The sequence below is a fragment of the Saimiri boliviensis genome, chromosome 4 (genome assembly GCF_048565385.1).
Source record: "Saimiri boliviensis isolate mSaiBol1 chromosome 4, mSaiBol1.pri, whole genome shotgun sequence".
NCBI classification, from domain to species: domain Eukaryota; kingdom Metazoa; phylum Chordata; class Mammalia; order Primates; family Cebidae; genus Saimiri; species Saimiri boliviensis.
The window spans coordinates 55914359-55986447 of record NC_133452.1 but is presented as its reverse complement, the minus strand read 5'-3'; positions in this window follow the sequence as shown (position 1 = coordinate 55986447).

Sequence of the window (72089 nt, the reverse complement as noted above, 5' to 3'; positions counted from 1 at the left end):
AATCACTGCCTCTTCTCTGATGGTCTGCTTCTCACTTCATTGTTCACTCTTTGCAAGCTCTTTCACTGGTTCCATTTCTCCCTGAGCTTTGAATGTCAGGATCCTCAGGATTTGAGTGGTGGAGTTCTTTTCTTCTTTCTTCAATGACTTCACTCAGTCTCATGGCTTTAAATAACATCACTAACTTCCAAATGTTTACTACAGCCTAGACATCACTCTTGAATTCCAGGACTGTCCATTACTTATTGACATCCCTCCTTGAATATCCAATAGTCATCTCAAACTTAACACTTCCAAATTTGAATTCCTACTTTCCACAAAAAACAAACCCCCTTCTGGTCCAAATATGCTCTATGTGCACTTCTCTCCATATCACTTGGTGGTTTTCCATCCTCTAGATCAGGCGTCCCCAAACTTTTTACACAGGGGGTCAGTTCGCTGTCCCTTAGACCATTGGAGGGCCGCCACATACTGTGCTTCTCTCACTGACCACCAATGAAAGAGGTGCCCCTTCCTGAAGTGCGGCGGGTGGCCGGATAAATGGCCTAAGGGGGCCGCATGCGGCCCGCAGGCCATAGTTTGGGGACGCCTGCTCTAGATGCTCAGGTATTTTCTATTCCTACCACTAGGACAACTGGAGGTGCCACCCAGATGCAGGACAAATGGCTTCTCCCTTCCTTGAATTTTTATTGTTCCGTCACATTTTCCATTGGCAGATCTGATCTGGAAACCAGCTGGCAAAAGAATCAGGAAACAGTAGTTTGCAAACTTCCAGCCCCTTGGTAAAGAAGAGAGTTTAGAATGAAAGTGTGGAGCCAAACACCTGCAGACATTATCCACTGTGGCCTTCTAATTGGCCTCCCAATTTCCACTTTTACCCCAGTCTATCTCTGCACTGCACTCAAAGACGTTTTTAAATGCAAATCAGATTATGTCACTCCTCTGCTAAAATAGAATAAAATAAAATAAACTTCACTTGCTCTTCATTTTACATTTTACTGAGTAAAAGACAATGTACTTACAGTTCGCTGTAAACAATATGTGATCTGACCCCTGTGATCTTTTTGACTTTCTCTCTCCATTGTTAGCTCTACACTAGCAGCTACAAGAGACTTCATGCTGTTTCTGGAATACGGGCACAATCTCTTTTGCCCTTGATGCTGGTTGTTTGGAAACACTCTCTCTAGGTAGTCATTTGCATAACTCTTCACCTCTAAGTCTTTGCTCAATTGTTACTTTGCTAGTTAGGCTTATTTTAAATTATAACCCTCTGCACCCCCAACATTTTTAATATTCGTTTCTATTACTTTGTTGTTGCTTTGAGAAATTAGCTTGTATTTTTTTATTAGTCATTACATAATACACACACACACACACAGATACATCAATATGCCAACAAAAAGACTAGAGGCAAATACTAAACAGGTTACCCTCTAAGACAATGTTTAAAAATCAGACTTTCATAAAAAGGCAATTCCAGAAAACTACAATTTTAGTAATATTACTTTATATATTTTAGTTTCACAAATTATTTTCACGTATACTATAGGTCATTTAACTTCTTTATTGCCTATTGACCCTTAACTATGATTACTTTTTCCATAATACTATTTTTATAAAGCTACTGTGTAATTATTCTTTAGTTTTGTGAGTATTACTGAATGAATTTAATATTTCTCTTTTAACACTGTTTAAATAATGTCTTTATTTTTAATTATTTTTAAAGTATATATTACTATTAATTATATTCACCATATTATATAACAGATATCCAGAACATATTTGTCATATTAGGCTGAAACTTTAAACCCTTTTACCAACATCTACCCCCAGCCCAAATCATCTCCCAGTTCCTGGCAACCACCATTCTACTCTGCCTCTATGAGTTTGACTTTCTTAGAGTCCACATAAGTGAGATCAAGCAGTATTGGTCTTTCTGTACCTGGCTTAGTTTAATATACTGTCCTCCAGGTTTTCTTGTTGTTGCAAATGACTTTTTATGCTCTCAGTGGCATTTCTGTATGTTTGCATGTGTATGTATGTGTATTAAATTTTCTTTATTAATTCACCTTTTAATGGACATTTAGGTTGATTCCACATTTCAGCTATTGTGAATATTGCTGTAAAAAACATGGCAGTGCAGATATCTCTTCAATATACTGATTTTATTTTTTTGATACGTATCTGGAAGCAGATCATGTAACAGTACTATTTTTAATTTTTGAGAAACCTTCACACTGCTTCCATAATGGCTGTACAAATTTAAATTCCCACCAACAGTGTACAAGCGTTCCCTTTTCTCCAGTGTACAAGTGTTGAATCCTCTCCAACACTTGTTATCATTCGTATTCTTGGTGGTAGCCATTCTAACGGTTGTGAGGCGATAGATCATTGTGATTTTAATTTGCATTTCTCTAATGATTAATGATATTGAACATTTAAAAATATATCTATTGACCATTTGTGTGTATCTTTGAGAAATTCCTATTCAGATCAGGTATCCATTTTTTAAATTGGAGATCATTTATTTTCTTGCTGTTGAGTTGTTTGAGATTTTTATATAATTTATTAGATGTATGTTTTAAAAATATTTTCTCCCATTTCATAGGTTGGCTATTCACTCTGTTGATTGTTTCTCTTACTATGTAGAAACTTTTCAATTTGAAGCAATCCTATTTGTCTGTTTTTGTTTTTGTTATCTGTGCTTTGGAAGTCATATTCAAAATTTATTACCCAGCCCGATATCAAAGAGCTTTTTTTCTGTATTTTTTTTCTAGTAGTTTTACAATTGCATGTCTTATGTTTAAGTTTTTAATTCATTTTGAGTGATTTCTGTGTGAGTGGTAAGACAAGGGTTTAATTTCTTTCTCCTGAATGTGAATATCCAGTTTTCCTAACATAATTTATTGAAGAGATTGTCCTTTCCCCATTGTGTATTCTTGGCACTTTTGTCTCAGATCATTTAACTATAAATGTTTGGATTTATTTCTCTACACAACAAGGCTTTCTATTATGTTCCATTGGAATATATGCCTGTTTCTATGCCAGTACTATGCTGTTTTGATTATTATATTTAATCTATTTTGGGGATCTTTGCAGTTCATGGACCTGAATGTTCATTTTCCTCTCCAGGTCTGGGAAGTTCTCTTCCATTATTTCTTTAAATAAACTTTCTTTCCCTTTCTCTACACCTTTTGGAAATTCCATAATGTGTATGTTGGATCGCTTGATGTTGCTCTATAATTCCTGTAGGCTTTCTTCACTATTTTTAATTATTTTTCTTCTCTGGGTAATTTCAAATGACCTGTGCTTGAGCTCTCATTTTTTTCTTCTCTGTAATTAAATCTGCTGTGGAAGCTCTTGATAGAATGGTTTAGTTAAGTCATTGCATCCTTAGCTCTGGAACATCTATTTGGTTCATTTTTGTGGTTCTTTCTCTTTGTTGAACTTCTCAGTTTGTTCATGTATTATTTTCTAAATCTTATTTAGTTGTCTGCACTCTCTTATAGCTTACTGAACTTCTTTAGGATGATTATTTTATGTTCTTTTTCAGGTGGTTTACAAATCTCTATTTCTCTGAAGTCAGTTACTGGTGTTTTATTTTATTTCTTTGGTGGTTTTACAATCAGTTTCCCTGATTGTTCATGATCTTTGTGGTCGCATGTTGGTGTCTATGCATTTGAGGAAGTAGCCATCTATTCCAGTCTTTATGGACTGGTTTCATCAGGGAAAGCCCTTAACCAATCAGTTGGCTGAGATCTGTGTGCCCTCTGACAGGGTTTGTGAGAGATCTTGCTGCTCAAGTCCTCAGCCAGGCTGGCCTGGTGCCTAGGTCAGCAGCTGGGCAGACTTGGTGCCTGGGCCCACAAAGCCAGCCGGAACCTGGTTTTTGAAATATTGGGCCTGGATCCTGGGTACATGGAGGCTGGCCTGATGCCAGGCTCCAATAAGGTAGACTTGTTGACTGGGTCTGAGGTATCAGGCCAGAAGCCTGGGTCTATAGGGTGGGTTTAGAGCTCATATTCATGAGGGCCAACCTTGTTACAGGGTAAGCCTTGAGCTTTATTCCACAAAGACTTGCCTGGCACTGAGAAGGGCCTGGTACCTGGATTCTCAGGAACCAGCCTGGAGCCTGAATCCATGTGGACAGGCTCAGGTCTTGGGACCATGAGTGCCAGCCTCGATCCTGGATCTACTGTGGCAATCCTGGAAACTAGGTCTGTGGGGGCCAGCCTGGCACCAGGGTATACTATGGAAGGCCTGGACCCTGGATCCACTAAAGCAGGTTTGGACTCTGGGCCAACTGCTGCCGACCAGCCTGGAGCCTGAAACTTGTCTGTTTTGTTTTTGTTTTGTTACATTTTGTTTTGTTTAGCATAGCTCGTATCATCTTCTAACCCACAGAATAATTTTAATGCTTAGTTTCTCATGTGTCTGTTTTTTGTTTTGTTTCTCTGAGATTAAATCTCACTCTGTGACTCAGGCTGGACCACAGTGGTGAGATCTCAGCTCACTGCAACCTCTGCCTTTCAGGTTCAAGTGATTTTCCTGCCTCAGCCTCCCAAAGAGCAGGGATTAGAGTTGGGCATCACATGCCCAGCTAATTTTTGTATTTTTAATAGAGACAGGGTTTCACCATGTTGATCAGGTTGGTCTCAAACTCCTGACCTCAAGTGATCCACCATCGCATCCTCCCAAAGTTCTAGGATTACAGGCTTGAGCCACTGCACCCAGACTGTTTCATGGTTGTTTTTCAATGTTCTCTTCCAGTATAAAAAGTTAAACTCCACAAAGCAAAAATTCTTGTTTGTTCAGTGACATTTCAGGAGCCTATGCCAGTGTTTTAGCAGTAAAAAATCTATTTCCCACATGCTTAACATAATGCTCCTCAGGAAAGGTCTATTCGTAACCAAGCAATTGGTTTACATGAATGATCAACATAACAAGTCAGGTAACTCTTTCATTGCTTTTCCAACAGATAGCTTCACAGGAGGAAAAATAGAGAATTGGTATCATCGTGTAATGGTAGAAAGGCTGCAAAATGACAAAATCAAGCATTTTACTGAAGATCTCTCTCATCCACAAATAACAGAAATTCAATCAAATTGGCTTAAGCCAAAAGTTAATTTATTGCATGCATTAACGGAAAAATTCAGGAATAGTTCTGGAAATGGTGTGACTGGATTCAGATACTCTAGTGGTAACTACAGAAATCAGTCTCACTTCTCTTGAACTCCCAACCTCAGGTGATCCGTCTGTCTTGGCCTCCAAAGTGCCTGGATTACAGGCGTGAGCCCCCACACCCGGCTAGTCTCTCTTCTCTACATAACTTTTCTTCTGTGATGGCTTTAATCTCTGACCGTGTTGTTGTTACTCTAGTGGTAACTCCCCACCTGTTGCCAAATCTGGCCTCCAGTAAGAACAGGTTACCTTCTGCCCACAAGGACCATGATGGGGAAAAAAAATGCCTCTATCCCAGTGGTTCCAACAAAGTGCCTTGACTGACTCTCACTGACCTGGATGAGTCCATGGCCTCCCTGAACTATTCATTCAGTGTTCACACATCCTGGTTTGAGTCATGCCCGGTTCATCAATCAGGTCAGGGACTGGGGTGAATCTCACTCAAACCAAGATAAATGGCTTCAGTCAAAGGCTTTTACCAAAAGAAGAAGGAGCTGTGGGCTGCCATTACAACTATATTATGAAGTGGCTGGAATTCTGAGGAAAAGTTAACAATATATTCAGAGTTAAGTGATAGGGAATGAGGCTGGAAAATTAGGGTAAAGTTTGATTGCAAAGAGCCATTTAAAAAAAAAAAAAATGAGAAAAGCGCTGGGTAAGGTCTCAGGAGGCCTGAGTTCTATTTCCAAACCTTACCAGAACTGTCTGTGTTACCTTGCCAAGTAACTTAATATCTCTATAAATGTTTCCTCAACTCTGAAATAATAAATTACATTAAAAGAATTTTCATGATTCCCACCAGCTGCCAGCTGACATTTCCAAGTGGGGCAAGCTAGGTGCTGCAGCCGGCTAATGTCTACCTACTACAGACTCATTTATCATCACATGAGGGAAGGAAGAGGGAAACACCTGCTCCCTCCCCCCTTGTTGCTGGCTGGGGACACTGTTTATCACCCATTCCTAATGCTGTAAAGGATCCTGGGAGATGTCGAAATTAATTCTAAACAAAGACCTGGGTTCTTGCCTGTGCTTCCAAAACCTGGTTATGCTTCAGCATTACCTGTAAAGCTCATAAGAATATAGATTCCTTAGCCCACTTGTAAGGTATCGAATGGGACTCATGAATTTATATTTTTACAATTTTTATTGTCTTTTCCTTTTTCCACTTTCCAGTCTTAGATGTGGCAGTTTTCTTTTGATCAATATTTAATGGTAACCAAAAATTTTATGTATCTACATGCTGAGAGATCTTGGTTTGGAAATATATATCCAGAAAACATAGTACATGTTGTTTGACACTAAAATGTGGGAGGCAAAAGAAACACCACGATCATCAATATATTTGAATGTTTTATGCAGAGGAGAAGTATTCACTTGATGAGAATTATGGTTAATATATACAGCACATAACATCTTTATTCTGTCAGTTTCAGAGAACTAGTCATAACTCTGCAATTTTCATCTAACATCCAAGTCACAATAAGAATGAAAGCATTCTTCCCATATTTTCAGTCATTGATTTTCTTCAAAACATCTCTAGAATCTTAAACAATATGATAATGGTAAATAATTCTGTATCAATTATGTCTCATAGATATGTAGTACATCTGTTCTTTTTTGTGATGCATTTTTTTACATATTACTATATTTGATCAAGTTCTTAAGTTTATAAATCAATAATCAGCTTTAGTCTTAATTTTTCTCTAAATATTTATCTTAGATTAGCCAATATTTCAATTTTTAAAAGCTCATTCATTTAGTTGTGATCAAATTAGCCACACAGAAAGCCTGGGTTCTGAGGAAATGAAATCTCAACCACAGACATGTTTATCTGAAATTGTTTCATCATTCTGGCTTCCTTTTTGTCTGCGTGAGCATGTGCATTGAGATTTGTCAAGAAATAGTTAACTTCTGCATGATGCATGTTCTCGAGTAATGTAGGGAGTTCTGAGAAAGCTGAAGTAAGAAGTAAACATAATATTTCCTTCACACAAATGTAAGAAAACAAACAATAGGCACACATATAAAAAATACACTTAGGATCAACCTGAGAACCTCCCTAAAAAGATTTTAAGTAATTTTTTATTTGCTTAAAATGATTACTTCAGGTTAGATGGGAAGTTTCCAAACATCAAATGAATTTTAACTTTACTATAACAAAAACCTGGAGCTGGGCATTGTGACTCACACCTGTAATCTCAGCACTTTGGGAGGCCAAGATGGGAGGATAGAGACCAGTCTAGGCAATATAGTAAGACCCCATCTCTACAAAAAAAAAAAAAAAAAAAAAAAAAAAAAATTACCCAGGCATAGTGATACATATCTGTAGTCCCAGATACTTGTGGGGCTGATGTGGGAGGATCACTTGAGCCCAGGAGCCATGATTGCATCGCTGTACTCCAGTCTGGGTGACAGAGCAAGACCTGTCAAAAAAAAAAAAAAAAAAAGAGAGAGAGAGAGAAAGTGAGAGAAAAAAAAAGGAAAAGAAAAACTTTGAAGACGTACATTCCTTCTTTGCACTCCAGCATAATGCAGCTGTTTCATTCTTTAATGAGGAGTCTCCTTGCCACAGCTATTGTAAAACAGAACTAATATTTCAAGTCACAAGGTTGTTCATTCATTAATTTTAATCAAATATTTATTTAGCTTCTATTATGTGCTAGAAGGCTTGGTACTGGGAGATTTGTTAATACCTTCTATATAAACCAAGATCAACACTGTAACAGTTTTTAAAGTAGTTTTGGAGACTATGTAGTTGTCATATTCGGAGGGCTCAGAAGTACCTCAAGGCCCCTCCTGGTCAAATACATCTCATAGCAGAACCCACTTGGATGTGCAGCACTTTCCCACACTCATATAGCACCTCTGCTGTGCCCAACACTGCCCTTATTCCAGCTCTGGAAACAGAGAGGAAAATCGCATTTAGGCTCTTCGTCCAGGATCTTCCATACTAGTGAGGGAGATGGACATGTAAAAACTTGTAGGTGTGTGACGGAAACTACAATAGTTGCCAGTGCAGAGTGCCAGAGGCTCGGGGAGGACAACAAGCTCCATCTCTCATGGCAGTGGAGGAGCGGAGAAGGATATAAACAGGGACATGGAGAGAATCCCTGCACATGGCAGAGGGAAGTATTGGTGCAAACGCACAAACGAGCATGGCCTGTTTGGGGCAACTGGCTCTGAATGTTTTGAAGACAAGTAAATATGAGTTGGGGGAATGAAGAGAGAGGAATATAAAAGGAGAAGAATGTGGTCAGAATGGATGCTGGGCCAGATAAGGAGAGAATTTATTTGCATTGAAAAGGCTTTTGCATATTACCTAAAAGCTAAGGGTACAGTAAGGCTTAACTTTAGATATTTCCCTCCACTAGCAGTGTGGGATACATTAAAGTGAGGAAACTGAAGTTATGAAAGAGGGTTAGAAGGTTATTTCTATCCAGAGAGACTTCATGAAAGGGGACTACCAATAGGAATAAAGGGGAGATGGGTTTGAGGAAACCAATTTGAGGAGGAAAATTCAAGAAAAGGAGAAATCACAGATTCCTGGAAGGTTTCCTGCTGGACACAGCTACATGGATGGTGGCACCGTCACTAAATACAACAGGAAGAAGTAAAGGCATGAGGGATGCAGAGAAGGGGAAGATACCGAGTTCAGTTTTTTTCAGGCTAGGTTGGAGGTGCTTATGAAAGCTCTGGAGAGGTGTTTGTTCAGCGGGAGCATGAGTGTGGACTGAGAAAACAGCCAGCCGGGAGCTGGAGTTGCCAATTTGGGAATCTTCCACATACGGGTGTCCTTTGAAGATATCAGAGAAAATAAGATCAACTTCTCACTGTCAGTGAGAAAGGAGGTAGCCTAAGAACAAAACTCTGAGAAAAACCACCAAATAAGGGAGGATTGAGGAAAACCACCCACACAGGGAAATAAACTGGGAGAGTTTGAGGGAGAAGTAAGGCTTGAACAACGTTAATGAAAAACAGCAACAAGGGATTCATTAAACAGCAACAAGGGATTCATTAGTGACTTCAATAAGAGAAATTCGAAGGATCATAGGCGCACCAGCCAGATTAGGGTCTAGAGTAATGATTTAAGAGTGATTTAGGATACAGTGACTCACACCTGTAATCCCTGCATTTTGGTAGGCCAAGGCAGAAGAATCGCTTGAGCTCAGAAGTTCAAGACCAGCCTGGGAAACACAGAAAAACCCCATCTCTGCAAAAAATAAAATAAAATAAAATATTAACTAGGCATGGTGGAGCATCTGTTGTCCCAGCTACTTGGGAGGCTGAGGTGAGAGAATCACTTGAGCCCAGGAATTCAAAACTGTAGTGAGCTAAGGTCACACCACTGTACTCCAGCTCGAGTGACAGAGTGAGATCTTGCCTCAAAATATATAACTAAAGATTTAGGGATGAATTAGGGATGTTACGTATGAAAAACAGAGAATATGGGCAATAAAGCTAGACCATGAGCAGGAGGGGAGACAATAAATAGAATCCACCAAAAGAGGAGACTCAGCCAATGTGGTTTTATTGCATTGTTTTAAGATAGAAGATGTTTGTCTAGTGAGAAGAAAGGGGCATGGAAATAAAGACCGGAAAAACACAAATGGGAGGCAACAATAGATTGAGTTCTCTGTGAAGACAGGAGAGAGTGGGTCAAGAGGATAGAGGAAAAGAAATTAGCCTTAGAGAGAAAGACACCCCTCCTGAGAGAGGAAGAAAAGGTCTTGGGTGATGGCAAATGCAACTGCATTTTTTGCGTGAGGGAGAAAAGTTGAGAGCCTCCTTCCTGCATCTCCTGCAGAAAGATGCAGAGAATGTTTCACAGAGAACATTGAAATGTCTGAGTCATCTTAGGAACAGGAGCTCCTTGAAGGCCCTACTGTTGCAATTTCTTCCTTGGGTGTTATGAGGAAGGTGAAGCCTTGTGACCAGAAGTGAGTAATTAAAATTCACAACCCTATGGGGCAGAAGTTGCTAAGAGATCCTTCTAATGTGTTGGAAATAACACTTTCGTTGTGGGCCTGACTGCAAGGGGCTGAGGTTCCATTTACTGAGAAACATTTGGGGACTGAGGTGGAGAATAGCAAATCGGTGAGGTGGGGAGTAGGAGGGCAAGGCAGAGGAGACAGGTGGAAGTTTCTTCATGGTAAAATTGGGCCCTAGAGGGTGTCTGAGTTCCAGGTAGTTTCCAAAGAAGATGATTCCTGCGTTAACTAATTGTGGGAGGTAAAAGGCTATTGTAGGAACATGTTTATCTATGTTATCACCCTGCTTGCAGTCCAGCATTGAGAATATTGCAGGTGGGGAACCCTACCAAGCCGAAGGGGCAGGGCTACTCTGCAGAGCCCTGAAGGCGATGATGCCGCCACAATGGGCCAACAAGGCAGGATGCAGAACCAAAGAGGCTTCTTCCCAGGCCTCGAGATCTACTGGAATTTGTTCCACTTGGGTTCCTTCTTCCCTCTTTTCCCAGACATTTATTAGGATCAAGTCCTCAATTCTGTTCCAAACTTACTTAATAGTTTCAAATCCTAAGTTCACATTAGAATGACTTCAGAGATTTTTTTTTTTTTTTTAACTGAGTCCTGGTCCCCATTCCTAGAGATTTTGATTCCATTTATCTGGGGTGGACTTAGACATCAGTATCAAAATAAAATGATAAAATGAAGTAAAGTAAATCTCTCACTGGTGATTCTAGTGCACATCCATGACTAAGAACCGCTACTCTTCAGAGTTGCCCTGAGTGATTCTATTCCTTTCCACAGCTATGATGACTATATCCACTGTTAGCTTAGCCGGTGTAACAGGGAGAAGGAAATCGTGCATAATCACAAGTTTACAGAGAGGAAATACACAAAACATGGTACACAATGGCTTCAAAACAAATTTATTTAGTAAAAGTTATTTTCAGAATGTAGGAACATATTTACCATTCTAGAGACATCATTCAAGAGTATAAAAATTAATGTTTCAGAAAGGTAGCATTGCATTTATTATTTAATAGAAAATCATTCAAAAGTTTTCAAAGCTGTCTTTATTATACTGCTGTCTCATTGCTGAGCTCTCCTTGTTTTCACATATTAGAACAAAGACAGGTTCAGGGCTCTGCTCAGGTTTCATCACTTTTGATATTATTACTCTTTCCTGGCATTCTGATGTCTTTCTCATCTCATTTGGAGGAGAGTGAGGGCTGGGGAGAGAAAATCCAAATCACTTTTTGTTATTTTTGAATTGTTGCTATTATTACTACCATTATTATTAGTTTTCAAACAAGCACATTTGTCATAATCTTCTTAGCATTTAATATCTTCCTACTGAAATGAATATGAAACCAAAACTTTTTACTATAACCTATTTGATTCCATAGGATCTGGCCTCAAAGTTTTTAAGATTGTCTTTTGTCCCTTACCACCTTCCAGCCACAGAGGCCTTCTTGTTATTTCTTTCTTTTTTCTTTTTTTTTCTTTTTTTTTTTTTTTTTTGAGTTGGAGTCTTGTTCTGTTGCCCAGGCTAGAGTGCAGTGGCAAGATTTTGGCTCACTGCAACCTCTGCCACCAGGATTTAAGTGATTCTCCTACCTCAGCCTCCTGAGTAGCTGGGATTACAAGCACCTGACACCACACCGAGCTAATTTTTGTATTTTTTGTAGAGACAGAGTTTCACCATCTTGGCCAGGGTAGTCTTGAACTCCTCGTGATCCACCCACCTCGACCTCTCAAAGTGCTGGGATTATAGACTTAAGCCACTACAACTGGCTTTTTTTTTGAAACAGAGTCTTGCTCTGTTGCCCAAGCTGGAGTGCGGTGGCATGATCTCTGCTCACTACAACCTCCACCTCCCAGATTCAAGCGGTTCTCTTGTCTCAGCCTCCTGAGTAGCTGGGATTAAAGGCGTGAGCCAAGATGTCTGGCTATTTTTTATATTTTTAGTTGAGACAGTGTTTTGCCATGTTGGCGAGGCTGATCTTGAACTCCTGACCTCAGGTGATCCACCCACCTTGGCCTCCCAAAGTGCTATGAGTACAAGTGTGAGCCACTGCGCCCAGCCATTCTTGCTATTTCTTAAACACGCCAACCTTGTTCCTGATTCAGAACTTTTTACTTGTTGTTTCTACTGTACAGAACACTCTACCCCAGTCTTCCTAAGGTTAGTTACTTCTTGTAGTTTCAGTAAATCCATGTAACAAAACCCTGTTTGTGCTCCTTCAATTTATGCAAGTTAAAAGAAAAAGAAAAAGAAAAAATAATAGGAAGCAATATCACATACTAATACTAATTATTTGCAGGAATTGATGGATATTTTGCATTAATGTGCCATGTTCATTACAATTTTGTATGATGCATGAAACTAGGCACTGCCAAGGAGAAGCAGCATACTGATGCATGCTACATATTGCATATTCTTATTATATATTGTGTTATATTGTATTAGTCAGTATCATAGTAGTATCAGCAAACGAGTCATTTTATCTTTTTGCCTCTGTTTCCAGATTTTATAAGTATATTTAATAGGCTTATGTAATAAATTAATTTAGCAAGTATTTTCTCAGCATCAAAAAAAGATATAGCCTCAGAAAGTCCTTCCCTGTCTATCAACCTAAATATGGCCCATCTCCCATCATTATCATGTCATCCTGCTATACTTTCTTTTTAATATATATCCATCACTGAAATTACTGTGTTTATTAATTTTTCTGATTTTTATTTGTCTTCCCTCACTAAAATGTAAATACTCTGTGAAGAGATTCCTGCCTTTATGCTCACAGTTCTATTCCAGGAGCTAGAATCATGTTGGTGCAGGGTAATGCTCATTTTAAAAAAAAAACTAATAAAAGCCAGTGTTCACTGGCCGTGAGAAGACATAGTCAAAACACTTGTCAGAGGGTAGGGGGAAGCAAACATCAAGAAAAGTATCAGTTTTGAGGATACAGTGGCTAGAACCCCCACAGGGATGATTTGAAGAAAGTTAGCAGAAGACAGTGAACCAATTGGCAGGAAGTCATGGGGACGAAGAAATAACTAATTTTCAGTAATTGTTTTGAAATCCACCTGATCTGACTCTGAGAGCCTAGGTAGGCCATTGCCTCAGGAAGCATGTGCCTGTGTCATGCACTTCATCACTTCATTGTACCATGCCTGGTGTGGCATTTTGACTCTTTAATGTCCACGCATATGCCTTCTGAGAAGCACTGTGGTATGGTGTAAAATGCGTTTGCTATGAGATCAGCAGACTCAAATACTAGGTCCTGATCTAGCCCCGTGATTGTGGGAAAGACCTGCACATGCCTAAATCCATGGACTCTTCTGTTTCCTGCCCTTCAAACCAACTATGGCACAAAGTCAGCTATCATTCCTCTGGACTAGGATTTTAGAATGCTACTGATTTCGTTTAGTAATTTGACCTTAGCTGCTCTCAGCCTTAGCCTGCCCTCCATTCTTGCCACAATGCCCTTTATTATTTGTCTGTCATCTTTTCTTCTCTAGGCCAGATCTTCTTTAAGGGATTATTCATATTTACATCACATCCTCAGACCTTCATCCCTACCTACTCTTAACCCCATCCACCGCTATTACTTATATGGGAAGAAACAAGAAATGTTTGTCAAAAACTGTCAAAACTTGCTGAAAAAAAAAAAAAAAACTGACTATATGTATTTAGAACTTTAAAAAGAAACGTATCCTTTGACCTAATTATTCATTTAGAACCTTAGCCTTAATAAATAATTCCATGTGCAAACAAGGATACACATGCAAAAATATTCAGTACTGTGTTGCATTAATTACAAAACAAAACAAAAACAATGAAAAACTGTAATGGAACAACATAAATAATCGGGAGAAGAGTAACTAATTCATGACATGCTCAGTGATAGAAGCATCATATATATGACTATATGACATATGAATATAGAAGGATATTAAGCATACTTCAAAAAATGATGTTTAATGGACAGAAAAGTAAAATATACTATTAAATGAAGAAGCCACATTTTAAAAAAAACAAAACCTATATGCATTGTGATCCTAGTTAGGCAATATCATAACCCTATCACTACCACCACCACACACACACACACACACACACACACACACACACACCACATGCACAGAATTAAAATGAGCTAAATTTGTTTAGAGTATATTCAATTCAGATAATTTACATCTGTTTACTGGGGGCTGTTCTATGAGTCAGAGAGTATTAGCTTTGTTTTACAGTTCAAGAATGTTGAGATTTAGAGAAGCAACTTTACTAAATTACTGAAATAGATTATATTTAGAATATTCTCTGTCATTTTCTGTGGGTCTCTCCTGATGTAAAGCCTCTGCAGTCCTAACCCATTGACTCAGGCTTAGGCATGCAGCCCATTTAGAGCGATGAACAGAAACATCACATTGTTCACCACAAGTAAGGCTGCTTCTTCATCTGGGGTTCTGGAATAAAGAAAACATGAAGATCCATAGCCAACCTAATAATACATGTAATATGAGGGAGAAGTAAACATTTCGTGTCAGCTACTAGGATCTAGCAGCTGTACATCCTAACCTAACCTATCCTGATTAAGAGTCGCTAGCAACAGGTAAGGGCAAAATTCAAACCTGGATCTGTTTGGCTTCAGTATCCATGATCTGTCCACTATATCATACTATCTTCTTTTATGTTTTCAATTGTCTTGATAAAATTTACTTTTACGTTGAGAAAGAATATACAACGAAACAATAAATAGCTTTTGTGAATCAGGAATATTTTCTAAATGTAAACTGAAATAAATAGTACTCGCCTCCCTGATTTGACTCTATAGTTTCTATTATGAGTAATTTTTATGTTTTGAATCTAATATCCTAGAAATTGCCACTCATGCTTTCAGACTGATGCCAACTAAATTTTCATTTGTTAGATACGCTTTATTAGCCGGTAGTCAGAAAACCCACATTCAGGCAAATCCTCTGCCCTTTCCTTTGGAAAGGTTAATTGAACTGATGGGTGCATGTCACCTCTTATTTGCCAGCCATTCCAGTAATGGGAAAATAAGCTTTTTGAAGGCTTCTGTTTTTATGTTTTTATCTTGACAAGGTGCTATTAGACCACTCCATGAGTGGGAACCTTTTAGTACAGACATTCTCGATAGCCCAGAGAATTTCACAAAGCCTTTATAAAGAAAGTCTTCCTCTACTTGGGGATCCCCTCCTACTGAGCATAGCCATTTGATGCCATGGAGACCCAATCTCTTGGCAGCCAGTGCTGGACTTTCTATGGGAATTTACAAAATTCCTGGCAGGCTCACCTCTATTATTTTGAAAGCCTGGAAACTGAAAGTTTGTTACTAACTGCTTACAAGTTATAGCAATAAAATTGATAGTCCACCTAGTCAAACTTATTAAACCTTGGCTTTGGGGCCCAGTGGCACACATATGTATACAAATATATACATGCCACCTTCTTTTTAATCTAACCCAGAGCACCCAGACTCACCAGTCTTGAGAAGTTCTGAAGTAACAATTATTTTTATACCCAATGTCTCTGACTCTTCCTCTCATTTTTTTCATGTAGAATTTTAGCCTTCTTTAAAATAAACTTCCTGACCCAAAGATGCATTTGAGGGATAGCCCCAAAAAGGGTTTCACATGGGTTCTAGAACAAGTCTTCAGCCAGTAAGTGTAATATAACATTCCCAGGCTTATACTGAACAGCCACCATGTTCATGTGCATACCCTGTGCTTATCATTACCTCACTTGTCTCTAGAGGACACCTTGCTAAAGGTGCTGTCTCCTGATGTATTGACATCATATATTTGAATCCAGGACCATTGCTGACTGTAAAAAGAAAAAAAGAAAAAAGAAATATGAAGTAATATGGCCCTCAAGATACTGAAACAGAGCTATGATCATATTCCCTCTAGCTAAGTTACAGATATGATCTGATACACCATCATCAACTATCCGTATTTATTTCCCTCTATTTCTCCCAGCAATGATTCACTAATTCCCTTCACCTCAACTAAAACACAGAAGACATAAGGTAGATTAAATTAATGTGTCCTCATCACCTCTTCCATTCTTCAGATTGTACTCACTGAGAATTCAGCACAAATTTCCCTTATAATCTCCTATTCCCTTATAATATGTTATGAAGTTTTTAAATATATATATATATATATATGTTTATAGTACTTAGTTGGGGTATAATATATGTAGAGTAAAATTAAAAGCCTTTGTTATACAGTTTGATGAAATTTTAGATACACTATACTCTAATCTAGCCTGATCAATATATAGAATGTTTTCACAACTCCAGAAAGTGTTGTCAGCCTTCAGAGTCAGTAACACCTTCTTACACCCTCCCATATTCCTTCCATCTTCAAAGGTAACCACTATTCCAAATTCTATCACCATGGATGAGTGTGACCTGCTATTGAATTTTATGTAAATATAACCCATAATCTACTTTTTGGGTCAGGAGTTTTTTGCTCAACATAATTTTTGAATGTATTAGCTGTTTATTCTTTTTTATTGCTGAGTAGTGTTCACATACACACACAAACAGCCACATATATATATGAATATGCTATAATTGGTTTATCTATTCTGTTCATAGACATTGAATTGTTTCCATTTTGGGGCTATTATAAATAAAGCTGCCATGATTATTCTCTTAGAAGCCTTTTGATAGAAGTATATCTAAAAGCGGAATGAAACAGTCATAAGCTATATTTTTATTAGAAACTGCCAAGCAGTTTTCAAAGTAGTCTACCATTTTACATTCCCTCTGCAATAAAAATGAGAGTTACAGTTGCACCACATACAGGTGGGTGTGTAGTGGTATTTTATCATCTTTCTTAGGGGTTCCTAAAAGTCCATCAGCCAATCTAGTCTAGTCCTATGGCAAACACAACTTATAAGTTCCTGTGTTCAGGTTAAACAATGATGATTCTCATATACTTATAGTCTTCTAGAAACTAGAAGCCCAAGACAGAGTTTCCTTTTCAGGGATCAGAATAAAAGAATTACAATATAAACCTGGAATCTTTCATCCAAATGGAATTTCTCTATGTAGGCTGCTATTGTGCATGCTTGAAGGAAAAGTCATTAATTTTATCATGATGTTTTTATTTACTGATTGCTCCTTTTCAGCATTGCTCATCCTTGAAGAGTACTTTTTGATTTTATACGTCTGTTGGCTCTCTCCTTACAGCCTTTGTAAGTCAGGGAGATAAAAGTATTATCATCCTGCCTGGAACTCCATGGTTGGCAATGGGGGCTGAGCAGAGATAAACCCAGTAATGATGTTTCCTAGAAGAGGTGCCCAGACATGAAGCTCAGTTTTGCTTGAACAGGAACTATGTTTCAGATTAGGACTAGAATTAGAGCTAAATAGATTTCACACCTGGAAATGTAATCACGAGAGCAGAGCTCCCACTGCCCCTAAGCAACCCTCAATTATGCATGGGTGTTGACTAATGAATACATGGCTGCCATCAGCTATTTACTTCTAGCCTAGAAGTAAATATCAGGTATTTCAGAACCAATTCAACTGGGGCTGAAATCAGCAGTTACAAGGTAGTGGGAGTTAGAGAAAATAATTTCCTGAGAATTTGTTTTATAATTAATTAAACAGATACCATCGCTTCTCCACTGGAAATCTTCATGTACCAGAAAAGTACATCCTAGGTTTTCTTTTACTCTGCTATTTTTATATTGACTGCATTCAAGCAATATAATTAGCACATGATTTGACCAATATTTGACCTAGATTAATCCAGTGTAAGGGATTAATATTTATTTAGAAGAAGAGAATTAGGTACATATAATGTAATTGTTAGATAACCCTTATTAATGTACTAAAAATAACCAATACCATCTTTAAGTCTTATTTTCCCTAAATGGATGTGTGCATCTAATACACATGTTTATATACAGATGCGCCTCAATTCACAATGGGATTATTCCCTGATAAACCCATTGTAAGTTGCAAATATCATAAGTTGAAAATGCATTTCATAAACCTACCGTACATCACATCATAGCTTAGCCTACACTATTTAAAATGTGCTCAGAACCCTTACATTAGCCTACAGTTGGGCACAATCATCTAACACAAAGTCTACGTTGTAATAAAGTGTTAAATATCTTATTTAATTTATTGAATATTGTACTGAAAGTGAAAAGCAGAATGCCTATATGGGTACTTGAAATATTCTTTTTCTCCTGAATATGTATTGCAGTTGCACCATCATTAAATAAAAAAATTGTAAGTTGAACTATTATAAGTTTGGAACCATACGTATGCATGTGTTTATATATGTGTGTGTGTGCAAGCACAATTGCAAGCCTCATCGTTAATTAAATCATGGGTCTTAAAGCTGCCAAATGCCACACAAGCCAGGCTGAACCATGTTTGCCCTGCCCAAGTCTAAATAAACTCAGGACATTTATTCTCCTCTTTGCAATGTCAGACTTTTTATTTATCATGCTTTGATGATGTCTGATTCTTTAAAAATAATTCCTGGTAAAGACTGGGAAATGGTTGATGTCTTGCAATCAACAGGCATTTGTCCAGGGACATGATTAGTGGTCTAAGATGCTACTACTACTACCGCTACCGTTGTTTTTCTTCTTCCTTTAGTCACTTTCTTTTCCCAATTCCCTGGCTATCTCAAACTAATGATGGGAATTTGTTGAATTTACTTGAGGATATATCCTATTCATAGGATTTCCTTAGAGAACATGCAAAGGATATATGGGTTGATGCTTTACCTGTTCAGTGTTGCAGAAGGATGACCTTCTGGAGCATCCATTTTCTCCTCTGAAAATCAAAATTCATATGAACTCCTCTTGGGATAGTTGTGAAAACAAATAGACCAGTGGATGAGAAAGTCCTTCATTAATTTTAAGGCATGGGGAACATATTCTCTGTTATTCTTTAAAAACAGGAAATGTAAAATGGACCCAAAATGAGCACCTAGATGAGGGTATTGCTAAAAGTGTACATACGTATACTTAAAATGAACTCAAAATGAGCACCTAGATCAATACCCTGATCACTATGAGTTCATTTTGTGTATATGCATAAAAAATATGTGGGGCATTTTTCTTAAAGTGTATATTTTAGGTCAGAGGAGGAAATACGTCATATTCAAAAGAGAAGCATGTCATAATGACATGGAGGCAATACTAATGTAAAGAATAAAAGTAGAGAAAAGGAAGCAATTGGAGAAACTGAGAGAAGATTGGATAGGGGCAGTAAAGACAAATGAAGTATAATTATGTTCATTAAATTTAGCAATAAATCTATTAAATTATATGATAACCAACTTCGCTAAGGTACACATTGAAAGTAAAATTTAGACATCGTAGAAATTAAAGAACTGTCAATTATTTTTTCAGGTATCCTGATGTTTGCAAAGCCTATCTCTATGTGCTATTCTGCTCTTATGTAATGAGATCAGCTTAAACCTTTGGCCAAAGCCCTTCCTGTAACTGTGCTTCAGGCTGACCATGTGCTAGTTGCTTACCATCTATATCCAAGCCATTATGTTTGAGACTCATCTCTACTCCAACTACATTTGCCCAAGTTTAATTCAACTCACAAATGCTGTAGAGGCATCTTGGTTTCTTTATCTTCCAAAAGCTTGGCAGAATGCAGCCTTGATCTTCAGAACCTATAACTAATAATCAGGCCTTGACCAAATGAAGTGAATTTGGAAGAGAGTCTGATAAAGTTCTCTGATTTCTGTCTATGATAGGAGATACACAGTTGTATCTCCACTCTCATTAGACAAAACCTGATTTGCAAAAATGAATATATTCTAATCAGACCCTTTTAAAAATGTCTCTTGGGTTGACAAATAGATTAAATATAGGATTTCTTTCAATCATTCTTTTACCACTTGTAAATAAAACGTGATTTACCAACTTTTCAGGAACACATCTACCACAAGTAAAGATACCACAATATTCCTGCATAAAAATAACACAGAAAGGTAGTTAAAGGCTTAAAGTCCCACCTCAACAGCATAACATAAAACATTAAATATTATCTTAGGCACAAAGAAAAATATGGCCCCATTGTTTTTCAATCCTCTTAAGGCTGTATCCAAACACGTATTCCCCATTACCCAATGTCCTTTGCGTACTACTTGCTTGGGCTTGACAGCTAAATGTGTCCAGACTTATTATTTTTTTTAAAATATCAACCTCCTTTTCTTTCCATAAACGAAAGGAAAGAAAGTAGTGTCCAAAGAAATCATATGTTTAAACATTTATTTTGAGAATCAGGTGAAAGCATATGAAGTAGAAGAAGTAGCCCTCAATTATCCACGTTAGTAAAGAGCAAGAATAGTTCGCTTAATTCAAAAACTTTAACACAATGTGTTGTTTTAGACAACACATTCAATTTTTAAATTAATTCATTCATGATAACACAGCTTTTAATATTTTATCAACACCTTTGCCTACTCTCCTTCCTAAATCTTCACCTGATCTTTGTTTCCCAAGACCCTAGCATGTATTCTATAGACTTGAAAGAGTTAGATCATACCTCTTCCACTAATCCATTTAATTACCCAACTCACCCCTGAGCAATATGCTAACCAGAAAGACAACATATTTTATTGGTGAGTATCTATGGTGGGTAAAACTGGATCAACCTGATTCTGCTCTGTCAAGGTCCAGGTTTCTGAGTTTCTGTCCTCTGTGAAGTTCCACCAGATCAAACAGTACTAGGAGACGTTGAAGAGCTGGGTCAGTTTTAGTTCCTTCCTCTGTGTCTTCTCTCCTCAGTTGTATTTAAATATGTATATGACTCTCCCAATAAACATCTTTTTTAAAACCCTCTCTTATGCTTATCTCCAAATTTCTCAGAAGTTCAGCCTATCCCCCAACACTGATCACCCACTGCTTCTTAAAACTCTCCTAACTTGGTCTCCATTCCACCACATCTTCCTGGGTTTTTTTTTTTTTTTTTTTTTTTTTTGTGTGTGTGTGTGTGTGTGTGTGTGTGTGTGTGTATTTTGGCACAGCCATTCCACATAGCTTTACCTTATCAATTTCTATGTTCTCTCTCAGTGTAGTTTTATGTACACCTGTAGTTCAAGAACCACGTAGTTACTAATGGCCTCCAAGTTCAAATCCTTGGTCCAGATCTCCCACTAGAGATTCTGATTTATATGTTAAACTACAGTCTTACTACCTACACCAGAATAAACAGTAAGACTTCAAATTCAGTGTGTCCAAAGCTGAAATCATTAATTTCTCCCTTGTTTGTTCCTATTCCTGTATTAGTTTATGCTGCTGCCATTCAAACAAATATTTCGAGTAGAAACCAGGATCCCATTATTCATGTTACCACCTCCCTCATTCCTTATATGTAATCAATGAAATCACTGAGTCTTGATGATTTTATTTCTAAATAATTATAAAATCTATTTTTCTTATTACCCCAGCTACTGCTATCATAACTAAGACTCTTGACTCTAGACACTGTGGCAACCTTCTCAAAAGTCTCACTTACAACCACTGTATCTTCTACGAGCCACTAGAGTTATAGCTATAATGTCTATGTCTTTAATAGACTACTCAGAATAAAGCTGACTACTCAGAATAAAGCTCCTAGACAAGGAACACAGCGCCTTGCCCATTGCTATGCCACCATTTTTTGGCACTCAATCTCACACCTTCAATTTTTTACCTCTCAATCTCACCCTTTATATTTCAGAAACCTCTAAATGCTTGCAGTTTTCCATGCAACATTGAATTTCTTGCCTTCATTCTTTGGTCACATCCTGTCTCTCTTCCTATCTTCTCTTGTCTTCTCCTCACCTCTGCCAAAACCCCCACCTGCTTAACTCCTACTCATTCTTTGAGAATGAGCTAAATATACTCTCCTAAAGCTTTTTCTGACATACAACACCCACCCCCCAGGCTAAGTTGAATATCTCTCCTGTATGACCTCACAGTGCCTTGCATATCTCTGCTGAATACTCATCGTCAGCCTTCAGCGTAGTGTCCCACATACTGTTGGCTCTCATAAAAACGTGTTGAATGGATGAGTGTAGAAAAGCAAGTTGGCTTCCTGATGACTGGGCTTTTAGCAATATAACAGTCTAAGATATTATGCCATTTCTCTCCATTGAGCAAGGGATTGTGACTAATGATTTTTATCATGATTTCCTACTGAGTTGTGTTTAACAGCTCAGCCTCATGATTTTGTTTGAAGCATTATAGATTGCAGAATTTCAAACACATCGAGATCTACCTGTGCTCATCAAATTATGTCTGAAAATCAATATTAAAGTAGTTTGAATTGTGGAAAATTGTGACAAGTTTTCTCCAATAGAAGACACAGTGAAAGATTGCCTTGTCATTTTCATGTTCTTCCTTTTCAAATTTGTCGCTGGAGATGCCAGTGACGCAAGCAGGACAAAGTTTTTACTTTTGTGTCTCGTCTGTCTGTCGTCTCTGGTAGGGTGGTGGCAAGTGATGTGAATGGACAGAAAATTAGTCCCCAAAGAGAAAAAGAGAAAAATCCCCACAGTGCATTTTTACACTATTTTAGCATTTAAAACCCTAGAAAAATAGAACGCTGCTTCCTGTAACTCACAAGTCAGAGCTTGGAATTTGTCTCACAGGAAACATCTGGGATGCTGCGGGTCAGGGGTGATGAAGGTTACAATGGGTATGTTTCACAGGGAAGGAGTAAGTATGCGGAAACTGGAAGTTTCAGGGTATAGGATGTGAATACTTTTTAAGACAATGGCAAAGAAGCACAGACAACGGAAGAACGATGGGAAAAGATCTGAAAAAGAAACCAGGAGGCTTCGAGAGATAAAAACAAAATACTTCAAATAATTACTACTCACTGAATAAAAATGACAGAAAGGGAAAAATCAAGAGGCTGAGCTTTTAATTTAAAAAAAATTACAGAAGAAATGCAGTAGCATCTGTGGATGACCAAATCTAACATCCTTTGCTTGTGAGATGGTGGAGAACAAAGAAATATTGCCAAGGGGAAGAATAGTCCTTTTTATTGGAACGTTTTCTAGCTTTATAGACAAGAGAGTTTATAGATGGTTTTACGTGTACAATGATTTTTTTAAAAGCTTATGTTAAACATCACTAATTTTCATGTGAACTTTAAAAGTTGGCCAGGCTCGGTGACTCACACCTCTAATCCCAACACTTTGGGAGGCCAAGGAGGGTGGCTCATGAGGTCAGGAGTTCAAGACCAGCCTGGCCAAGATGGTAAAACCTCATCTCTACTAAAAATTACAAAAATTAGCAAGGCATGCTGGCAAGTACCTGTAATCCCAGCTACTTGGGAGGCTGAGGCAGGAGAATTGCTTGAACCCAGGCGGCAGAGGTTGCAGTGAACCAAGAGCTCGCTAGTGCATTCCAGCCTGGGCAACAGAGTGAGATCCGGTCTCAAAACTAACTAACTAAATAAATAAATAAATATAAAAACTTCACAACAAATTGTCTTAAATATTTTATTCTAGATAAGACACAACTCAGTAGATTGTTTCACCTATGCTGATTTATTTTCTAATTTTCATTATTAGCATTTGAAGATTTATACTTTAGTCTTATCCACTAGCTATCTTTCATTCAAAGTACCTTCATGAAACTCAACCTCCAAACTCTCCAGGCTCATGTGGCCCTTCAAATGCCAGAAGGATTCAGACTTGCCCTTTATCTCCCATGCCTTTGCTCCAAAAGCATTCTACTCCCGGCTTAGCCATCAAGATCACCATCTTAACTAACAGTTTCCAAAGGCTCAAGTTCCCATAATGGCATAAAGTTTATACGAGTAGACAATTATAGGTACAGATGTCATTTTTGTTTCTCTTGGTAAAATGAAACATATATATATATATATATATATATATATATATATATATATAACATATATATACACACACATATATATGTGTGTGTGTATATATGTGTATGTATATATATACACATATATATTTATATTATCTTTGATCAAGTTATGTTTGATCTGAGTTTGAAAAGTCAGTTATATAGTTATATAAATATTATTTAAGATTATATATTTTGCAATAGCACAATACGTATGTACCACTCTTAAAATAGCTATTGTAATATTTAAACAATATTTTTAAAGTTTAGTATCACAAAATTACTTTATATACTGGAAGCCAAAGCCCCACATAAAACAATGCATAAATGTTTTAGGTCAAACAGGAAGAAAAGGAGGGTGGGGAATGATACATGGAAGTCAAATATATTACTGCATTTTGGAATATTAAATTCATCTACTTATTAAGCAAAATTTGAGGGTTTTTTTTTTTCTAAACTATAAACGTGCCTGTAAACGTGACAAATATAACAACTTACAGATGCCTAATGCTAACTCTAACTGACATGAGACATTCCTCCAGACTGTTCTCCATGAGTTATACTGAAATGGGAGTGAAAGATTGAAGAAAAGCTATCAGTATTTTATATCTTATTTGTTTCAGGGATTTCTGTGTTATTTGGGGTTATTCATAGAGGGTAATTGGATTACTTTTCATGTATGGCTTCCCACTATTGTAATGAGAAAGTCTTCTGATAACGTTTCTCCATTCCAAGTGCAATTAAAAAGAAGGGGTGAGAAGAGCAAGACACTCTGCTGTATAGGAAAGTGAACCCTGCAGAAATCTCCTAAGCAATTGTGAAGAAAATTACAACCTACCTTTACATTTTCTTTCTTCAACACCTTATTAGTAGAGACAGAATGTAGTGTCTTGTGGTGTGATATGAAATATGTATTAGTTATTTATTGCTGAATGGCAAATTACTACAAAAACTTAGTCTCTCACACAGTTTCTGGAAAATCATAGATCTGGGAGCAGCTTAAGTAGGTGATTCTGGTTCAGAAGAGGTATCATGGGTTACAATCAAGCTAGGGTGACCAACCATGCCAGTTTGCCAATGATAGAGGACCTTCCCAGAAATGAATTTCAGTGCTAAAAGTGGGAATGTCTCTGGACAAACAACATAGTTGATTCCCCCTAAATCAAGCATCAGTTGGGCTGCAGTCTCTGAAGACTTGTCTGGGGTTGGAGGACCCACTTCCAAGATCTCTCAGGTAACTGCTGGCAGGAGGCCTTGGTTCTTCGCTGTGTGTACCTTTTTAAGGGCAAGCTCACAACGTGGTTTCCCTCAGAGAGTGATCCATGGTAAATCTCCAAGTCATAAACCAACACTCTGACTTAGTCTATTCACTTAAAAAAAGACAATAAGACAATAAGTCAAACCCATATTCAAAGGTCAGATTATGAAGGCACGAATAGTAGGAACAATGGATGATTATGGACATCATGGAAACTGGCTATCATGGTATGGCCTGGCATAGCATGGTGTGGTATGGTTTGGTATGATGTGGTATGGTTACTGATGTAATGTGCTGAAAATACTACCGTAGGTGTCCAAGTGAAATACATTCGCTTATTCATTCAACAAGCCTTTGTTATTGATATCATGTTAAAAACTCCTATTTCAGCTTGTATCTGTAGAATAATGACATCAGAGTGGTCCTTAAAGCAATGGCCACTCTAGCAAATCACTTCCCCAGGAGTTTACATAGGGGAAATATAGCTTAAAAGAATTTCAAGTCTAACCTTAAATATATATATATACAAAGAGCAAAAAGTAGATGTCTTCATTCATCTGGGTTCCATAATAAAAACCCCATAGACTAGATAAAATATAAACAATAGGAATGTATTGTTTACAGTTCTGGAGGCTGGGAAATTCAAGATCAAGGCACCAGTAGATTTGGTGTCTGGCTTGCTCTCTGCCCCATAGATGGCACCTTCTCACTGCATCCTCACACGGTGGAAGGGACAAACAAGTCCTCAGTCCTCTTTTATAAGGGCAATAATCCCATTCATGAGGGCTCTACCTTCATGACATACTCACCTCCCAATACCACTGCATTGGAGAGTAGGTTTCAATAAATGAATTTTGGAGGATACAAACATTTCGACCACAGCAGTAAGACAAAAAGACTATCATAGCTTGGAACTTCCTTGGACATTGTATAGCTCAAGCACTTCCTATAATGCAATGGAATGCACAGGCTCCTGAGTCAGATTGCCTGGGTTATAATTCCAGCTTTGTGATCTTCCAACTGTATGATCCTAGTCAAGTTACAGCTATAAAATGATAGTAATAATGACACCTACCTCATGGGGTTGTTGTGAATGCCAAAGAAGTTAATTGTTTAAAGTATTTAGAATATTCCCTGGTATGCAATGCACAACTATTAGCCTTTATTAACAACCATCATCATTCTTGAAACCACTGTCCCTACTTCTTCTTCTTCTTCTTCTTTTTTTTAAAAAAAAAAAAATAAAACAAGTCTTACTCTGTGGCCCAGGCTGGCTTGCAGTGGCATAATCTCGGCTCACTGCAACCTCCACCTCCCAAGTTCAAGTGATTCTCCTGCCTCAACCTCCCAAGTAGTTGGGATTGCAGATGTGCTCCACCATGCCTGGCTAATTTTTGTATTTTTAGTAAAGACGGGGTTTCAGCATGTTGGCCAGGCTGGTCTCGAACTTCCAACCTCAGGTAATCTGCCCACTGAGGTCTCCCAAAGTGCTGAGATTACAGGCATGAGCCACCATGCCTGGCCCCCTACTTTTACACTAGTGTAAACTCTTAGTTCTCTATCTCTGTTGAGTTTCATTTCTTCTCTAATTCATTTTTGGCTGCTTTTCCATTTTCTACTCCTTTGTAACTTAGGATCCTGACCTTAAATTACTTCTCTTTCCACAATCTTGCTGGGAAATGTCATCCTCACACACAGTGTCAACCACTGCCTTTTTTCCAAGAACCTCCAAATTCCACTTGCCTGTTTAGACTCCTCTCTTATAAGCTCCAAAAAGGAGCTAGAATCAGCTAGAATCATAAGCAATAGTAATAAAAATAGAATTGTTTAATAGCAATAGTAATAGAATCTTAAGCAATAGTAACACAATACATCCAAAACTGAGGTCATCATCTTGCATGCTCTGTTTCCTACTCACTGTTTCCCTTTCTCGGCAAATGGTGCTACTCTCTCCCTAGTATGAGAGCCAGATTTCTACCCACAGAGTCATCCAGTTCCTCTTAATCACACTCAACTTGTAGTCACCTCTATTTTATCTCTTAAAATCTTCTCTGTCACTCTCTGTCCCACTGCCTCCATCTCCTATTGCCCCAGCAATGCCCCAGAAGAGTTGACATAGTATGAGGAAAAGACATGGGCTTCGAATCCCAGGGCCATCATTTTTTGGTTATATGGCCTCACTAAGCCTCGGAAGCCTCTCTGAAAAACAGACAACAATTCTTTCAGCACCACCGAGGGGCCTTAGGAACACCCTACTCAAGGCTCACAGTACCCTCTTATCGGAGTGTTGACATTATCTGACTAGGGCACTGTGCTATGAGCTTCTTGAGGGTAGAGATTTGCCTCAATGGCTCTTTATGCCCATTAAGTGTGGTGCCTGCCAGAGAGAATTCAAATATATGTATGGAATGACTATGATAGGTGGCCTCAAGCTTTTCTGGCACCCACTGTTGGAATCACCACTTACTGCTCCCTTATTGACTGCATCCCTGAGCTCAAGTATATGGGTGTCCACAAAAACGTCCTTATTTGACTACCAGGAATGACTTAACTGGTCATCTGCTGACTATTTTAAGTGAAACTGAATTTACCAAACACAACCATGTATGCATTAAATGGAAAATATTTTCCACTTTTTTAAATTGACTAATCAAATCCCTGATAAGAATCACTTTAATTTGATAAGAATGATATCTTTTCAAAAAATAAATTCAAATGTAGAGGATTGGGGATAAATAGTATTCATTACATTTTGTTTTGTTTTGTTTTGTTTTGTTTTGTTTTAAATAATACTATGCAACGTTTTTCACTTCAAGCCTGACAGCTGTGATAATGATTTCAATCAAGTTTGAAAGAGAAATAATTATTTTAGCTTATATAAGTCCTTAAAGTATAACTGGGTTTCATGCTGGGAAAAAATTATAAGCTGTTATCAGACCTCTCAGGTCTCAACTGCAAACATAACTGCTGAGGCGTTTGCAGCGCTGCAGAGCAGTTCCGTTTAGGTCTCCAATATCATGGAATAAATAGAAATATTCTTATTCTAGCTATTGGTAAATATCACATTTATAATATATTGTTTCCATAATTCACAGCCCTGCCAAGGAATCCCAATCCCTTGACACAGCTCAGTGTTTCGAAATATTCTATGAGTTTGGTTGCTGAATCAGCTTATACCAAAGAAAATGCTATTGTTAAATTTATGTTGTTTTTATGTTTGTAATCTCAGAATAATTGACATTTGACATCTTATAGAAAATAGTAAAGGTATTTAATACAAAGAACAAGTTTCCATTTGTCCTAGATTTGATGACAGCGGAGAGTTCTGACACAATTTCATCTTCTATCTACTTTGAATTCCCTCCCATAATCACCAAGACATGGCAAATGACATTATCAGTCACATGGTAAATATTTTTAGAATAGATGACCTATTAGCGCTCACATTAATCTGGGTAATCAGAGCCAGTGTGAAGTACAGTTAGGCCAGAATTAGAAAAAAAGTTAGACATAAATTTTTAGAACTCCTTATCCTAAGAGAGCAAATACATGTGATATTTGACTATAAATCTTGAGAAACTTTACTATGATTTTTTTAAAGAAGTTTCCTTTTTGCTTAGACAAGATATTTACTGTCGTTTCTCTTTATTTTGATAGTCCTTTATTTCTAAACTTAAAGCTTTATTCTTTGTTGTTTTAAAAATTGATAAGATAGTGGGATACCTGATCAAATTAAATGTGGCAAGCAACAAAAATAATAAAACAACTGATTCTTGAGATAACATTTAGATTCCATAATTATATTAACTCAAGAAAATAAATAAGAAGCACTTTATAAATTTGTTAAAAGTCTTTTAAGCACAAATTTTATTTTAAAAATTCAGATTCTCTAACCATATTAACTGAAGAAAATATATGAGAAGCTCTCTTTATAACTTTGTCAAAAAACTCTTCAACACAAGTTTTATCTTTTCCTCCTCCCTCTGTCTCCCAACGTGTAATGCAAAGCCCTATACACGGGGAGAATCTACTAATTAGTTATTGAGGATGCATTGTCATCATAATTAGCCAAACAGGTTTTAAAATCTTAATAAATAATGCTTTTTGTCTTATCTCTCAATCATCTAAACTAATTTGAAAATTTCTAGAAAATGAAAATAAGCGCAAAGAAAAAATATAAAACACGCATAATTGAATTTCTCCAGGAAATTACTGTCGATGTTTAGAGACGACTCTTATTTCTCTTTAACTCTGAAATGTTAAAAATAAAATATATTATACTTATGTTTTTATAACCACCTAAAATAGTTTATGTTGATACCTTGCCTAGTGAAATCATTATAGAGAAGAAAGTTGCAACCAAAAAAAGAGCTATTGCTACTCCACTGTGCCGCAAATGGAGCACTTACACAAGTACGTAAGACAAATGAAGAATGAATACATGAATAAATGAAAGCTGGATGGTCGTCTTAATGAAGCAGTTTTGGCAACAATGATGATAGTAGTTATTTACTGGCATTTTTTTTTTTAAGCTCATTACTAAGCGCTAAAGTAACCCAAGAAAAAGGTAGATTTTATCACCTATCTCCATCATTTTAATGGTCTCTGGGAAATTAAAGAATCTGCCAAGTTTTGGAACCAGAATTCAAACCCAGATCTAACTGAAACCAAAAGCCTGTAGCTGTTTCCACCATAACACTGCCTTTTGAATAATGCTGATATATTGAAATGGGGCTTTGTTTCGAGGACATCCCCCCACCTGCAGTAAAGGGAATCACATAAAGACAAGACGCCTTCAGAGTTCTGGGCTGCATGTCCAGTCACTGTGTGCCCTGGTGTTACAGTGCAGCTGCTACCATCCATTTGTGTGGTGGCTGTTTCATACTGGTACCATAAGGGCCATTGCAATCACAGACACATTCACTCCAAGGAAAATAAGAATGGATTTTCTTTTCCTTTTCAAGAAAACTTTTTACACTAATCCACTTAATCCCATGGTTGATTCACCATTTAAATTTGAAGCAGAGCATTTTTTATAGGTAATTTCCTAACTTTGAAAAAAAAGCATTAAATTAGCCAATAAGATCTCATCTCTTCCTTAACTTTCCAAAAAGAAAAAAGGGTATGTGAGTTGAAGGGGGAGGGGTGAAAGCAGAAGCAGATGGATCCTTTCAGCAAAAACAACTATTATTTTACCTCTGAGGAAAATCTACATGTTCTACAAAAACAAAGAAAACATGGACATTTGATTACTTATAATAGCTAATTTATTTTTACAGTAAATTTTATAGTAAACTTATTTTTAAGTAGAATTTTAGACACATGTCATTACACATTTATTCAAACCTATAAAATGTACAACACCAAAGTAGGAGCCCTATTCCGTGTATTTTGGATAATAATGACGTGACAACATAGGTTCATAGATTGTAACAGATACAGCACTGCTCTGAGCAGGACTGATAACCAGGAGGCTGTGCATGTGTCGGGGGAAGGGTGTGTGGGAACTCTGGATCTTCTGCTCAATTTTGCATGCATCTTAAACTACTCTAATAAAAAAAAAAAAGCAGAATTGGCATGATACAAATAAATATACTTTCTAAATTTGATAAAGAAGTAAAAGATGTTTTCCTTATTCCAGTGGAATAAACAAAAAATTACAAATAATTAAATTACAAATAAACGAAAAATATGCATGCAGTAATGTTCTACTTAATGACAGGAATATTTTCTGAGAAATGCATTATTAGATTTTAATCTAATGATCATAAAGTTTAGATCATAAAGTTTAGATCATAAAGTTTTAATTTAAAAAGTTAGGATGTTTTCATTTTGTGAACATCATAGAGTGTACTTATACCAAACTAGATGGTATAAGTAACTACACACCTAGGCTCTATGGTATACTCTATTGCTCCTAGGCTATAAACATATAGCCTATAGCATGTTACTGTACTCGATACTGTAGGCAATTATAACACAATGGTAAGTACTTAACGTATTGAAATATATCTAGACGTAGAAGAGTACAGTAGAATATGACATAAAAGATAAAAAATGCTACACCTATATAGGGCACTTACCATGAATCAAGCTTGCAGGACTGGAAGTGGCTCTGGGAGAATCAGTGAGTGTGTGGCGAATGAGTGTGAAGGCCTCTTGGACATTACTGTACAAGGTTGAGGTCTTTATAAACACTGTACACTTAGGCTACAGTAAATTTATTTTTGAAATATTTTTTCTCTTTTCAATAGTAAATTAATGTCATCCATCTTACTGTAATATTACTTGACAAACATTTTAATGTTTTAACTTTTTGACTTTTTTGTAGTAATGCTTAGCTTAAAACACAAACACATTGTACAGTGGTGCAAAAATATTTTCTTTCTTTATTTACTTATCCTATAAGCTCTTTTCTATTTTTAAATTTATTTACTGATTTATTTCTTTATACTTTTTAAAATTGCTTTGTTAAAAGCTAAGGCACAAACACACACATTAGCCTAGGCCTCTGCAGGGTGAAGATCGTCAATATCACTGTCTTTCACCTCAATGTCTTGTCCCATTGGGAAGGACTTCAGGGGTTATAATATACGTAGGGCTGTCATCTTCCATGATAACAATGCTTTCTTTTGGAATACCTCCTGAAGGACCTGTCTCAGGCTGTTTCATGTTTGATTTTTTTAATAATTAAAAGGGGTACACTCTAAAATACTGATAAAACATGTTGCAGAATAAATAAATAAACCAGGAACATAGTTGCTTATTATCAAGTATTATGTACTGCATATATGTGCTATATTTTGTACAACTAGCATATGCAGTAGGTTTGCTTACAGTAGCATCACCACAAACATTTGAGTAATGTGTTCAGCTAAGATGTTATGGTGGCCATGATGTCAGTAGGTGACTGGAATCATTCATCTCCATTATAATCTTATGGGACTACCATCCTATATGCAGTCCATTGCTGACCAAAACATCATTATGCAGTGCACCACTGCATATACAAAAATCTATGGCCTTGAAATTTACATTATTTATATGAGAAGTGATCTCATTGTCATAGATTTCTGCCTTAGGTGCTCTCCAGTTCGGAATGACATCACAACTTCCCATTACTGGGCTCAGCCCAATGCAGCATCAGCATCTCCTGGGAACTTGGTATAAATGCAAATTCTCAAGCACTATCTGGACCCACAGGAAACTCTAAGACTAGGGCCTGGAAATCTGTTTGTTAATAAGCCCTCTGGGTAATTCTAGTGCTTGCCAAAATCTGAGGACCATTGTTTAAAAGTACAACACGACTGCATTCTCTTGCCAAATCATTCCTACCCTTAGAGCTGAGAGGGACTGTAGAAAGCCAGCTCTCTCATTTCACAAGCATGGAACCAAATTTCAGGAATCTCAGAATTCAATCATCTGTAGAAATGGAAAAACAATACCTGCTTCACAAGACTGCCATGACATTTACTAGTGAGTTTATATAAAATACTGAGAGCTGTCATATAAACGTCCAACAAGTATCAGCTATTATCATTATCATTGTTACTGAGGTAGTTACTGCTGTCATTATAATAGCCTAGCTTTTTGAACTGGTTCGGGAATAGAATTCATAAACTATTTGGGGACAACTGAACTTTGATTTTGTGAACTGCTCTTAAAGTCTTTCTTGTGGGAAAGTATTGTATTTGTTGCATTGATATTAACTACACACAGGTTCTCACTTACTAGAACAATAGGGCACTAATAATGACATCTTCTTGGCAGTTGTGGCACATGAGACTGATGTTGATGCACCAGCCGCCCTGGACGAGATGCTGAGAACAGATGAATAATGACAGACCTCGTAAACAGGCCCTGAATTGTTGGGGACGGGAGAAGTGGATGACAAACAAGCTAAGGAAAATGTAAAGACGCTAAAAAAAATAAAATGTGTAGAAAAACAAATTTAAGTGTGTGGGCTAGCTGTGTACACACAAACGGAATGCTTTCTACAGCTGAAGGAATAATGAAGAAATGAAGGAATGCCGATGAGGGATAAAAGAATGCAGGGCAGAGATTAAAGATGGTTTCTTAACTTCAGTACCTCTAAAAAGTGGAGACACTTAATGAATTGTTTTAGTTAATGCCAAAACAGCCTTATCAAAATGTCCTTATCAAAATGGCTGTGACAAAACAGCATGGACTCAACTAGGACGGAGTAAGGAAAAGCTTAACCTACAACAACCACAATGCCCAGTGCAGTTGCCTGGACTCAAGGTCTGGATCAGATTGATATAAGCTATTTCTGTGCCTTTCCGGTAGACCTATGCTCTTGTAGTTCTTATCAAAATTAATGTAGTTTATAGAATAATAATAATGGCTAATAGTTATGTGTATTTTGCTCCGAACAAGGCACTGTCCTCAGAGCTTTAAAGATAATAACTGACTTAATATTGATAACAGCCTTATAAGGGATGGTTATTATTATCAGAGGAAACTGAAGCACAGAGAAGAAAATAACTCTCAAGATAACAGAGCTGATAAAGGTTAGAGCTGAGATTCAAGTGCAGGTAGTTTGGCCTCAGAGCCCATGTTCTTATTCACTGAGCTTTGCTGACTGAATGTTGTTCCATCACATATGTGCTATTTCTATTCTGTGCCTTATGAACCCCAAAGTGAAGTGAAATAACCCATTTCTTTGATTTTTTTAAAGAAAAAAAAATTATCACACAAGGTGTTTTGCGTGTAGTAAACTCTATTAAAGGTTTGAGACAATGGATAGAACAAGTCTACCTTATGGCAATTAAAACAACTCAAAATTGTGCCTAAAATACTTTCCTTTTTTTTTTCTGCCTTCATCTTCCAGATTGAACTTGGGGCCTAAAAAACATACTTGCTAAAGTGTGTTTTGTAAATAGAAATTTGAGCACCCCAGTCAAGGACAGCTTCATTAGCATGTGACCTATGCAATTACACAGGGTCCCAGCTCGGAGGGGCCCCATGGTTGGTTTAATGCTCTGCTGCCCTTGTCTTGGAATTCTTAATAATCTTTGAATAAGGAGTCCTGTGTTTTTACTTTGCATTGAGCCCTGAGAATTATGTGGTCTTTGCCACATAATTATGTGACACATAAATAATTTCGTGGTCTGTACCACACAGTTACATGGCCCCAGTGTCTGCCTTGTATCTTTTGTCCGCTATCCAGCATAAAACCTTCTAAACTGACAAGGTGAGATAAAACTCTCAGAATATGTGAAGCCAAACAGCATCTCAACTTGATCACAGACTAACTAAAATTTAGCTTTGAACACCATCAGGTACTTGGTGCTGTATCCTCCAAGTATGGCCTGCATATTGCATCCCCATCTACAAATTGTTTGTCATACATTTTCAGGGAGGAAAATATAGAAACTTAGAGTGAGTGTTTAGAAACTTTTTAACAAGCAATATCATTGAAATATCAAAACACATGATCATCTTTCTAGTCATTTATTTTTATTGAATTGTATAAAAATATGAGGTCATACAGATGGAGACAGAGTGGGCATATGTGAGGTCCCTGCCACAGATCTTTTGAAAAGCACTATCCAATTCCCAACTAAAAGTAAGAAACAGGCCAAGTACATGATGCTTGAAGACAGAGACTCTGAATGAAATATCAGAAAGATGCTGCACTTAGGACTGTGGGGTTCTGGGACATGAGACATCCTGTAGAGATTTGCAAAATAAACAAGACATCTAAAACATTTTAGAAACTCTCTCTTGCCTAACAGCTGCCACAGAAAACATACTGTCTTAGAAAATCTCCTTGATGATCTTAAATTAAAATTAAACTCTTTTGGATTCAATCACAGGGCAATAGTAGTTTTGTATTTCTTGCCATTTTCTGTGCAGAATTACACATCAGCAAGTGGTATGCCATTCCAGACATGGCTTTTCCACACTTCCTGGGAGCCTAACTACACTCAAGGATTGTTTACCAATGTAGCGGGCTGGTCCTGGTTAAAGATTACATACTTTCTCTTCTCTGGAACTTAATTGCATAGATGACATTTGCTTCCACTCTCAGTGGAATATGACTCTTAGCTTACATTTAATATAAGCTATGTATATGGGGATCTAGATGTTTGCCTACATTTAAACTGGGACACCAACTATTTACCTTATCTTCCTCTTCTGGGCTTTTAAAGTGGTTTTTAAAATCTATGTAGAAGGTCTTTTTTTTCCTTACCCAGCAGATACGAAGAAGCAGTGTAATAACTAGGTCTCATCAAATTGTTGCTATTGAATTACAACAGCAAAATTGGCAATATACTACCTGCTTACACTAAGGATCACTACATGAAACAACCCCACAAAACCTATTTTTGTGTCTACTAAGAGAGGGTTGTCAGGTGTATTCATATCATTACACCCTCGGGAGAAATTCCTACCTGTCTTTATTGCAAGCAATAGCTAGGTTTTTTCCTACCCAGTTAGTCTCTTTTTATGTCATAGATGCTGTAAATTGCGGGAGTGATCAAGTGACTTTCTCTTTCTTTTTGGCTGGTTAAGACACCAATTAGTACAAATCTATAGTCCCTTTGTACAAACATCATAGGCTTTTATGGAAGGTTTTTATTTTCATTGTGTTCTTAACGCCATGTCATACCCTTCTGCAGCTTGTCTTCTCTTTCTTTGCTTACTTATAATTTATATTATATCTCATTATAAAATATCTCAAATGGTATTGAAAGAGACTGTCAGGTAAAGAGAGGAAGGAGAAAGCAGAAATGTGACACAGATTAGGGGAAAAGCGAGAAGAGGAAAGAAGAAAGGAAAGGAGGGAGGGAGAAATTAAGAAAGAAAAAGAGTGAGACAAGGAAGGGAAAGGCCCTTGTGGTAAGAAGCTAAAATGAGTCTCCCAGAATTCAAACAGCGAGGTGTCCATAGAAAAGAAAGTATAAATTATTATAGGCTGGATTTAGTATGAAAATCATTTCAAAGCTAAAATCTGAGAACTGCTCTTCAACTGCACTGTCCACTACCTATTGCTATCAAACTAAATCCAAGTCTAAATGTGACAAGAGATGGAGTGAAGTTTTCCCTGCTGTCTCAAAAGCTTGCCTATAGCCTCAAATCTAAGGATTAAATTTGACTAGTATTCCTCTCCCCTTTCAAAAAAATGTTCTCACTACATCCCTACAGGACTTACTAAGAGGTGGCCAAACTGGGTCTTTGACTACCAAGTCCATCATTCAACACCAACCTGGAGGAGCTGAAAATGCAATGGAGGAGAGTTTTCTTGAAAGGCACTACGAAGAATAGAGGGCACATTAGCGTTCACTTTTTCCATGTGGTGCTTCTCCTACACACACTGATATGATTGGATCTGTGCCCCACAAATCTCATGTCATAATCCCTAGTGTTGGAGGCCTGGTGGGAGGTGACTGGATCATGGGGGCAGTGTCTCACGGTTTACCACGATTCCTCTTGGTGCTGTTGTCACAATAGTAAGTTCTCCTGAGATTTGGGTGTGTGGCACCTTCTTCTGCGTCTCTTTCTCCTGTTCTGGCCATGAGAAATGCCAGCTTCCCCTTCGTCTTCTGCCATGATTCTAAGTTTCCTGAGGCCCCCTAGAAGCTGAGCAGATGCCGGCATCATGCTTTCTGTACAGCTTGTGGAACTGTGAGCCAATTAAGCATCTTTTCTTTATAAATTACCCAGTCTCAGGTATTTCTTTATAGAAGTGCAAGAACAAACTAATACACACACACAGACACACACAGACACACACACACACACACACACACACACACACACACACACACACACCTCAAGCCAAGACAAAAGGGCCCAGAGGGAAGCTCTCATAGACATCAACATTGCTTTCTAGAAGAGGAGACTGGTACCCCAGCCCCCAGTTGGATATTGGCTGAGGTTTGAATATTGGGTAGCCTTCCCTTTTAAAGAAGTCTTGGAGGCTGGGCGTGTCGGCTCATGCCTGTAATCCCAGTACTTGGGAGGCCAAGGTGGGAAGATCACTTGAGGCCAGGAGTTTGAGATGAGCCTGGACAACACAAAAAATTATCGTCTCTTTAAAACAAAACAAAACAAAACAAAAACAAAAGTCTTGGTAGAACCTAAAATACTGGCACGTGTCTCCATGAGCTGCAACTATACATGAAGATAGACGCCGACAGCTGCCGTGACTGAGAGAAGTCTGAGGGTGGGATACTGGCTGCAGGGAGCTACAGCAGGGGGTGAAGAGAGAGGGCAGCAGTGGAGGTGACCCGCACTTCCACAGCTTTCCTTCAGGCCAAGCGGAAACTGAAGAAAGTAGCTATGCTTCACCTGTGTGAGGGAGTTGCAGTGTGGAAGCCTCCGGATATACCCCTCCAGAGAACCCACACAGGCACCTGGCAAAAGACAAGCGGTGAGCATCGGCCACAGAGAGGGTGCGGGCGGCCTGACTAGTTCCTGCACAGCAGTCGGGAAGGGGACCTGTGCTCCTTTTCCTCTGATGCCTGAAGGGCAGAAGCCAAGCCTGGTTCAATCCTTACCTAGGGAGCATGGTTGTGCCTTTGAATTCAGTGATGTTTTGATTTTTAAATTTTAATTAAACATTTTCATAGCTAAAAAAAAAAAAAAAAAAAAAAAAAAAAAAAAAAAAAAAAAGACTGTTCTAATACTAAAAGGAACCACAAAAGCAATGGGACTCTTGGGTTCTGGGAAGGGATATCTAACAGGTGGTGGGGAAAATAATGGTTTTTCCTGATTTGTACCCTCTCCAGTCCAGTCCATTCAATAAATCTTTCATATAACTTTAAGAATTTTGATTTCAAGTGGGAAGCAAAACACCTTTCCACCTCAAAAAGAAAAAAAAGAAAAAAGAAAAGAAAAGCCTGAGATACTAGTGACATAAAGTACTGGCTGAGCACAGCAGCTCATGTCTATAATCCCAATGTTTTGGGAGGCTGAGGGAGAAGGACCACGTGTGCCCTGGAGTTCAAGATCAGCCTGGGCAACATAGAAAGACCCTATCTCTACAAAAATGTAGAACAAATTAGCCAGGCATGGTGGTGCGCGCCTGCCATCCCAACTAGTCAGGAGGCTGAGAAAGGAGGATGGCTTGAGCCCAGGAGTTTGAGGCTGCAGTAAGCAGCTGTGGTTGCACTATTGCACTTCAGCCTGGGCAACAGAGCAAAACCTTGTCTCTAAAAAAATAAAAATAAGTTACCCTTATTTGCTTCAGAACACTTACAAGATGTTTTAATTAAAAATTAAATTGTTACTATCATCTCACACCTTAATTTTTCCCTTTCTCAGATAGCAACTGATACCCTCTTTCTTCCCCTTTTCCAGATGCTCTTATTTTTTAACTTCCTTTTTTCTAATTTGTTTAATCAGAGTAAAAGAGAAAACGCGGGGTAGTGGTGGGGGCAAATAACAGAGGCAGGAACATGTAAGCTTTAGAAAAAATTAGTTTAATTCCTAAATTCTTAGAGTATGGCTGTTATGATAACCCACCTATGGAAACATTTTCATACAATGATGAACTCGTTTGATTACTATATCTTGTGTCTTGCTTGAAGGAAGGCATTCCTGAGAATAGAAGATCTATATGCCATCTATCTAGTGACTTAGACTACATCACTTTCAAGAATACAGCTTCATTAAATCAGCTCTTGCCAAGCTTCTTTCTCAATAGAGCCTCATTTTTTTGCTGCAACCAATGGTGCCAAACATTTTGCCAATTTTATACAAAATTCGTCACTAAGAAATCCTAAATCATTCAAAAATTGCTTTCATAACTATCCTCTAAATTGGACCTTTGAATTTCTCTCCACAAAATCAAGTTTTCATAATGAATATAGTTTATTTTCTTTCCCAATGACTCCTCCAAAAATCTCTGCACACAGGCTATTTTAGTTCAGTTGAAACAGGTGGCTGGAGCCAGAAAAACCATGCCTAGGTCTCCAGTCCATTGAAACACATTTCCTCCCTGGCAGCAGCTGCCCTTCTGAGCATATTAAAACTGTGAATCCTTCCCACATACAATACAATTAATCAAAGTGGCTGCTTTTACAGAAAAAGATGTAAAACCTAGAATACACAATTAAAATTAGACAATGGTCAGTAAATCAATTTTGGTAGACTGCAAGTGAGCCTAATTGGTGAAAATCTTTGAATCTACAAATGGTTCCAGGAATAGTTTCATACACATTTTCTGACACATTTCTAGTTACACTTGCTGTGTCACAAATTGCCACAAAACTTAGTGCCTTTAAACAACTGTTCTATCTTGTGCAGTATTGTGTGGAATGGAAATGGAGGGCAGGCTTGGCTGGCAGCTCTCACTTGGAGTCTCTCAGGAGGGTGTAGTGAGAGTGGGATGTGGCTGGGGCTCAGCTCGAAGACTCTCCTGCGCTGGTCATCCAAGATGGCTTCCTCCCAGGACTGGAGGTTGAAGCTGGCTGTTGCAGGGCATTCCGCTGGAGCTGACCATAGCACCTATATGTGGCCTCTCCAGTGCGGAGTTCTCAGTAGGGGCTTACATGGTGTCTGCTTCCCCCAGAGCAAACATCCCATGAAGAGCTGGAGGAAGCTGCATGGCCTTTTTTGAACTAGCCTCAAAAGTTACTATTGCTGTCACTGCACTGTTTGTTGCAAGCTAGTTACTAAAGTTGGGCCAGATTGCACAACACAGGACACAGACCCGCACCTCTCCATGGGAAGAATGTCAAAAAATGTGAAGTCATATTTTAAAACTGCCACATTGTAATTCACTTATTATAATTATAATAAAATTATTCTTCCCGTTCCTTGTACAGTAAATCTCTCCACACACACGCACACACATGCGCACACACACACACACACACACACACACACGCGTGCGCAAAACCTTCGGAAATAACCTTACTCTTTAAAAGCTTGGCTGAAATGTAAAGTTTTTGAAAGTACAAGATTGAATTGTTTACTTTAAAGCAAACATTTTTAGGTTTCAGGGAAAAAAAGTCCAAGGATATTTTGGCTATTTTCACCTGTATAGTACAAATGGAATTTAAAAACGCTTTATTGGCTTTAACATTGTTTCACAGAGACTGAGAAGTCTCTATGCATGATTCAACTAATGAATTTGATTTTAAGCCAAGGTTTGATTAGCATTTTGACAACACCCTTCAAACAAATTTTTCAAAGAGAGCTCCATTCTATAAACTACAAAATAATGAATCTTTTGGCTCCTGACCATACAAAGGTTATTTCAGGGCATCTCTTCCTTTTTGCAATGTGCAAAGTACTTAACCGTCATTGTGGTGGTGAAGGATTGAGAGGAGATGGTAGCTAATCAGAGCTTTTTTACCCTGGCAGACTAGGCTTGAGTATACTGAGGATTTTCAGTAAGGTGAATACATGGATTTTTCAGTGAAACTTCTAAGTGTGGGAACATTGCTAAAATTTACTTCCACCAAGAAGAAACTCCATACTGCCTTTCCTGCCCCACTTATCCTTTATGTGGTTCAAATATGAAAATACTGTAAACTTATTTATCTTTCTCCTACTGAATTACAAACTTACATGGTAGCAGAAATGCAACTTTAGTTATCTTTTCTTCTCTGATGGCGGGAGCATAGAAGATGCTTAGAAAACATTGGAATATTTTATTCTCTTTTTCCTTGTAAAGGCAGTGTTTCTGAAGTCATAAGAAAGTTATACATATGCATTCCTTATTTAAAAGAATGCTGACTACTACAGGTTTCCAGACTTTCCAAGGACTACTATTTGATTAACCTATTGTGTCGGTGAAAAGTAATCGAGGTTTTTGCCAATATGGCAAAAACACAATAGATAAGTGGTTTTCAATCCCGAGGTGCACTGAAAACCCTTAAAAAGTCCCAGTCCCAACCCCAAGAAACCCAATTGTAATTGATCCATAGTGTAGCCCAGTCTTATTTATTTTTTTTTTAACTTGCAAAAATGTAGTACACTTGTCAAAACAAAGAAGTTAACATTGGTACAAAACTACAGGTGGTTATTTGAATTTTACCAGTTTTTCCAGGAATGATCTTTTTCTGTTCCAGGGTCTAATCTGGGACCCCACAATGCATTTAGTTTCTTCTTGGTCTCTCCAATTCGTTCGTTCTTTCCTTGTCTTTTGTGATGTTATACTTTTGAAGAGCACCTGTCACTTGTTTTGTAGAATGTTCCTTGATTTGGGTTTCTCTAATGTTCTCTTACTACTATATTAAAGTTTCTCATTTTTTGCTCGAATACTACAGAAATGATGCACCCTTCTTGGTACATTATATCAGTGGATACCTTATGTCAATATGTCTTATTATTGGCGATACTAATTTTGATGACTTGGTTAAAGTGGTGTCTGCTAGGTTTCTCCACTACAACAATACTAGTTTCACCTTTGTAATTAATAAATATCTCACAGAAAATACTTTGAGACTCTGCAAATATTTTTTTTTCTCCTCAAACATTAAAACTGACTTGAGCCTGGATCAGATCTTGCATGCAAAAACTCTGATGTTCTAGTGGTGATTTTCTATTTCCTTCATGCCTTCCACGTTTATCAATGGGGACTTTCTAAGAGGGAATACTTTCTCTTCTCTCTCATTTGTTTATTTATTTATGTCAGTATGGACACATGGATTGAATTTTTTTAGTTCCCAGGTGATTCTAATTTAGTCTCAAGATTGAAAACCACTGTTAAGTGGTCTTTGAACCTAATTCATGCCATGGCTTCTCTACTCTTTTCTCATAACACACTTCTCTTTTTTTCAATATATGTTATTTATATTACCTGTTTTCATAGTTAACTGAGTGAGTCTCTCATGTGCCACAGATAAGCTTGGCCACGACCTAAAATATCATAAGTCAGAACACTTGTACCTCTAAATTTCTGGGTCTAACCCCAAGTCCATAACTGTTTACCTAGACTACCTCACATTTACTAAAGTAAGCTTTGATTTCAGCCTGAACTCAAATCCTGTAACACCTGCACTTCACACATACTGCAACACCTCCTTGTGATATTCACTAGCCTCCTAACCAATCAGTTGTGTTGGTTAATAATGTCCATGTTACATTCCCTAGCATCACAAGATACTATGAAATTTGGAGCTTCTTGTATGGAGAGATTTTTGTATCATTACCCTTGTTATCTGTTATTCACTGCATTGCATGTAGTAGATGTTCTATTCCCTTGCTACTCAAAGTATGCTACTCAAAGACCAATGTATTAGCATCACCTGGATGCTTGTTGGCAATGCAGAATCTCAGGACCCACCCTAAATCTATGGAATCAAAACAGAAATTGGTGCTTCACTCCAGTGATTCACAAACATATATATATATATATATATATATATATATATATACACACACACATATACACATATATATGCACATACATATATATGTATATACATATATGTACATATACATATATATGTATGTGCATATATATACATATACATATATATATGAATAACAAGGGGATCTTACTGAAATGCAGATTTTGATATTAGATATGGAATTGGGGATAGATATTTAGATGATGCTGCTGGTCCCTGACCCATACTTAGAACGCAAAAATCTGGTCAGGTCACTCTCAAAGTGTCATCTGGAATAGCATCTTCAGCATCATCTGACAAATTTTTTAAATGGGAATTATTGGGCTAATTCCTAGAACTACTGGATCAAAAATTCTTGGAGTAGCATTCAGCAATCTACGTTTTAACAAGCCAACAAGACTATCAGATGATTATGATGCTTGCTAAATTTGAGAACATTGGTCTAACCCATTGGTCTCATACCTGACTATACACTAGAATCACCTAAGAAGTATTTTTTAAAAACAAAACAAACAAACAAAAACCACTGATCCCTGGTTCTTATACTGAGAGATTCTTTAAAGTGAACACAAGCCATGTTTACTTTAAGTGTTGACCATTTACCAAGATAGATCATATTCTAAGTCATAAAATTAGTCTCGATAAATTCAAAAAAAATTGCATCATACAAAATATGTTCTATGCCCACAGTATAATTGAATGAGAAATTACTAACAGAAAAAAATTTTTTTAAGTTCCCTAACATTTAGAAACCAAATCCACATATATATAAGCCATGAGACAAAATAGAAACTAGTTTAAAGTAAAAGAAAATACAGACACATATATAAAAACTTGTAATATGCATGAAAAGCAGTATTAAACGGGAAATGTATGATACTAAACACCTATATTAGAAAAGAAGAAACGTCTCAAATCAAAGTTCCAGGGCTCCGTCTTAACTAGAAAAAGATGAAGAAAAAAATCTAAAATAGTCAAAGGAAACAAAACAATAAAGATTAGAGCAGAAATCAACAAAATATAAAAGAAGAAAAAATAGAGAAAAATCAATAAAATCAAAAGCAAATTCACTGATATCAGAAATCTCTGGCCAGATTGATCAGACACTGATAAACCTCAGACCAAACTGATGAGGGACAAAAGAGAGAAGACACACATTACCAAAAAACATATCACTATGATTCCTACAGACATTATGAGGATAATAAGAAAACATTGTAACCATCTTTACATTAATACATTCAACAAATTCAATGAAATGAACAAATACCTCGAAAAACACCAACTACCTAAGTTCATTCAAGTAATAAAAACCCTGATAGCCTTATATTTATGAAAAATGATAATTTGTAGTAAAAAAAAAAATCCTCTTTTCTCACTTAAAAAGATTCCAGGCTTATGATTTCACAGGCAAATTCTACCAGACATTCAAAAAAGAAATAATGGAACCATCTTTGCAAAATTATGACTGAGACAGTGAAAGAGATTGAACTTAATCGACTCCATCTTGCTTCTAACCTCTATGCTGTCCTTGTTCATTCCTGGGCGTAGGCTGAGCTAACTTTGGGAGAAAATTAGTTTATAGTTTATAGTTTAAAACAAAGATGATTACAGCTCTTTCCCAAAGCAGACCTCCTTCTTACCTGGGGACTAGATTGCCTTTGTAGGACTAACATTAGCCCCAAGATGAGAAATTATAGATTCTGACCCATCCTACACTGCTCTTATGATCAGTGCTTGAGGTATTTTGCAGACCCCACACTTGATGGATAAGCTGGCATCGCCTAGATAGATAAAATGGCTAATCTGATCTTGTGGCCCCCACCCAAAAACTGACTCAGCGCAAGACAGCTTGGACTCCCTATGATTTCATTCCTGACCCATCAGCACTCCTGGCTCACTAGCTTCCCCCCACCGACCGAGTTGTTCTTAAAAACTCTGATCCCCTAATGCCCCAGGAGACTGATTTAAGTTTTAGTAATAAAACTCTGGTCTCTAGCACAGCCAGCTCTGTGTGGATTACTCTTTCTCTACTGCAGTTCCCCTCTCTTGATAAATTGACTCTGTCTAGGCAGCGGGCAAGGTGAACCCATTGGGTGGTCACAATAGTATCAATTCTACATAAATTCTTCTAGAAAAGCTGAGGAGGAAGCACTACTTTAACAACTTACTCTATTTATATAGAATATAAAAAATATAAATATATCAATATAGAATAATATAAGTTTAGCACCACCCTGATACTAAAACCAGACAAGAAAATTTCAGGAAAACTATAGACCAGCATCAGTCATCAACATAAATATTTAAAGTTTTAAAATTTTACAAATTGGTTCATCCAAAATTATGTAAATAGAATAATGCAACATAGCCAACTAAGCTTTACCTTAGGATTATGAGGTTGGTTTAATAGGAAAATTCAGTCTATGTAATTCATTGCATTATTAGAAAAATCATATTATAATCTCCATAGGTGCAGAAAGAATTTGACAAAATTCAACATCTATTTCTGATAAAAAGCCTCAGAAAGTTATGACTAGAAGGGAATTTTCTCAACCTAACTGAAAAGGGACATTGAAGGGGGAAAAAAAGGTGACTTAACACTTAAGTGGTAAAAGAAAAAAAGCTTTCCCTCCAAGATCAGGAATAAAGCTGTCATTATTTCTATTCAAAATTATACTAAAGATTCTTTCCAGTATAATAAGGAAAGAAAAAGACAAATGGGCATGAATATTGGAATGAAGGAAGTTAAAGCTGCCTTTATTAGAAAACAACATAATTTCTATGTAGAAACTCCTAAAAAACCTGTCAACAAACTGGTAGAATTAATAAATATTTTAGCGAGGTACAGACTAAAAGATCGGAATACAGAAAATAAATTATAATTTGCATATACTAACAATGAATAATCAGAAATTGAAATTCAGAAAAGCAGTATTTACAATAATATCACAAATATGAAATATTTCAGAATAAATAAAAAAGATAGGTGAGACTTGAACATTGAAAATGACAAAAAATTGCTGAAAAAAATTAAAGAAATCCTAATAAATGGAGACTCCTACCACATACCACACTTATATATTGAAAGACTTAATATTATTTTATCAATTTGTTCAACACAATGCTCATCAAAATTCTAGAAGCCTTTTTCTTTGACAAGCAGTCTCTAAAATGTATATGAAAATTTAAAGAACCCTGAAAGGCCAAATTTTTTTTTTTAAGAAAAATAAAGATGGAGGACTTACGCTACCAGATTTCAATGTTTTATTGTAAAGCTATGGCAATCAAGATGGTGTGGCATTGGTATAAAATTAGGCAATAGATCAATGCAACAGAAAAGAGTTTAGAAATTAACCCATGTGTATATAATCAACTGATGTTCAACCAAGTGACCAACATAATTAAGTAAAAGAAATAATAATCTTTTAGGCAAATAGTTCTGGAAAAAAATAGACATCATTACGGAAAAAAATAAATACACCTTGACCGTTTCTTGACAATTAATTCAAATGGATCATAGAATTAAATAAAGAAGCAGAATTATTCAACTTTTCATATTTTTTAAAAAAAGTACAAGAAAGTCCTAGTGTCCTTGAGTTTGGTAAAAGCACAAATCATAAAAGAAAAATTCAATAAACTGGACTTTAACAAAGCTAAAAACTTCTAACAGAGTCAGGGAAACTATTTGCAAGACATAGAGCTGACAATAAACTTCTATCTAGAATTATACTGAAAAATCCTTCCTATTCAAAAATAAAAGGACAAATGATCCAATCTTTAAAAAATTGAACAGACACTTTACCAAAGAATACATATGATTAGCAAAGAAGCACATGAAAATATACTCAACGTCATTTGTCATTAACCTAATACAAATTACTACTATAATGAGACACCACTATGTGTCTATTAGAAATGGCTAATATTTAAAAGATTAACTTTACCAAGTGTTGGCAAGGATGTGGAGGAACTGAAACACTATTTAATGCTGATAAAAATATAAAAGGATTAGCCACTTTGGCAAAATGTTTGTCAGATTCTTATAATTTAAACATTTACTTACTTAGTTCTATTCTTATGCAAAACATAAGGAAAACTTGTCTGTCTACACAAAGATTGTACATGAATGTTCACAGCAGCCTTATTTGTAATAGTCACAACTCAACTGTCCACCAGTAAGTGAATTGATAAACAAATTATGTTTTTTCCATACAATGGAATACTACTCAGCAATATTTTTTAAAATGAGCTTTTGATACATGTAATTCTTTCTGATGAAAGAAGCCAAACCAAATAGAATATATACTACATGATTCTATTTATATACAATTCTAGAAAGTGCAGGCACATCTATAGTGACAGAAAGCAGATGAGTTGTTGCCTGGAAATGGCAAGGAGGGGCAGGAGGAAGAGATTGTCAAGGAGCATGCCAAAAACATATGGATAGATTTGTTAGCTTGATTGTGGTGATGGTTTCATAAGTGTATACATATGTCAAAATTTATCGTATGTTAATTGCATCTCAATAAAGCTATTTATAAAAATTACAAAAAATCAAAACCATACACCCATATGTATTATGAATATAGGTTTTAAAACAATAATAAATCGAATACCTGGACCTCTTATACAGAAATTTGGACTTCATTGGTAAGTGATGTGACCTAGATACCAAGATTTTTAAAGAACTCCCTAGATGATTCTGATCTGCAGCAAAATTTAAGACCCACTATTCTATCCCATGACCCTAATCTGCATCTGCAGTCCTGAAAAACCCTCACCTATATTAATGACCATAGTTACCAGGGAACCATGTTGGAAAATGTGAGTAGGCAACGTAAATCCATTCTCACTTCAAGACAACAACCTGAAGCACTTACATTGATAACTAACCAGTAGTATCATCTTTGTAAAATGAAGGATAACTTTATTTTTAAAAAGTGTTCTGAAACTTCAGTGCAAGTTCTAACAACCAAAAAATATGTAACCATAGCTGCAAAATATAATAAATAATTCAGAAAATGAAGCTTTCTAGCTAGGCACAGTGGCTCACACCTGTAATTCCAGCTATTCAGGAGGCTGTTGAGGGAGGATCCATTGAGCCCAGGAGTTTAAGGCTTCAGTAAGCTGTGATCACAGCACTGCACTCCAGCCTGGGCAACAGAGAAAAAAACCTGTTCCAACTCCCCGTTGCTCCATCCTCCACAAAAAAAGTAAGTTTTCTGACAAGCCCTGCTGAATAGTGAAGGTGAAAGGTACACAAGAAGTTAGAAAATTTAAAAAGGACAAACTTCAGAAGTTCTGTACAATGGATCAGGAAGTAAAGGAAGTTAACACCCCAAATCATCACTCTTAAAAGCATTCTGTGTCAGTAAAAGATTATGTTTACTTTCTTGTATTTGGTGCTTTCTATATTTTTTCTATTGAATAGTTTTTAGTGTGGTTTTATTTTTAATATGCTTATTTTGTTGTTCTTTCTTCAAAAAGATATCTGGAATTCTTTCCCTTCTTATCAGCCATGCAAATAATTGTGCAGTTTTATGTTTTCGTTTATTGGTTTATTAATTTTAAGGGTTTAGAGCTTCTTTTTGAACTCGTTTTACCGTAAGAGTGTTTACATTCCTTGTCACCAACTTCTGCTTATTGAAAGATGTGAGGAAATTAGTTTACTGTGTTCAATCCTCAGCTGTTCTCTTCTAGCAACTCTGATAAGTCCCAGGAGAATTCCTTTAGGAACAAGAAAAGAGACAGAAATTGTTGCTTTCGGTCATCTGTCTCTCCCTAACACCAACTAGCACTTGTCCTGAATTCCACTGAAACACTTCGTAGTTAATGCTAAGTCTATACAACTCTTCTAAGCACTTGGCAACCTTGCTACTTTATAAAGGCAAGAACTCAAGAGGAAAAGAAAAGCACTTCCAGATCATGTTTGAGCTTCAAACCAATGTGCAAAAATTAAAGGTGCTAAAATCCCAAAATTTTGTATAAAGAAAAATTTCAACTTCCTTTGTTAGAAATGGCAAAAATGGGTTAGGCACAGTGGCTCATACCTGTAAAGCTAGCGCTTTGGGAAACCGAGGTGAGAGAATCCCTTGAGCCCATGAGTTTGAGACCAGCCTGGGCAACATGGTAAGACTCCCACCTCTACAAAAAAGTTTTAAAAATTATCAGGGCATGGTAGTATACACTTGTGGTCCCAGCTATTCAGGAGGCTGAAGTGGGAGGATTACTTCAGCCCATGAGGTCAAGGCTATAGTGAGCCGTCATCATGCCATTGTACTCCAGCCTGGGTGACAGAGCAAGACCCTGTTTCAAAAAAAGAAAAGAGAAATGAAATGGCAAAAATGCAGGCTTGTTTTATACTTCTTTATAGCTGTGATGTTGTTAAACTGCAGAAGGTACAGAACTTATCTCCAGAGGGATTAAAGGATCTCAGATATACATTATTTCACATGGAAATACTCCAGGTATCATTACAAACTGAGACAGATCAAAAATGGCTCCTCAATATTTGTATTATTAGATCAGAAATGAATTAAATAAGATCAAAATATTATTTTTTGTTTTGTTTTAAGATTATTTCCACCCTTTTTTAAAAATTATTATTTTTTTTTAAGTTTTGGGGTACAGGTGCAGGATGTGCATGTTTGTTTTGTAGGTAAATGTGTGCCATGGTGGTTTGCTGCGTCTATCAACTCATCACCAAAGAATTAAAACCAGCAAGCATTAGCTCTTTTCCCTAATGCTCTTGCCCACCCTGCCCTTCCCCCACAGGCCCCAGTAAGTGGTTGTTCCCTCCCTGTGTCCATGTGTTCTCATTGTTTAACTCCCAATTATAAGTGAGAACATGCAGTGTTTGGTTTTCTGTTTCTGCATTAGTTTGCTGACAACAATGGCTTCCAGCTCCATCCATGTTCCTGAAAAGGACATGATCTCATTCCTTTTTATAGCTGCATAGTATATCATGGTGTATATGTACCACATTTTCTTTATTCAGTTTGTCATTGATGGACATTTGGGTTGATTCAATGTCTTTGCTATTGTGAATAGTGCTGCAGTAAACATACACATGCCTGTATCTTTATAATGGAATGATTTATGTTCCTTTCGGTATATACCCAGTAATGGGATTGCTGGGTCAAATGGTATTTCTGGTTCTAGATCTTTGAGGAATCACCATTCATTGAACTAATATACATTTTTAATTTTAAGAATTGTATAAACAATGACTTAGTAAGTGGTTCATAAAAAAGTTGTAGTCATAGCCCCAATTTTTAAAAATAAGACAGTTTTGAGTAATAAACAGGTAGTGATCACAGTACCAATTTAAAAAATGCACCCTGACTCTACACAGCCATATAGAATATCAGCATAGTTTAATAGATGTCAGAGTTATAAGAAGAGCATGAGAAAAAAGATTACAGAAGAAATGATGTGTGAGAATACAAACACAGATCAGTGAGGGCAACTCAAGTACAGAGAATCGCAGTTGATTTGCACAGCAGGCACAGTCAGGACCAAAGTCCTAGATAGACAGAATAGCCTTGTAATTTATTACCCAAAAAGGACACTTCTGAGAATAAAAGGGGTACAATTAATAATTGCCTAGGACTCTCCTGGGTAAACTAGAATATATAATTATTTTACAAAGAGCAGAGGGTAATGAGATAAAAAGGAAGAAGGCAATGGAACCATTAAAATCTCTTGAGAAGGTGTTTAAATTTGATGTGACAGGCTACTGAAAACTACTAAAAAAGAGATTACAAAAGATAAAGAAAATATTTGTTGTGTGAATGCAGCTGATCAGATAAAGATAGACTAAAAGCAGAGAAATTGGCAAGGAAGTTGTTTAAGACAGTAAGTTCAAGACTCTGTATCTGTAGAATGAAAAGATGCCAAGAGTGAACTTAGGAAACATTTGAGGGAAATAAATACAAGATAGACAGTAAACCTGTCGCTGAGCAGTCAAGCAAAACAATACGGTGCTAGGACCAACAATGTAGGGAATGGGGAAAACATTCAAAAAAAGAATCTGGGGAATTGTCAACACAGATAAAAATGCTCAAGAAGTGTGTGTGTGAAAAATGTGGGTGTCTATACAGAATATGACATGGGGATTAGAAGAATCCAACAAAGTAGAAAGGAAGGGGAAATAAGACAGTTCTGAGGATGGTTAAAAGAGCCTAGCAACTGATGTCAAGAGCATCTAAGATGACGAAGTGGTTGGTGGAGTTAAAGCAATATCCAGGCTGAAAAAGAAGGAAAAGAAGACAATATATTTGGCTTGGGTGACATCACCAAGGCATTTCATTAAACACAAAAACTAAGTTAACAGGAACTCAGAGAAGAAAATGATAAAGAGTAATTAAAGCCAGAGATCAATTTTTTTGTATGTGTGGCTGTAAAAAACGAGAGAGATTGCAGCCCTTTGAGGAAAAGCTGCAATCATCTGCACATAATATAAGAAATTGATTAAAACGTAATTGGAAAATAGGGATGTTATGGAATTTTGGAGAAACATGCTTGATGGCTGTTCTGCTGTAATTTTTAATTATTGGTTTCAATATAGAAAACTCATTTCATTCATCTCTTTCTGATACAATCACTCTTGGTAACTTTGGGCTTCTCCTTGGTTTTCTGATGTATAACTTATTCTCAGTTTTGACCCCACACCTATTAGTTGAGTTTCAGTTCAATCAAACCCCATCCATGCTAACAAAAATATTTTAAACCAGTACTCCTTTATGAATAAATTCATTTTCCACTTTGACATAATTTGAGGAAGCATTGAGTATCAAAGAAGTCTTATAATTACATAATTAGATTGCAGAGATGGGAAAAATAGGAATAGATTTTGGGCAAGTTTTTCCAATAACCTATGAAATTTAAAACTAAGAAACTTAGTTACCTGTGAAAGTGGGGAAAATTTCAGTCTTCCAAAAGACTCATTTTCTAATTAATTCTAAATGTTTTGAAAATCAGGCCTGACATCTGAAATTTCTCCATTCACAGTGTTGTCTGGCATACATAATATGGCAGAGTTTACTACCTTTTTGTTCTTAAATACAAACTGGATTATATTTTCATGAACTGCCATCTAAGTGAACTGACCGTAAAATAAAGTTATTCTAGTTTTACATCGTACTAACTCCTGTTGACTCAATTCTTATCTTTTTTTATAAATCATTCTTATTCAAGGCTACTATTTGCCTTGAACTTTTGCAAAATTAGAAAAAGTCCCTCTTCAACACTTGGCTTCAATTGGCTTCAATTGTTCAATGGTTAAAAACAATCTCATAACAAATATGAACATCTACATCTGTGATTTGAATGGTACCCTTAGAGTTGTGCAGTGTACAGTCTGCACAACCATGCACAGCACCCCTTGGAAGTTGTATCTGGTACCTTTCTCCCTCAGCTCTGGTGAACATTCACCTAGAGAAGGTAAAGCAAGGACCTGAGGCCCAGAAGAGTGAAGTAATTCTTCCATAAAGTCTTGTTGACACATGGTGCTAAAACCAAAGGGAGAGATCCAACTTCCTGGCATTTACAACCAGAATAACCTGAATCCATCTTGGTAATCCTCTCAGAACTGCCAACCTCCCACTCAGCAGTGATGCTCCAGCATGCCCTGGAAGAATGACATCATTATTACCCTCTGTATTAGGTCTGTAATCTTAGGTAGGAAAGCAGCCTTGTTCTACTAAGGAACTTCATTTTCTAATATAGCATTTATATGACTTGGCAGTACTTATACATAAAGAGAAGGTGGTGATACCCACCTGTCTACCTCACAGACTTTGAGATTCTTGAAAGAAATAATCAATCTGAACATTTTGTTAACTATAATGTGCTCTGATCTGATATTATCACCTTGAAACACAAAGATATTTAATAAAAGGGCAAAGAAGTAAACCTTACAATTAGTGAGAGAAGAGGTCTGGATTGAGCTTATTTCTGGGCTTATTCTAAGAAGATAGTGCCAGAGGTAACATTCCTTCTGTCCCTGCTATTGCAACAGATACACATCATCTCCTAAAATAACCAGACTGCCAACTAACCCGGCAATGCACATCCAATTCAAACCCATACCAGCTTCATGCAGCTACTCTGTAATAAGAACATTTTAATATTTAATGCAGTACCTTTCATCTAAGGATTTCAAAATCTTTTTAGTCAATAATTAAGTCTTATAGCACCAAGGGAGCCTCCTAAATTTTTGAGAATTGTAGAACTTTAAAGTTAAAGAGCAATATCTGGATGTGATTTATAATTCACTGACGACCATTCCTCTTCTCTGGTACATGTGATCATCTCATTTTAACATTTTTTTTCTTTATGAGGTCAATGACACATGAACTGAGTTGGGAGCTAAAAGCCTTGACACAGTGGACATACTCTTAGGGACCTGGGACCAAGGGCTGGCTTTACAGTCACCTGGACTCATGGCCAAGACAAGTCACCTTACCCTTCTGGGCCTCAGACTGTGCACATGTAAAGACCCTTGAGGGCAGTGGTGTTAATGATTAAAGCATTGTAGGCAGGTATATATGAACAAACTCAGACTGAAAGAAACATTAAATAACAAACACCTGCACTGCCATTCACATGTGTGTTCTCTTTGTGCACTTTCCATCTTCTACTCTGTATCTGATCTTTGCAAGGAAATCTTTCAATCTGTTGATCTAGTTGAAATAAACATTAATGAGACAAAAATTGATTGGCTCAGATCAATAAGACATAATCAGACCATTGTTTTGAATAGCAACCCCTTCACACAGAGTTTTCAGAACATCTATAAACCTGATTTGATTACTATTAACACACCTGAACCTTGTTGGTGATTAAATTGAAGTAGTATCCATTTTCCCCACAGGCTTCTTCTGACTTTATTAGATACTCCTAACATTTAGAAATGCTACACATTCAAGCAAACTATCATGGGATATCTTAAGCCTCCTGCATACTGAATCTCCACCAATGTCCCCCATGTTTGGCTCCATTTTGAAGTTATCAGACAAGAATGCTTGATTAGATGTATTTAAGCTTCTCCCCCATCCTGATTCAAAGTTGCTTCAAAAGCCTCATGTTGGATTTATACTAAAGAGGTGGAAGAATAAAGGGAAAAAAAATTGAGAAATAAACTGCTTCATATATATTCACTTTTTCCAGAGACACAGTGCTGCTGCTATTAAACATTTCTTCAACAGAATTTCTTTCTATCCTAATCCCCTGAGTAGTAGAAGCCTGAAGGAGTTCTTCAGACAGTCAGTCCCTTTCAACTATGTGGGATGCCTCTTCTTTAGAAACCTTAAGAGATAATCAATGCTATTCTAAAGGCTCTCCTCCCACAAAATAAGAAGTACAAGTAAAGGAATCCATGAAACTTTTAAAGCAGTACCTTTAAAAGTACTTTGAGCTTTATTTTGTTTTAACTTTTGGTTCTGACTATGCCAGAGGACTTGTTTCATGATTTGGGGCTGACACTTAGCCCCTGAGGGCTCCTTAGCTTTCAGATATGAAAGCTGATAAGGTAAGACTGAATGACTTCTAAGATCACTTTCGCCAAGAACCAGTTCAGAGGAACTAGGGGAGGATGGTTAAGAGTGCAGCCTCCTGACAAAGGGCTAATATCCAGAATCTATAAAGAACTAAAACAGATTTACAAGAAAAAAACAAACCCATTCAAAAGTGCGCAAAGGCTATAAACCTACACTTTTCAAAAGAAGACATATTTGAGGCCAAGAAACATATGAAAAGCTGCTCATCATCACTAGTCATTAAAGAAAAGCAAATCAAAACAACATTGAGATACCATCTCACACCAGTTAGAATGGTGATCATTCAAAAATCTGGAGACAACAAATGCTGGAGAGGATGTGGAGAAATCGGAACACTTTTACACTGTTGGTGGGAGTGTAAATTAGTTCAACCATTGTGGAAGTGTGGCAATTCCTCAAGGACCTAGAAATAGAAATTCCATTTGACACAGCAATCCCATTACTGGGTATATATCCAAATTATTATAAATTGTTCTATTACAAAGACATACATGCACACATATGTTCATTGTGGCACTGTTTACAATAGCAGAGACCCAGAACCAACCCAAATGCCCACTGATGATAGACTGGACAGGGAAAATGTGGCACATATACACCATGGAATACTATGCAGCCATAAAAAATGATGAGTTCATGTCCTTTGTAGGGACACAGATGAACCTGGAAACCATCATTCTCAGCAAACTGACACAAGAATGGAAAATCAAACATCACATGTTCTCACTGATAGGTGAGTGTTGAATAACAAGAACATGTGGACACAAGGAGGGGAGCATCATACACTGAGGTCTGTGTGTTGAGGGGGAACAAGGGGAGGTTCAGTGGGGGAGGGGGAGTTGGGGAGGGTTAATGTAGGGAGAAATGCTATATATAGGTGATGGGGAGGAAGGCAGCAAACCACATTGCCATGTATGTACCTATGCAACAATCCTGCATGTTCTTCACATGTACCCCAAAACCTAAAATGCAATAAATTATATATTTGAAAAAAAAAAAGAGTGCAGCCTCTGGGGTCAAGCTGCTTGATTTTGACTCTTGGCTCTCCCACTCTCCTGCTGTAGTTTCTGCAAGTTGTTCTTAATTCTCTTCTCAGATACGACCTTCATGTCTATCAGACTCTGTTCAGGATTCACGTGTAGTGAATCTTTTCCCAGTGGCCCTTCTGTTCTCTACTCACCAGATTCTCTCTGGTAACTTCACCATACTTCCTCCCCATATGGGCCAACTCCCCATGGCTACACTACATGCAATGCAAAGGAAGGGCCTGAAATACTGAAGTACCATTCACTTATCAAATTGACTACTTAGAGTTGGAGAGTAACTATTTATGCATTCAGAGTACTATCACTACCATAGAGCATGGTGGAAAGTTCAAGCTGGAAACTGGTAAGAGATAAGAAATTCGATGCTTTTTCACTCAACATGAAGATAGTCATTTACATTTACCCATTTCTTCATTAAAAGAATAACACTTATTTCTTTCCTGAGTTTTTTCTTCTTGGACATTGAGGTAGGCAATGCCATGCTTTGAGTGTAGGTAGGATTTGTGACTCACATCTTACCAAAAGAATACAACAAAAGTGATGAGATGTACTGATTATATCTCACAAAATTATACTGTTCTTCTTGCTAAGAGACACTGTCTTTTTTCCTGGCATTAGAAAGCACACAACCACATTTGGAAGATGGTCAACATGGAAGTAGCTGAGGGCTGGCCAATAGTCAGCAAAGAACTGAGACCCTCAGGCTGACAGTGCACAAGAAACAAAATGTTGCCAACAAGCCCTTGGCTTAGAATCAGATCCTTCCACAGTCAAGTCTCGGATGAGACCTCCAGCCCTGGCCAACAGTGATTGCAGCCTTGTGAGACACTCAGGGCTCCTCAAGGCCAAATTCTGACACACAGAAACTGAGATAATAAATGTATGTTGTTTTAAGCCACTACATTTTTGTTAATAATGTTACACAGCAATAGATAAATAATAAAATCCTCAAATTAAACTATACCTTTAAGTCAAATTTGTTTCTTCCTATTTCTTGGTACCATACTTTTGCTTACTCTATTACCATTGTTGGCAATACTCTCTCTCTTTTTATCAAAATTATTTGTTTTTAAAGGCTAAACACAATTGGTTGTGTATCTTACATACAACAGATGTTCAAAAATGGTTATCTATAATCAGTAAAGGAAAAACATAATGCAGTTCCAATTTGTACTGAGAAAAAAGTACAGTGGTGGGTAATTTTTTATTAAAACATTTAATTACTATTAGAAATGTGTTAATAGCCACCAAATACATATTTTAAGGATATCCCAATCTTGAAATTGTGTTTAAATGCTCCATTAATAAAGGGTGTAAATACTCAATGGTAGAAACTCTTAACAAGTGGATGAATAAAAAATAACTTTAGAGCCCTTTAAGAAGCCAAGGCAGGCAGATCACTTGAGGTCAGAAGTTTGAGACCAGCCAGGCCAACATGGTCAAACCCTGTCTCTACCAAAAAATCCAAAAATTAGCCAGGTGCGGTGGCACATGCCTGGAGTTCCAGCTACTTGGGAGGCTGAGGTGGGAGAATCACTTAAACCCTGGAAGCAGAGGTTGCAGTGAGCCAAGATTGTACTGCTGCACTCCTGTCTGGGTGACAGAGTCACACCCTGTTTCAAAAAAACACTTCTTGGTTTGCTTATTATTTTTTCCTTTTGGAAATAAGTATTTGTTTCCAAAATGTGACTCATTAAATAGTGTTCAAAAAAGTTAAAATGTATATTAAAATCTCTGAATTTGAAATTTATCTTTAGGAGAAAAAGATAATTGCTTGCTTTAAAGATGGAGTATATTTTAAATAGCCCATTCATAAATACAAAAGACTCTTCAATATCCAAGTCTGTAAAAACTAACCCTCATTAAATTACTCATAGCAGTGAAAAAGAATAGTCGGAGGCTAACATGATGAAATTTAAAATAACTCCAGGCACCGATATTGTTTGCAAGGTCACAGTGAGCTCAGACAGGGTCAGATCTGCCCCCTAGCCTTTGACCAGAGCTCTCAAACTACATGTGCATGTGCTGGCACATGGGTCTGTAGGAGGTAGAGTGACTCACCCAAGCATGCTGTTATTAATACAAAAGCATTACAGCACTGCTCTGAAACTCAGACCATGTTGCCTTGGGCAAATCAGAAGAGTAGAAGCTTTGTCTGTATTTGTGAACTAAGAAAATATACATTCATTCTAAAGAGCAGTTGACACCAGATAAGGCCAAAAAGAGAGGAACTTGGAGTCCAGTATGAAAAAGATTGTAGATAACCATTCATTTTTACTTTCTTTAAGAAAAAACAAAATGAATTTGTCTTCGAAAAGCAAATATTGGCAGTTTCCTGATGAGAAAAGAAGGGATAGTTGCAATTGTAGTCCTTTACCCTACAGTTTCCCAGCATTGTTTCTGACTTTGCATTTTATCAAACATCTGTAGTATAAGATACAATGAAGGGAATGGAAATGAATGTGTGTGTGTATGTGTGTATGTGAATGTATGTGTGTGTACATGTGCATATATACATATAACTGAGGTAGGGGTGAGGGGGAGAACATAAAGGGGAAAGTAGAATAACTTCCACGTACCACCAATTTAAAACATCCTTCCATCCGTTCTTTTGGAGCTAAAGCCCACGTGCACCCCTACCACCCCTACCCTCACCATTCATATATATATATACATATAAAGCATGGCAGTATGCTATGAAGCTTTGGCTGTTTTATTAATAGAATAGTAAAAGTCATTGAAAAAAGTTATATGTAAACTTAATGCTTATGTACTACTATAAGCATATACAATGTCATATTTTATCTTGAAACAGATAAACTCTAACAGTTAAGGAAAAATGAGCTTTAAAAAAGGGTATATACTTCTGTAGTAAATATTACAAGTATCCTTCACCCCATAATTATTAGCTTAGCTCTAAAGTCACAGATCATTAGGTAGCAAATGCCATCAGCACTAGGAGGAGAGACCTGAGTGGTAAGTTAGAGTAACCCGTGGTTATTAAGAAAATTAATGGAGACTGGAACATAGTATTGATTCTTCTGAGATGAAGTAATCTTACAAGCCCCTAGGCTAGGTGCAGTGGCTCACACCTGTAATCCCAGAACTTTGGGAGGCCAAGGTGGGTAGATCACTTGAGGTCAGGAGTTCGAGATCAGCCTGGCCAAAATGGTGAAACCCACCTACTAAAAATACAAAACTTAGTTGGGTGTGGTGGCCCACAACTGTAGTCCCAGCTACTCTGGAGGCTAAGGCAGGAAAATCTCTTGAACCTGGGAGACAGAGATTGCAGTGAGCCAAGATCGTACTCCAGCCTGGGCAACACAGCCAGACAGTATCTCAAAAAAAAAAAAAAGAAAGAAAGAAAGAAAAGAAAAAAAACTCTAGAAATTTTATGTTACCAACCTAAGTAAAATCAAAACACATAATCAAATAAATATTTTCGTTTTCCCCCAACTAAGTGTATCCCCTTCTTTGCTCGCCATGTGTGTAAAAATCAGAGTTTGAGGATAATTGAGTCTGGTAGAATGTTGTCTCTGAAATCAAATTAGGGGAGACAGATGAGCAAGACTGGATACAACTCAGATCACAAAGAAAAAATTTAAAAAGATAATTAATTAAATAATGTTCCATAATTATTTGCTTTCCTTAGTTCTCAGTGGCCAGGAGAAGTCATGTTTGCAATCACTCATTTCCATGTGTGGCTGACCAGCGCAAACCTGGACTGTTCAACTCTTACAATATCTTGCCATATATTTTTTCTCTTCTGAGGAAGCTGGGAGATCTTGACTGTGGCAAATACTTTCTAATCATTTTGCCCTTAGATGCATGTCAACTTTCAGTAATTTATCTGGCATGAAATGGAACGAAGTTCTAATTCGTTCTGAATTCTAACATGAAAGGCTGAGGAAAAAAAGAAGTGATAGGTTAGAGGTTTTTGTAATGTACCAAAGAAGTATTCCCTAGAACACTTGCCTTAGGGTCCAAAGTATGCCTGTGTTACCCTCTCATAAAGGCAAAGAGCCCTGGATAAAATCCCAGAGTATTCAGTTTCAGCTCAGGAATGTATTAACAATATAGACCCCTTGCCTTGAGAATAAATGATTTGCAAACCAGTGATCACTTTCTTCATTGCAGCTAAGAATCTAAGTCAAAAACAATGATATACTTTTCTTTCTTTCTTTCTTTCTTTCTTTCTTTCTATTTTTGTGTGTGTGTGTGTGTGTGTGTGTGTACTTTAAGTTCTGGGGTACATGTGCAGATCTTGCAGGATTGCTGCATAGGTACACACATGTCATGGTAGTTTGCTGCCTCCATCCCCCTGTCACCTACATCAGGCATTTCTCCCAATGCTATCCATCTCCAACCTCCCTACCTCCTGCGACTTCACATTTTGCCAGAATCAAAACCACACACTAAAGAGTTGACAGACACTAAAGGTTGTAGTATATCTGGCCAGAGCAAAGACTGGCTCTTGAAACATAAAGGACAGAAAGATACTTCCTTTTCAATTTTATTGACTGGGTGGCTGGCGTGTTTAATACCATATCAGTTCTGGAAGAGCCCACAAATCTTGTCTTTATTACTAAGAGATACAAAATAATCTAGTAGAATAATTGGAGTCAAGTTGCTTTTACGTCAAGTAATATACTAAACGATTTTAAAATGACATGTAAAGTGGTAAATTTACAGAATCTGAAGAGCACAGTCTAGGATTACAAAAGTTCTGATGTTAAACAAACTTGGGGGTGATTCACTCTCTTGCTTCTGGATATAAGCCTAGGAACAAAAGTGGACAATCTTAGTTTTCTTCTGCAGTTTTAATCTTTCCACTTACTAGCTATACCATCTCCTAAAAGTCACTGATTTTTAATTTATCAAAGTAATTCATACATTTGTTTGCAAAAACCAAATAGTTCTAAAATATTATACTGATAAAAACCAACATCTACTGCCCCATCCCTCCACACCAAGTCCCGCTTCTTAGAGGTAAATGGTTTCAAGCATGTTTAAGCCATTTTGTCAGGTATTTTTCTCTATGTTTCTAACTAATATGCCTACACAGTTGGCCCTCCATATCTTTGGATTCCATATCTGTAGATTCAACCAACCATGTATCTAAAATATTTGAAAAAAATGCATCTAAACTGAATTTGTGCAGCCCTTTTTCTTGGCAATATTCCTTAAACAATACAGTGTAACAACTTTTTACATACTATTACATTGCATTAGGTATTATACATAATCTAGAGATGATTTAAAGTATACGGGAGAATGTGCATTGGCTATAGCAAATACTCTATCATTTCATATCAGGTATTTGAGCATCTGCAGATTTTGGTATCCGTGGGAGTTTTAGAACCAATTCCCAACAGATAGATGACTATACATCATCTACTGACTTCCAACTATGGCAGATTTTTTTAAATTTTCTTACATTAAAGCCCTCATACATTAGCATTCACTTCTAATCCCCACCATCCTCCCAGTATATTTATACAACTGTTTTTAGTTAAATTCCTATTTAGAGGTACAGCCATACATCACTTAATGACAGGAACACATTCTGAGAAATATGTCATTAGACTGTTTCATCATTGTGCAGACATCATAGAGTGCACTCACATCAACTGAGATGGTATAGCCGGCTACACACCTCGGCTATATGCTATAGCCTACTGTCCTAGGCTGCAAACATGTATAGCATGTTACTGTGCTAAGTACTGTAGGCAATTGTTACATAATGGGAAGTATTTGTAACTCTAAACATAGAAAAGGTACAATAGAGATATGGTATTATAATCTTATGGTATTATAATCACTGTCATATATGTTGTTCATTATTGATCAAAACATCATTATGTGGCACATGATGATACTTCATTATAACTTCATAACTAACACCAGTTACTTAGCCACAAACTATAATAGGATTATGTTTCCATTCCCCGTAGCACTTCTATTGTTTCTTGAAGTTAATAGTTGTCTAAATTCTGCCAGGCACGGTTACTCATGTCTGTAATCCCAGCACTTTGGAGGCTAAACTGGGTGATCACTTGAGGCCAATTGTTCAAAATCAGCCTGGCCAACATGGCAAAACCCTGTCTCTATTAAAAATACAAAAATTAGACAGGTGTGGTGGTGCACACCTATAATTCCAGCTACTCAGGAGGCTGAGGCATGAGAATAGCTTGAACCCAGGAAGTGGAGGTTGCAGTGAACTGAGATTACACCACTGCATTCCTGGGTGACAGAGTGAGATTCTGTCTCAAAAATAAATAAACTAATTAATTAATTGTCTAAATTTTTTATTTACTTAGGCTTGTAAATAACTATGTCTAGTTTTTCTCAAAAGTTTAAACATAACATCTATGAAAATGTTTCACAATGCTATTTTTCACATGGCCAAATGCAACAGGTAGTCTCCCATTTTTTTTTTCCCCCTGGGAGCGTTTCTCTCTGTTAAGTCTTCTGTCTCTCCCTCTCTAATCTGAACTGGCTGCTCTTTTAGGCCTACCGCATAGCTATATGATTGTCACCCTGAAACATCTCTTTGCTCTCTTGTGATGCTCACTCTCCTATTTCCACAATCCTGTGCCTTCATCTTTCTTAATTTCTTTCTTATGCTGATGGTACACATCTCTTGGCAACTTCCTGAGAATAACTGAATGAAAGACAAAATTTTGATAACTGTTAGTCTTTCACCAAAATTTGTACTCCTCTTTTTACAATTTGGAGTTGTTGCCCAAAACTTAAATAAAATAGAATAAGTTATTTTATAGCTATACATTTAATGAGTTGAAATGTATCCTCTGCATTGCTTTCACATATAATGCATTTTGCCAATTAATATGAAATTCAAATGTGCAAAAACTAAATAATAGAGTAACAGATCATTAGGAATTCCAAAAAAGGCAAAAAATATGAAATTACTAATGGTATTTCCCCTTTTTTGGACATCTGCCTAAATGGCATGTATTTTCTTTATAATACAATGTCATTTGTAAGTGTACACTGAATTGGACAGCTTGGCATAGGTATGACAAGCAACTAATTGAGACTAAAATACTGTGAATGCTCTTAAAATGCTAAGTGATTTCCATCTTTGTCTCCATTGTTCAATTTTGAGCATATGTTGCTTATCAATACCATAAGTAATTCGTATTTTTTTCATTTCTACTCACTTTTGTGAAATGAAAAGGGCAAAAATATGGTGAAACATTCAAATAATGTCATATACATCACTATGTTGACGAAGATAGAAGCACTGCTGAAACTGAAATTGACATTGGCAAACAAGCAGTGCCAACCTGCCACATTTAAAAATCTTATTTTACCATATTAATGTTCACATTAAGTATAATAAAGATAATTTAGGAATATCAATGTATTACATACAAAAGTAAAAAGTCATGACTAGCCAAATATATGAAAGCCATATAATCTCATTGATGCTTCATTTCTCATATCTTTCATTGCTAATAATGGTAAGCGTGTATCCATAAGTGTTTTGGCCATTCGTGGTCATTTGTGAATTTCCAATTCATATATTTTGTCTATATTATGTTTGGTTGTGTCTTATTTGCTTATTGAGTTATAAATGCCACTTGCATATTCAGAATATAAAAACCATTGTAGTTGATTTGAATAAAAATACCTAATTGGTTACATGTCTTTAGTTTTTGTTTCTGTCGTTTGTTTATCATAGATCTGCAGACATTCTTAATTTTCATATGTATATTCAAATATCTTGATATGACTTGGCTCCATGTCTCCACCCAAATCTCATGTCAAATTGTTAGACCTGGCAGGAAGTGATTGGATCATGGGGGTGGTTTCTAATGGCTTAGCGTCATGCCTCTAATACTGTCTCATGGTAGAGTTCTCACAAGACCTGGTTGTTTAAAAGTGTGTGGCACCTCCCCTTCTTGCTCTCTTCATCCTTCTCCAGCCATGTAAGATGTGCCTGTTTCCTCTTCACCTTCCTCCATGATTGTGAGTTTCCTGAGGCCTGCCCAGTCATGCTTCTTGTACAGCCTTTGGAACTGTGAACCAATTAAAACCTCTTTTCCTTACAAATTTCCCAGTGTTTGGCATTTTTTTTATAGCAATGTGAGAATGAACTAATACATACCTCAGTGTTTTCAAGACTTTTCTTTAACTCATTCTTAAAGGATGGCCCTAAGTCGCATATAAGTGACTTCTCACTGTATTATTAACAAATTTCTCAGTAGAAACCTTGCATGCCAAGAGAGAATGGGATAATACATTGAAAAATCTGAAAGAAAGAAATTGCCATTCAAGAATATTATGCCCAGCAAAGCTATTCTTCAGAAATGAAGGAGAAATAAATTCCCAGACAAGCAAAAACTGAGAGAATTTATCCCCCTTAAACCAGCCTTAAAAGAAATGCTTAAGTAAGTGCTTCTACTAGAAGAAAAAGGATGTTAATTAGTTAACCATACTGACTTTTAACCTTCATTCTAGAGATCTGAAGATTATATACTACTATAATAGGTACAACAGGTTGTTAAGAAATACACAATATAAAGAGATAGGAACTAAGGCAGCAAAATTACAAATTGGTAGAAGAATAAAAGCCTAGTACATTTGTATGTGACTAGTTGTTATCAGCTTACAGTAGACAGTTATGGCTCTAAGATTTTTTGTGTGTGTGTGTGGCTCCCAGAGTAGCCATTAAAAAAAACCTATAGCTGATATATAAATGAGAAAGAGAAAAAAAAAATCAAACTTTTCACTATAGAAAATCACCAAATTACAAAGATAAACAACAAGAGAGAAACAAATAAACAAAAAAGACTTATAAAATAACCAGAAAAAAAATGCAGAAATAATCCTTACTTATTAATAATAACCTTGAATATAAATGGATTAAATTCTCCTATTAAAAGATATAGAGTGGCTGAATTTTTTAAAAAAATCAAGACCTCACTATATGCAGTCTACAGGAGGCTCACTTCATCTGTAAGGTTACACATAGGCTGAAAGTAAAGGAATGGAAAATGATTTTCTATATAAATGGAAACCAAAAGTAAGCAGACATACTTACACTAGATAAACAGACATTAAGGAAAAAGAACTATAAAAGAAGGCATAGATGGAGATGATCATTATATAATGAGAAAGGGATCAATTCAGTAGGAGAATATAACAATTATAAATATATATGGACCCAACACCACAGCACCCAAATATATAAAACAAATATTGTTAGATCTAAAGGGAGAGACAGACTGTTATACAAAAACGATAGGAATTTTCAACACACTACTTTCAGCAATAGCCAGATCATTTAGACAGAAAATCAACAAGGAAACACTAGATTTAAACTTCACTATAGATTAACTGTACCAGAGACATTCACAGAGCATTCCACTAAACAGCTGCAGAATACGCATTCTTCTCATCAGTAGATGATACTTTCTCTAGAATAGATAATATATTAGGCCATAAAAAAGTCTCAACAAATTCTTAAAAATCAAAATCATGTCATCAAGTATCTTTTCTGACACATACGGATTACAATTAGGAGTCAATAACAGAAAGAACTTTGGAAACTACACAAATATATGGAAATTAAACAACATACTCCTGGATGACAAATGACTCAATAAAGAAATTTAAAAGAAAATTTGAATATTTCTTGAGATAAATAAAAAAAATGTATATATACCAAAACCTACAGGATACAGATAAGGCATTTCGAAAAGGGAAGTTTTTAGTAACAAATTCCTGAATCAAAATAATACAAAGATCTCAAATAAAGAACCTACTGTTGCCAAAAAATAATCATCATCATCATTAAAAAGACAAGAGAAAGCTAAATTCAAAAGTGGTAGAAGAAACAAAATAATAAAGATCAAAGCATAAATAAATTAGAGACTTAAAAAATGATAAAAAAAAAAGTTTTGTTGAAAAATAAACAAAATTAACAAACATTTCACTAGACTAAGAATTAAAAAAGAGAGCAAGAGAAGATTCAGATAAATGAAACCAGAGATTAAAAAGAACACATTACAACTGATACCACAGAAATGCAAAGGTTCTCAAGAGACTATGAGAAACAACTATATGGCAACAAATTAGAAAATCTAGAAGAAACTGACATATACTTGGACACACACAAGCTACCAAAATCAAATCGTAAAGAAATAGAAAATCTGAACAGACCAATAGTAACAATATTAAATCAGTAATAAAAGACTACTATCAAAGAAAAGTTCAGGACCTGAATACTTAGCTGTTGCAAACTATTCCAAAAAAATTAAAGCATAGGAAATTCTTCCAAACTCATTCCATGAGGCCAGCATCACCCTGATAACAAAACCAGTTAAGTACACAGCAACAAAAAAAGAAAACCTCAGACCAACATTCCTGATGAACATAGATGTAAATAGTTCTCAACAAAATTTTTGCAAACTAAATTTAACAGTACATAAAAAAGATTATTTACCATAATCAAGTGGAATTCATCCCTAGGGATACAAGGATGATTCAAAACATGCAAATTATTAAACATAATACATTGCATTAACAGAATCAAAGACAAAAGCCATAAGATCAATTGAATAGATGCAGAGAAAACATTTAATGAAATTCAACATTCTTTCATGATAAAAACTCTCAACAAATTAGGTATAGAAGGAACCTATCTCAACACAATAAAAGCTGTATATGACAAACCACAGCTAACATCACACTAAATGGGGAAAAGTTGAACACTTTTCCTATGAGATCTGGAACAAGACAAAGATGCCCCCTTTCACCACTTTTATTCAACATAGTATTAGAAGTCCTAGCCAAAACAAATAGGCAAGAGAAAAAAATAGAAGGCGTTCAAATTGGGAAGAAGGCATTCAAATTGGGAAGAAGGCATTCAAATTGGGAAGAAATCAAATTGTCCCTGGTTGAAGATGACATTATCTTGTATACAGAAAAAACCTAAAGCCTCCACCAAAAACATTGTTAGAGCTAATAAGTGAATTCAGTATAGTTACAGGATACAAAATCAACACATAAAATCAGTAGCATTTTTTACGTTAATAGTGAACTACCTGAAAAAGAAATTTAAAAAGCAATCCCATTTACAATTGCTACCAAAAAAAAAAGTCTAGTATTAAATTTAACCAAAGAGATGAAAGATCTCTGCAATAAAAACTATAAAACTTTGACAAATTGAAGATACTACAAGTAAATGGGAAGATAGTCTTTGTTTATGGATTGCAATAATTAATATTGTTAAAATGTTTATACTACCCAAAGCAATCTACATATTTAATGCAATCCCTATCAAAATGCTAACAACATTCTTTACAGAAATAGAAAAAAAAATACTAAAATTTATATGGAAACACAAACGATCCCAAATAGCCAAAGCAATCTTGAGTAAAAAGAGCAGAGTTAGAGACCTCACACTACCAAACATCAAAATATACTTCAACGTGATGGTAAACAAAACAGAATGACATTGGCATAAGAATAGACATAAACCAATGCAACAGAATACAGAACACAGAAATAAATTCACACACTGCAAAATGATTTTTAACAAAGGTGCTAAGAACACACATTGGGGAAAAGACAGTCTTTAATGAATGGAGGTGGGAAAACTGGATATCCATATGCAGAAGAATAAAACTAAACCCTTATCTTTCACCATATAGCAAAAATTCAAAATGAATTAAAGACTTACATGTAAGCCTCAAAACTGTAAAACTACTAGAAGAAAATTTAAGAAAATGCTTCATGACATTGATCTGGGCAATTATTTTTTGAATAAGAACTCAAAAGTACAGACAACAAAAGCAAAAATAGACAAATGGGATTTTTTCCAACTAAAAAGTTTCTGTGCAACAAAGGAAACAATAAACAAGTACAGGAATAACCTAAAGAATAAGAGAAATATTTGTACACTGCATCTGACAAGGGGTTAACATCCTGATTACATAAGGAATTCAAAAAACTCAATAGGAAAGAAGACAAATAATATAATTTAAAAATAATTAAAAGACCTGAATAGATATTTCTCAAATGAAGACAAACAAATGGCCAAGTATATTTTTTAAAATGCTCAACATCACTAATCATCAGGGAAATGCAAACCAAAACCACAATGAGATACCACCTCACCTCAGCCCAATTAGAATGGTTATTATCAAAAAGACAAAAATAACAAATCCATGGACATGGAGAGATGGGTACTCTTATACACCATGGTGGGAATGTAAACTAGTATAGCCATTATGGAAACAGTATGGAGTTTCTCAAAATACTAAAAATAGAACTACCATATAATCCAGCAATTCTGCTACTGGGTATTTTTCCAGAGGAAATGAAATCAGTATGTTGAAATGCTATCTGTAGCTCCAGGTTCTTTGCAGGATTAGTCACAATAGCTAAGATATGGAATCAACCTAAGTGTCCATCAACAGATGAATGGATAAAGAAAATGTGGTATGTATACACAATGTAATACTGCACAGCCATTTAAAAAAAATAAGTCCTGTCATTTGTGCAATGTAGATGAACCTAGAGGACATAATGTTAAGTAAAATAAGCCAGGCACAGAAAGACAGAGACAGCATGATCTCACTCATTTGTGGAATCTAAAAAAGTTGATCTCATAGAAATACCGTACAAAGTAGAGTAATGGCTACCAGAGGCTGTGTGTGTGTGTGTGTGTGTGTGTGTGTGTGTGTGTGTGTTAAGGGGGATGGTGTTCTTTTGCACAGTAGAATAACTAGAGCTAGGAATAATTGTATTGTATATTTCAAAAAAAAGAAAAACTAGAAGAGAAGATTTTAAATGTTCTTACCCCAAGGAAATAATAAATGTTTCAGACGATGGATATGCTAAATAGCCTGATTTGATCATTCCAATGTATTTATATATCAAAACATCACACCATAATAAGTATATTATATTATTGACATGTAAGTACATAATAAGTACAATATATTCTGTCAATAATATATTGTACCCCATAAATATGTACAATTATATTATGTCAACTAAAAACAAACAAGAAAGATGATCCTTTTGATCCACCTCTATTTTCTTCAAGTTCTTTTTGGGAGGGTGGGAAGATAGAGTTGTTATTTGATTACATTTAAGTAATCAGACTGCAATTGATCTTAAGGCTCAGTTTAAGGTAGGGATCTAACTTTATTGTATTCCAAATTATAACAAATTAGTACAGCATCGTTTTTAACTAATTGATTTGTTTCTCCTAAATTGAAATGCAGTCTTAGTCTGGATGTAGTGTCTCACACCTATAATCCCAGCACTTTGGGAAGGCAAGATGGGAGGATTGCTTGAGCCTAGGAGGTTGTGGTCAGCCTGGGCAATATAGTGAAACTCCATCTCTACAAAAATTTAAAAATATTTTTTAAAATATTAGCTGGGTGTGGTGGTGCACAACTGTGGTCCTAGCTACTTGGGAGGCTGAGGTGAGAGGATTGCTTAAGCCCAGGAGGTTGAGGCTTCAGTGAGCCATGATCAGGGCCACTGTACTCCAGTCTGGGTGACAGAGTGAGACCTTGTCTCAAAAAAAAAAAAAAAAAGCAGTCTTATTTTTATGCTAAGTACTTACATATACTTAAGCCTGTTTCTTCACATTTTACTCTGTAGAATTTCTACTCCTTTGAATTTTCTATTTTTTGCACATGTACCACAATTGGAATTATTTTCACTGTTTAATATATTTTCATAGTTAACAATCTAAAATTCCCTCCTTTCATTTTCTGTTTCATAATTGTCTTATGTAAGTTATTTGGATCTTTTTCAGACAAAAATTTTAGTCATTTTGCAGAATTTTTTAAAAATCCTCTGGATTTTTACTAGAATTCCATTAAAATTGTAAATTAATTTAGAGAACTCGGCTAGGCATGGTGGTTCATGCCTATAATCCCAACACTGTGGGAGGCCAAGAAAGGAGGATTGCTTGAGCCAAGGAGTTCAAGACCAGACTAGGCAACATAGCAAGACCTCATCTCTATAAAACAAAATCAAATAAGCTGGACATGATGGCATGTGCCTGTAGTCCCAACTACTTGGGAAGTTGAGGCAGGAGGATTGCTTGAGCTCAGGAGTTTGAGGCCACAGCGAGACATGATCATGTCTCTGCACTCCAGCCCAGGCAACAGAGGAAGACCCTGTCTCCAAATTTAAATAATAAAAATAAATTTAGGAAAATTTATGTATTTGCAATGTTAATTTTTTTCTCATCTAATGTCATGCTATTAATAGAAAGTTTCATTCATTTAAATCTATATTTATAGCATTCAGTAAAATTGTATAGTTTTCCCCATTAAGTTCCTGTGCAGCTTTAACAAATACACTTGCTAAGTTTACCTCCCATTTTGGGGCAACCAACTTTCTACTTTACCCAGAACTGCGAGGCTTCCTGGGTCACAGGACTCTTAATACTAAAACTGGGAAAGTCCCAGTGAAACTGGGATGGTCGGTCACCCTATATTATAACATGCAACTGGTTATAGCGCATACATAGGAAAATTAATTACTTATGCATATGTTGTTTTCATTTATTTATTTATTTTTATTTTTTTGAGATGGAGTCTTGCTCTGTTTCCCAGGCTGGAATGCAGTGGTACTATCTCTGCTGACTACAAGCTCCAACTCCCAGGTTCAAGCAATTCTCCTGACTCAGCCTTCCAAGTATCTGGGATTACAGGTACATGCCACCATGCCTGGATAATTTTTGTAATTTTAGTAAATACAGGGTTTCACCATGTTGGTCAGGCTGGTCTTGAACTCCTGACCTCAAGCGATCCACCTGCCTCAGCCTTCCAAAGTGCTGGGATTAAAGGTGTGAGCCACTGTGACCAGCCTGCATGAATTATTTCCTTCCCAGCCACTAAACTCTTCATTGTGAATAGACTGTCAGTCGTTATTGAAATTTGGGGGGGGGTGGGGGTTATATAAAAACAGTGATAATTCCAATATTTATAGCTACTTTCTGTCTTGTGTTACTGTATGGGTCATTGTGTCCGAAATAATGTTATATGGTTAATAAGAAATATTGTATATTCATTGGACACTGGCTTAATAGACTTACTCATCAAATTATAGAAATACTCTTCTATTACTGTTTTTTGAGACATTGTGGTGGGTTTTTTTTTGTTTGTTCTTAAACATAAATGTTTTAACTTTATTTTTAAAAATTGGAACTTTCTATTTAAGTGATTTCATTGAAGAAATATTGAGGAAAAGAAGGAAAATATTCCTTTGCTGGTTTTAGCAGATCAACTCCAGAGCTTTCTCAAACTAGACTATACTCTCACATGCATGAGAATCTGCTCAATCTCACACCCTCTTTCTTTCTGAAAGTGGGAGGGGTGATGTTGATTGCCCCTATTTTACAATCGGAGTGTAAGGCAATTTTCCAGTAAAATGTGTTATCTCCTAAGGTAATAAAGTTAAACTGAGAAAACAACCACTAAGTAGAGAATACTATACATTTTTTTTCTCTTTTTATCTATAGATGTGATAAAAATGTATTGGTAGCATTTCTAATACTAAACCTTCCTTGTATTGCTGAAATATGACAGACTTTTTTTTTTTTTTAATCTGAGTTTCATTCTTATTGCCCAGTCTTGAATGCAATGGCACGATCTCAGCTCACTGCAACCTCTACCTCCTGGATTCAAGCAATTCTCCTGCCTCAGCCTCCCAAGTAGCTGGGATTACAGGCATGTGCCACTATGCATGGCTAATTTCTGTATTTTTAGTAGAGACAGGATTTTGCCACGTTGGCTAGGCTGTTCTCAAACTCCTGACCTCAAGTGATCTACCTGCCTTAACCTCCCAAAGTGCTGGGATTATAGGCGTGAGCCAGGGTGCCTGGCCCAGACTTCTCTGAATACAGTATCAGAGAGAAGTTTCAAAAGTTTTGATACCTCCATTTATAATGAGACCCTCTTATAGATTTATATGCCATTTGGGGGCAGATTTTCATTTGGTTATTATCATTAATGTCAAAAGTGAATTAGAAATTTTTACACATTTTTCCCCTGCTCTGAAACATTATACATTGTGAGAATCATTTATTACTTGAAGGTTTATAGACACTCATCCATTAACTCATCCAAGAGCACAGAACCTGATATGGTTCTACCCCATAACTTATGTATCAAATATTTGATTATTTTCTATCTGGTATCCATTATCTACTTTCTACTTTTTAGTAATATTCAAGATTTGTTTCAAGTATTTGCCATTGCCCCTTTGGCTAAATTACTTTGAGGGAAACTGATCCTACTTCCGTCTCCAACTTTAGGCTATGGATTGATTTAAATCAAATTATACATTTCATTCCCTTGGCCACAATAATTGGATCCACTGGCCACATATGATCTAATCAAATTCAGGCACAGTAATCTCAAGAGTCTTTCTCGAAATCCTAAGCTAGGAATACTCTTATTCTTCCCTATGTAAGAGTAAGAAGCATCAAACCTTGTTTTCTCCTGGTGTTTATCTTGTAACCATGAGAAAAGCCTGGCAGGGACTAATATAATACATGCATGGAATCGGGCAGAGCTGAAAAAGTCATAGAGCAATTGACCTGGAACCCTAATTAAACCATGCTGGAAGCCCACCCACCAGCTGGACTTTCAAGTTACTGAGCCAATAAATTCCCTTTATTATTTAAGCCACTTTAGATTTAATTGACTTTTCTTTCACTCACAGCCAAATGCAATCTAACTGAAACACTTGAGTACCTAACAAACACTTTGTAATGATGGTGACATCATAGAAAAGAAAAAAGTAAAAACAAATGGAAATAGGTTAATGTTCTTAAGTCCAT